At 38.1% G+C, this 63,834-nt stretch overlaps 2 protein-coding genes across 2 annotated transcripts; one reads left to right on the top strand and one right to left on the bottom strand.

The window, feature by feature from the left end:
* The first annotated feature begins 21,802 nt into the window (after positions 1–21,802).
* On the top strand, positions 21,803–40,539 carry LOC131365616 (hormonally up-regulated neu tumor-associated kinase homolog). Its single transcript, XM_058409308.1, has 10 exons — positions 21,803–22,361; positions 27,237–27,529; positions 31,065–31,120; positions 31,598–31,736; positions 32,102–32,229; positions 34,216–34,351; positions 35,503–35,680; positions 36,618–36,701; positions 37,526–37,745; positions 37,870–40,539. Exons 1-10 carry the CDS (start codon positions 22,137–22,139, stop codon positions 38,625–38,627), a joined length of 2,217 nt encoding a protein of 738 aa, XP_058265291.1. The 5' UTR covers positions 21,803–22,136; the 3' UTR covers positions 38,628–40,539.
* A 9,904-nt stretch (positions 40,540–50,443) lies between these two features.
* LOC131366370 (uncharacterized) lies at positions 50,444–56,958 on the bottom strand. The gene is made up of 7 exons (XM_058410790.1): positions 56,866–56,958; positions 56,456–56,758; positions 55,962–56,288; positions 55,709–55,798; positions 54,781–54,888; positions 54,487–54,524; positions 50,444–50,580 (listed from the first exon to the last, which is right to left on the bottom strand). Exons 1-7 carry the CDS (start codon positions 56,900–56,902, stop codon positions 50,524–50,526), a joined length of 960 nt encoding a protein of 319 aa, XP_058266773.1. The 5' UTR covers positions 56,903–56,958; the 3' UTR covers positions 50,444–50,523.
* Between the last annotated feature and the right edge of the window lie 6,876 nt (positions 56,959–63,834).

Raw genomic sequence — 63,834 nt, 5'->3', positions numbered from 1 at the left:
TTGGACAGCATCTCCTCGGATCCTGTTAAGGTTAAGGGTTATGGGTAATAATAAAACCCGGCACTTTACAGTGCATTAAGCTTATCTTTTTCCGCTTGATAGACATAAGCCGGTGTTTTCTCGAACACTATAAATTTCCCCAGCTGCTTGTTTCTAGCCATGATTTCGGCTCCGGGCGTAACTCATTCGGTATAGAACCTGCGGACAGACACACAGCAGGAAGGGGGATATTTATTCGCCTGATTATTTCATAAATCACGCTGTTGGAAAAGCAGAGGTTCAGTGTTAAAAACCGTGCAGTTTCTCCACTCGTATGGTCGTGTGGTGAAGAGCCGGGCCCAAGCTGCAGTTTTGGAGAAACGCTGTGGTGTGTTTCACTCTTCACATTCGTATCAGCCTGCGGTCGTGTCCTAACCAGCTACAGGAAGCCTACGGTGGCCCTGCAGGGACAAAATAAATCTGCGTTGAAAGGTAATATGGGTAATCAGTGAGCATGCAGACGTGGGAAAGACTGCATTCGGGGTGATTGATAGAACGAACGAGCTGCATGACAGTTTGGTTGTGTGTGTGTGTGTTGGTGGATACGGGTGTGTTGCCATCTGGGGTTTTAGCTAAGGAGGAGCTCTGCCCATTAGCTCTGTGTTGATTCACTCTGTTTTTGTTGATGGGTCTGTTGTTGTTTAACTCCAGATGCTTTGGGTCAGATCCATGTGTGTCTCCCCCATCTGATGCTGGTTTGGTGGGCAGAGTGTTGAGCGAGAGCGAGATGTGTTTGCTCAGTGAGTCATGTTTGAGCTGAGCCGTTGCTTCAGCGAGAGGAAATGATCAGTTTAACATCCAACATTCTCCCCCTCCACACACACACACACACACACACACACACACACACACACACCACTCCTCATTCTTCATCCATATTCTGTCAGAAAGCACGAGAGAATCATGGCGCCATCATCAGACAACTAAAGGAATGTCAACATACGCTCCCAATATCTCCTCAGCAGTGTTTACAGAGCGCTACACAGAAATTAAAAAGATCACACCTTACACTTCTTTGTTATTTATTTAATCATTTAATTTAAGTTAATTTTATTTTTTGGTGATCTGTCTGTGCATAAGTTCTGTACAGAATGATGAGCTGGAGCAGAAAACCACAGCTTTAAAATTTTCGAAAAAGCAGGTTAAATAACAATAAATAATAAATATAAATTATGATGAATAAAATATCCTCATTAACTCTTTACATTAATGTAATCTGAGAAGACTTTGTCATAAATATCAATGATAAAAATAAGGTTGATGATGAGGGATGAATGATATTTCATCCCTTATTATCGATGTAGCACGACTGCATTCTTCATTATCAGCTTTATAAAATAAATATATAGATTATTTTCATGTTATTCTTTTTTGTAAACAAATTTCCCATATCATTTTACACACATAACATATCTGCAACTGAAAACAAGTTTACACAGAACACACACTGATTAGAGGCTCTCTGTTGATACTAATGAGTTCCTTTACACTCGATATAAGCAAACAGTGAGTAAAACATCTCTGACATCTCGTCATGCCATTTTCATGTTTAATAAAAATAAAAAAAAATCAAGTTGAAATCCATTAACATCACACTTCATGAAGCTGAGAGGTTCGAATCCACACACAGGTCATGAAACCAGACAGGAAACGGTGCTGTGATGTCACGCAATTGCATCATTGCTTGGTCTATTTTCCTGCAGCTGTGACTGGTGTCATACATTCAAAGCCTTTGTTTTTTAATGTGCAATAATATGAGCAAAATTTGTGCTGAATGGAAAAATGTTTTTCACACACACACACACAGTGCTTACGGCTGCTTACAAAGAACGTTTTTATTTATTTCTACTCTAAGTTTATTCATACTGCAACTTCAATCCAGCTTTTCATTCTTCTAAACCCTGCTTTTAACCCTGGACTGAGGAACGTTTCCATTGAAAGGCATCACTTTTTACACAGGGTCCTGAAACCCTGCTCTGAACCAGACTTATCAGGGCTTTTGCAGTGTTAAACTTGTAATGTGGTGTTAGAATGTTACGGCTAGATGCTTGGCAACAGACAATCAGAAATTAAACAGCTCATATTATGTGAAAACCAAGTTGAAGCAACACCACAAAAAAAGTCCTCAGGAGCGCCAGATGGCAAAACACTGAACACTGAAATGAGTGACACCGAAAAATCAGCTCAAGCTGGAGATCAGCGAACGTCTAGTCAAATACATGACAAATGTATTAAGACCAAAAAATTTAGGAAGTTGTGAAAGATAACGATATCTGCTTGGATGAAGAAAGGTAGATTGTTCCCTTTTGTTCCCTCGCTGATGGGAAAGTGTGAGACGAGCCATTATTTAAAATGGTTGCATGCTGTATGAATGTAGTCATGATTAATAACACACGGAAATATGGAAATAAGAAGAAGGTTGCACCAGGGTTTAGAAATATACAGTGTGAAACGTCAGATTATGAAGACACTCAGTATTAATTGTTAATCCCGGGTAAAGTATGAGCAGTGTGAAACCTCAAACAAGATAACCCAGGATTCACTGTTTCACAACATTAAATGTAACACAATGGGACAAGCTGCTGTACAAAAATGATTGTGCTTGTAAGTTTGGCCACACCAGAACAGAACGGTCATGGTTTATAGCATTATGCATTTATTTATTAAAATATTTAATTCCATTATAGGTTAAGAGACAGGGCTTAAACATCAGGAACACTTAAACCCAGACATGCCCTTTAAGAGATAGATGTAAATATGTACATCAATAAATAAGGCTATGTCAGTTAGCATGCGCTAACTTAAGAAAAGTATGTATATAAGATATACTTCATATACTGTATATTTGGCTGGAACACTAACAAATAAAATATTAAATACAATTCACAATATGTCATATAACTCCATCAATGAGGACAGGGATAAAAGAGGTGACTGGGAATAACAACAGCAACAAAGCACAGGCCTGCTTTAATGTTTAATGAAATAAACCCAATATGAACCAAATAAATATAAATCTACATATTTTTTTTTAACATAATAAGCTTTGAAATTACATTTCGCTGAAGTTTCCATCGTAAAACGCCTGTGTGGAATTACTTCTGGCCTTCAGCACTGCCCTGCCTTCCTTCCCTTTCTTTTTTTGTCAACAGCTCCATGAAAAAAGAAAAAGAAAAAGTGAAGCAATAAAACATAAGACGTTTAAGCAGCTCTTGAAGCAGTCGATTCTAATTTGCTCTCCGTCGGGATTTCCAGTGCCAGTCCCCTTCAACTCGACCCGGCCTTGTTCTGACCACTCATGCATGATGGTCTGAACTTCACAGAGAAAGAGGGAGGAGTAGTGTGTAGAGCGGTTATGATTGCATGTCTTGTGTGTGTGTGTGTATGCGTGTGTGTTTCTGAGAGAAAATTTGTTTGATGCATGAGAAATCAGAGACAGTATTCAGCCATTATAAAATGACCACACTATGATGATGATGATGATGATGATGTGTGTGTGTGTGTGTGTGTGGTCTATGCTCTCTGGCCTCTGCACCTGCAGAGTTAAGTCTCCAACCCCTGGGGTTTATTTTGATAACCATCTCTTTTCTCTCTTGCTTTCTATCTCCCCTCGCTCTCTCTCTCTTCTCCCTTTAGAGGAAACCCCAAATTAAAATCAGCCATATGAAATAAAACAAGCGATGCAGAAGGAGGACTGAGGGACGCTGAAGACGACACGGAGGCTGCACTTCAAGCAGGCCGAGGGTCAGTAGGGGGGCTCTGAAGTTGGCTTATGTACTTTAGGGGTCAGTGAGACTCTGAATTTCAGTCCAGACCCCACACCAACTGCACTGTGGTCAGGAAAAGTGCGAATGGGAAAGTGCTTTTATCCAGTTCATATAAAATCTAAAGCTATGTATTCCAGTGTCTAGTGCATAAATGTTTGAAGGGCACACTAAAGTTTTTTACTAACTAGAACAATAAGCTGTTTTCCAGTCGATGGCAAATGACCTCAAACTCATGTAATGCGATGAGCCAGTTTTAGAAGAATATGCTGAATTGAGTAAATAAATCACACAATATGTGCTAAGGCTAATTTAAAAGACATTTGTAAGACATCTTGTCCGCTCAAGTGTCTCGGCCATCTTAAAAAAAATTTTGTCCACCAGTATAAGGGACTGGTAGCATCAGCCCTCTTCTGCTACCTAAGATGCAACAGCTGAGTGAATGAAACGTCCAGCATTGCTGGAATCAGTACGAACACACTACTTACACTACAAAATGGCATAGAATTGTGCATTAGCATAAGATTTGGGATGAACCTTAAAACCTATCAAATTCTATGCCAATAAGTTCATGTACAGACAGACAGATATTAATCTATAGATGGATTTCTTTAATAAATAAAATTCTTAGACAACTCATCAACACATGATGCTATCAGAAAATTAGCAACCTTGGGTGTTTTAAACCATGCTGCTGATGATTATGTTTCTAGGTAGGTAGATAGATAGATAGATAGATAGATAGATAGATAGATAGATAGATAGATAGATAGATAGATAGACAGACAGACAGACAGACAGACAGACAGATAGATAGACAGACAGACAGACAGACAGACAGACAGACAGATAGATAGATAGATAGATAGATAGATAGATAGATAGATAGACAGACAGACAGACAGACAGACAGACAGACAGACAGACAGACAGATAGATAGATAGATAGATAGATAGATAGACAGACAGACAGACAGACAGACAGACAGACAGACAGACAGATAGATAGATAGATAGATAGATAGATAGATAGATAGATAGATAGATAGATAGATAGATAGAGAAACAAATACACAAATATATAAATAAAAAAGATAGATAGATAGATAGATAGATAGATAGATAGATAGATAGATAGATAGATAGATAGATAGGCAGGCAGACAGACAGACAGACAGACAGACAGACAGACAGACAGACAGATAGATAGATAGATAGATAGATAGATAGATAGATAGATAGATAGATAGATAGATAGATAGAGAAACAAATACACAAATATATAAATAAAAAAGATAGATAGATAGATAGATAGATAGATAGATAGATAGATAGATAGATAGATAGATAGATAGATAGATAGATAGATAGATAGATAGATAAGAAAACATTATCCAAAAGTCTCCTATAAGGAACATTTATTGAAATTGTGTAAGTAACTGAAGCATTAATATAACATCTTCAGCCATTCTATAAACATTTGTAAACACTTGTACTTGGATTTGGCTTCAGTACCTCAAGCTACAGCTAACTGAGGCGGACAAACCGATGTTCAGTATGTTGCACACATTTCCTCAGCATGACGTCCTAAAGAGAGCTTTTTGCCTGGCGATAATCTTCAAATTCTTCGACTGTGGCAGCTGTGATGCCCACCCTAACACATCTGGAGTGACAAAACTCACAGATTATCACATTAACGCTAGTACAGTTCTCTCAGATACTTGGTCTTGTCTGATCTTCCCTTTTATTGTCCCTTTTGTCAAAGTCTTTGCATTGCCACATCACCGGAAACGCAAAAGAATTCCTTTTTCATGTCTTTTGGAGAGACGAGTGTACGGGTGAAAAGATGCATTGTTTCCATAAACTGACTGATTTTTTTTTTCTTTGAAAGGCAACACATTGATGAAAGCAGGTTGATCTGAAGGGGTTTAAACACACATGTTCGTGTTGGTGTTCAGAGTCCAGGTGTCCGCTACAGCATGAAACCATACTGGACTTCATTCATTCCTGTTGCTGCAGTGAGAAACTACAAAGTAACCAGGTGGAGCTGAAAGAGAGAGAGAGAGAGAGAAAGAGAGAGAGAGAGAGAGAGAGAGAGAGAGACTCTGCAGAGAGAGAGAGAGTGTCTGGAGCAAGTTATAGCCTGCTAAAAGAGCCACCTCATAGCCTGCACATTGTAAATCAGCAGGAGGCCCTGAAACACAGCAGGTGATTGGTGGAGATAAGCCACGCCCCCTCGTTACTGACAAAACTCATGCTGAAACTAATGATGGATCACGCAAGCTAACTCGACCTAACTCAGGTTAGCTCGGTTTCGTCCTAACCGTACTCCATTTATCAAACGTGCACTACATGCTGTAGCGTAGCTCTTTCTGTTCTGAAACAAAGACAAATGTTACACACACTTTCATTAATCCCAGACCTTTTTTAAATAAAAATAAAAATAAAAAAATTCTGCAATTTGCTACAAACCTCCCAAAAAACTTAAACTTCACCTGTGAATGATCACATGATTCACACATTGTAAAAATCATTACATGTGATTCTTAGACACTTAGATGTTTTTCCATATATATATATATATATATATATATATATATATATATATATATATATATATATATAGGACTTTTTAAACATTTTCATAATAATTTTTTCCCAATTATTTATTTATTTTCAAATGTTATATTTACACACAATTCATTGCCCCTACAATTTTTAAAAGCATTTTTTTTCATGGTATTTCAGTATGTTTCATTTAAATTGTAAATTTTACATATTATTAATTTTTACACAAGATTCATTTACTTTCTCAGCTGATTTCTAGTCATTAATTTGCATATTTTCACATGATTTTTCTATACAATTTATTGTATATAAAGAATTATTATAATTTTTTTTTTACATGTGATTCATGTATTTTAATATCTGATTTCATGCAAATGATTAAATTAATTTTTCACATCTGTATTTCTTCTTTACACATTTAAATCACTTTTACACAATTTATTATTTTTCAGATTTGATGATAACGTGTGATGGTACACAAGGTTTTTTACACTTGATTCATTATTTTCACTTGTGATTACTTGTGAAAAATGAATCATTTGCACATTTCTATTTTTTATTTTTATACACACAACTCATTTATTTTCACTTGATATTGTTTGTTCGCATATAGAGAATTTCACATGATTCATTTATTTTTATGTCTATATGTTTTGTGTTTACATTTTATTTATTTACACCTGATTCATTCATGTGACTCATTCATTTTTCAAATGATTCCTTTCTTTCCCTAAACGATTTTCTCACACAACTGATTATCTAGTCACGTGATCTCATATCCATGACATGAAGTCACGTGTTATCGTGAATTCACACAGGCGTGTTCAGGGCATGGCACGTAGAAATACACCTTCACGTGTACAAATCTCATAATGACATGTGGATAAGGGCAGAATTTTTACAAGACAGAAAACCAGTTGCCAAGGCTTTATTTTCAGTTCCAATTCACTAAGCTTCGTTTTGCTTCATAAAAAGCATGAAACACTTCATATGAAGCTCTCAGCTTCAGCTTTGTTTGGGAGCACCGTTTGAAAGAGCCGATTTTAATATCCCCGACTTCCTGCTCGTAAACAAAACCATATTACGGCCTGCTATGGTGGAGAAGACATTAAGCTGCTGCATGTGATGCTAAAAAAACAGCGGCCTATATTAAACTCTCACATCATTAGTGGGGTGCAATTCCCAGTCCCATACACACACACACACACACACACACACACACACACACATGCATGCAAAACGCTCAAGAACACAGGACTGTCTTAGCAGGAGCTGGAGGCACACCACTGAAAAAAAGACTGTTAAACACGCAAACTGTATCGTTTAATTGCCGAATTCTAGCTGGCAAACGAGCTGTGCCATTATCAACCTCACACAAAACCTGAAAGTATAAACACACACACACACACACACGAACACAGTGAGCCTTTCTCTATTTAACAGTAAAATGGTAAGAGATCAAGCACACGTCCAATCAAACAAGCTGAATTAAATTTTTAATACTGCACTAAGCAATAATATGTATGACAGCATGCTCTTCTGTTCTTGAAGTCTACGCGCATTTAATTTCTGGCAAACATGTTAAATGACATTAGATGAGTCAACGTGCTGCTTCAGTTTTGCGCCGACGTTTGAATACTTCATACATCTGAATGCCACCATTTTAGCATGTCACGTCTAAACAATTTTGTCTATCACTTTAAGGACAGATGTCTCTGTTACCCTCCCAGCCTCCTTCCTCAAGCCCAAGCCCAGCGAGGGACACATGGATGCGTGACGTGGCACAAGAGACGCCATCTTGAACTAAAGCACCTAAACTGAGAGAAAGAACGACACCGAGGCGGGACATTTCATGTTGTTTTGTTATGGAGGAAAACCAAACATCTAACTAAACACATCAGCATTTCAAGATTATTGTTCTCTGGAGAAAGGGGGAGTGAGGGTGTGTGTATGTGTGTGTGTGTGTATGTGTGTGTGTGGGGCGGGGGGCGAGGGCGTCTCGCATCGTTGCCGTCGAGCCTGGCAAATGGATTTAATATCCAAATTAAAGCAGCAAGAAATATTGCAGAATTGAGAGCAGATTTTTTTGTTCGCACTGAGATGCATTAGTGATTTTAATAAACCTCCTCCTCGATGCACGCGCTCGACTGTCTGGTGGAGTGGCTGGAGAAAAAGCGTGCATACTTTCTTTCTTCCTTTCTCTCTCTCTCCCTCTGTCTGTTTCTCTCTCTCTCTCTTTCTCTCTCGACTCAGCGGGCATCAGTGTGCAGTGAAGAGTCATCAGAAAGCAGGTAGTAATTCATAAGAAAGAATTTGGCCTGAGGAGCAGCGAGCGCAGCCTTAACAGGCCCAGCAAAACACACGCGCTGTTCCAGTCTGTTTCCTTTCAATAAAACCCAACACTTAGCACTTCATTTCGGAGCACTTCTGACATGATTATGCAGGTTAGTTAAAGGGAGGGGGGAAAAAGAAGGTCAGAGAGAGAGAGAGAGAGAGAGAGAAAGAGAGAGAGAGAAAGATGAAGAACAGAAGTTAAGCATTCAGCAGAGCATTTCAGAGCATTTTCGTCCCCCCCCCCCATCCGTTTTCAGTAATGAATAAATTCTCCATAAACGAAGGAGTGAGGGTGAGAGAGGCCTTTAAAGGGACGTGCTTGGCATAGTAAAGGGGAATATTTTATTGCCAAGCCTTAATGTGCCTTTAAAACGGCCTCTCAATTAAGAGCAAGCTACGGTGCAATATATTACAGCCCATTATCGGCCATTCACACACACCGGCTCCAAAGTCCAGGGTGAGTACACCAGAGGTTAGGGGTTATGAGATGGATAAATGCACTCATTAATAAACTGCTGGTCCAAATTTCAAGAAAAGAGAAGATACAGATCCTCAACTGTCTCTCTGCAAACATGTTCCCATGCGGTTGAACTTTCTAACAAATTTGATAACCACAGAGGCGTGACGTGGCTGCGCTCTGCTGCCAGTCAGACATTTTTTTATTCTTCTAAATTTCATGGCAAACTCTCGTCAGATTCTCTCTGCACACACTGCAAAAAAAAAAAAAACAGGAATCCTGATATTCTTGTAATTGCTGTTGAAGCCATACTTTTGCACCAAACCCAGTGCTAATTGGTTTTTCCTTCTCAATAAAAAAAATAAAATAAAACATGTTTTCAATAAAACTAAAAGGAATACATTATTAGTTTGCTGATACACAGATGGCTTGAAGTTTAAAGAATAAACCCGTTAACCCCCGTCATTATAGTATACTTAAGGAATAGAATCAAATCAATAGCTGGACAGTGAAACTATCAGGGTTGGTAGCTGAAGGAAGTGAGCCGAGCTATGGAGCTACAGAATTCAAATCCTAGTGTTAAAATGTAGTTTGAGTCTAGGATTTGAGTCTAGAATATGTTACTGGATTAACACTGTGACCCCGAATGATGGCAAACATGGTAAACAAGAACAACAAAACATTTAACCAAAAAAACACTAAACCAACGGACCTGTTATCAGTCCTTTTGTGTCTTTTTTCACCTGGCAGGACTATCACTGATAGACTGAGAAAGAATTCAGCCTCAGCATTGCTTCTTCAGACCATTTTTGAGAACCATGGAGATGAGATTCAGTGAGATTCAATGAGATTCAATGAGATGAGAGGAACCATTATTAATCCCCTGTAGGAGAAAATCAAGATGTCACAGCGGCACAAGTAAAGGGAGTAACGTTAAAGAAACCAATACATCAAAAATAGTGTAAGATTAGAAACAGTATAAGTTACTATAAACAGAAATAATAAAAGAAAAAAAAAATACATTTTTTATTATTGGTGATGCTCACATACAAGACCTCATCTGGAACAACTCCCTCTACCTCAAACTAAACACTCTCCTTGCTTCCTCCCACAAACTGTGAGGCATGATGTCCCTTTCCAGAGCCTTCAAACTGACTGCCATTCAGCGGTGGAAGGAACTTCTAACTTCAAACCTGGGTACAGAATCCATCACTATCTTCAAAAAATAGCTAAAGACAGACCACTTCCCTGAACACCATCAATTCCTAAATCATCCCCACTCCAAAACAAAGAAAGAAAGAAAGAAAGAAAGAAAGAAAGAAAGAAAGAAACAAACAAACAAACAAACATACAAACAAACAAACAAATAATTATTTTTTTTTATTTGTAAGCCGCTTAGAATAAAATCATCTGCTAAATAAATAAATAAATTATGAAACGTAAATGTTTGATTGTTGCTTCCACAAAAATCCCCCCTTTAGACATTTGCAAAGGCCAAATAATCAGACTTACACACAAATCTTATATCAATTACAGCTTATATAAAGATAGTGAGATGCTAGCACATCTATACTCTTATTGACCGGTTTATTTCCCATTATCTGCCCTCCCACTCTCTGGTCCGTCTCTCTACATCTGAATCGTCCTCTCTGTCTCTGTCTTTCTCACTCACCCACCCTCTAAAGAGGCGTACTTCCAAACCCACCCCTGCATTCAGCTTCAGGAGGGAAGCCAAAGGCAGCCATTAGGCCACCGCGCAGTGCTATTAAACTTAATATAACACCCTCTCCATAAAACACATCCATTCTGCCCTGTGATGTTTCTGCTGTTGACTTTGGGTGCACAGACAGCCATGTGAGCAGGAAATCACTGGCACTGTGGTCGAAAGAAGTATGTGTGTTCATAAAGCAGAGCAAAAAATATATAGAATCCTATAATTGTGTATTTACAGTAATTGTGTCCATGGAGAGAAGGTTTTTCTCCCCCTCTTTCTTGATAATGTTGTTGGAGAAAGTCATTAGGCTGAAGAATGCTTTATACTCAGCTTGCTGCTAATCAAGGACAGAACAGCCATTAAATAAATTAAAGGAACATTCGCAAGAATAGAGAGGCTCCGAAATGCTCCAGTTCATCAAAACCATGGTGAAGTACGAGACTCAGTACAACCAGTGCACTTTTATTACTCTCTCTCTCTCTCTCTCTCTCTCTCTCTCTGTTCTTTTGAAGAGAGTTCCTAAAGAGATGCGAAGAATACTTACTTTGATTTGTTTCTCAAAAATACACAGCTGAAAGGTCTAACGAGGAACTTTTCGATTAAAGAAATGGTTTCAATGTTTTCAAATCGAACAACTATAATTTGTTAGATATGACTTAGCTGGAATATCAGAACAAGTCCAAGACCAGGACAAGCCAAGATCAAGGATCAAGTAAAGCCATATGGGAGTCAACAAGATTAAGCCCAAATGAAAGCAATACTGAGTCAAGACAGACTGAAAACCATCAAATCCTTTTTAAAACACAGCCTTTCCTTCAACCTGTTGCCTTTATTCATGCATCTTGCCCAAGATTAGACTGTTCTTTAACAGAAGGAATACCACTCATTAAACTTTATGCATGCAAGACAGCATGAACTCTATTTTTACTTGAGACCAAGACTATATTTAGCGAGAACAATGTTCAAGACTGAGACTTGCCCAAGTAGGTTTGAGTAAAAGTTCAAGACAATTCAGAAAATTACTCAAGACTGGTACTGGGTTCTACCTACAGTACAGCCCTACTGATCCTTCAGGTCATCTGCTAGAGGACAGACCAGAAGTTGAAGTATTTCACCAAAAATTACAATATCTGTATTGGTTTTATTAAACAAAATGATCAAATCAGCTTTGCTTTCAGAATTTTTTTCTCTGGTCTGATTAGTAATGTGATCATTTCCATTTCCATCTTCTGTACCATGAATCCTACACAGGGTCATGGAGAACCTGAAGCCTATCCCAGTGGACTCTGGGCACAAAGAGTGGGGACACTGTGGACCTGGTGCCAACCTATTTTGAGGTACAATCACAGACACTCACACACTACAGACAATTTAGCCTAAAACACATGTCTTTGGACTGGGGAAAGAAACCGGAGAACCTAGAGGAATCCCCCAAAGCAGAGGGAGAACATGAGACTCCACGCACAAAGGAAATGGGCAGGAATCAAACCTCTAACCTCAACAATCTGAAGCAAATGTGCTAACCACTAAGCCATTATGCTTGCACAATGTAAGCTTATGACAAAAACAAAATGGTTGATGATGAATGGGCAGAAAAATGGACTTGTTTGTTCTTCACTTCAATTTCAAAATAGTACAAAACTAACACCAATAAAAAAAAAAACTAAACAGACCAAACTCCAAGCTGTCTTATTTACTAATGCGTAAGAATTTAAATCTGTTGCTATTCAGTCAATTTATTTGCTTTTCTGGACCTTCAGCAGCAAGGAATTTCATATATCTGGATCCATCCCTTTCCTTCTCTGCTGATTTGAACAATTCAACTATCGGAGGCCCATCTGAGCTGCTCTAACCCCGACGACACACTGCTATTTTTCCACTAGAAACGCTTTTCCCTTTATCCCAAAATCCGTACCTAAATCACCGTAAAGCACACAGGCAAACCGCTCTCACATCAGCATCAAATGTCAATTACCCGCCACCTTTAGTGCCACCCTCTGGTCACCACATGTACACTTTACTCCCCGCCTGCTGGCTTTGATGGTTCCTGATGCCACGACAAGGCGAATGCTGGGTATGCCAGGGAATTCTGGGAGTTTCCCCCCATATGCCAGTGCTGTGAGTGAAACCATCTGTGTGTGTGTGCACTTCTAATGGATTTTAGGGGATAATACAGACAATAAAAGTAACAAACATTACAGATAGCAGAAGGGGTGTGACCGGTAAAGAGCCGAGGCTTACACTCCTAAAAATGTCTGATGTGGTTCACTTCCTGCCTGTCAACACCTCTGCCCCCTTCCCTTCTCTCTCTCTCTCTCTCTCTCTCTCTCTCTCTCTCTCTCTCACACACACACACACACACATATATTTAAATGTAAGGCTTTTTAGCTCCATGTAACACAGCACATGTAATTATCAACAACCATTTATTCAGACATCTAGTACATATTTCCATCTTTACTCTTTCCAATATATGTTGATTTGGGCACTGAACTCTATGCTCCCTGCTTACACACACACACACACACACACACAAGGCCGGATCCTTTGGAAGGTAGGTGTGTAATTTATGAGCTGTGAGGTGTGTGTGGCAGTTTGGTAGTTTGGATTGGTCGCACAGCCTTTCATTAGCACACAGTAATTAATACGTGTCAATTCTGCATCTCACACACACGTCTATCCATCACAACACACGTTACACCACATGTTTGATTCCGTTACACATATCCAAAAGTATTGCCCCGGTCTGTCTCTCCTAACATTATTCTAGAGCAGCAGTGTGCCAGGATGGAGTCAGGTCATGCCAGGCTTTTACCGGAATGATGGTGCATTCATGTTTACACTCTAAAAGCTGCATGTGAATGTCTACTTCACCTTGTAATTACAAGTGGGAGCTTCTCAAGAAAATATGATATGGATGTTTCTGACTTGTTAGTGAGCTTAACTCTTTCGTGTTAAAAAAAAAGAAAGCTGTTGCTGAGAGGACATTTTTAACTTTTGTAACCAATTAGTCTAGAAACATGATTAATATAAAAATGAAATCTCAGATATTATATTCATTGTAGTGTGACATTGTAGTGTGGCGCAGTTATAAATTAAAAATAATTCAAAAAAAAAAACATTTCAATGCATGTTTATGCTGCTATGAATCCATTTTTAAAAGAAAGTCTTTTAGAAGAAATCTTTATGCATAATAATAATAATAATAATAATAATTATTATTATTATTATTATTATTATTATTATTATATTTCTTTCTGCAAATAATGATTTTATCTAAATAAAATATTTAAAATGACAATTTTAATACTAACATATATAATAAGCATTTATACAGTGCTATTAAATTTGTTATTTATTTTTTAGAGATAAAGCATGATTAAACTCATTTGAGATGAAACATGATTAAAGATACAGATTAAAAAATAATTTAATAAAGTTAAAAAAAAGTAAGATGACAGAAACATAATTGCTTCTTATGTTGAATATAAACACTTGTTCTTTTACCTAATTTCTAACACTACATAATATATATATATCAACAACAATGACACATTTCTAAGCTGTGTACTAAGATGCTAGAAGAGAATTGGAGGTAATATTTTGAATAAATAAATTAATTTAGAAAAATGGTTCTTAATTAACATGTCATTTAGGGTAAATGTCATTTTATTAGGAACACCTGCACTCCTGCTCCTTCAGGTGAACAATCACAGGTTCACTTATTTTTTTCCTTCCATTCTGAACTACTGGTGAGTCTGTGACCCTAAACAACAACAACAACAACAACAACAACAAATACCTATTTGAATCTTTTCTGGTCTGATGAATATATAAAGGAAGTGTTGGGCTAATTAATTAAAGATGAATTAAAAGAAGTAGATTTTTCTAGCAAAAATCAATAATAAGACAATATTATATGGGTAAAAAACTAAAAGCACTTTAAAGCTTCAACTTTACAAAAATGTCTGTGTATATTGTTATTGCGTTAGTTAATTAAATACAACTGAGTTACAGTTATTTTATATGTACAAATAATGAATTCTGTATTGCCTTATTGGAGGTGGTTACGTCATTGTGCAGGGACGAGTTCACCATTTGTTTACGTTTAGCGTCAGTATGCTAGCAGGCTCCAGTGCAGGATGGTTGTATAAAAATGGTAGTATAATAAATTGTAAACAACTTATAACAGAATACAATACATAAAATCAATGATTTTCATATTAAGTTAAATAAATGCTAAGTTTTAGTTACATGGTGCACACGCTTCACAAAAGACTGACATTACAAAGTTATCAAAATAGATCAGGCTAGCTACTGTTGCTTCATAGGACCATCTGAGAACCATGTGAAGACCATATTACTATTGTACAATACACCACAGAAAGAGAGAGAGAAAAAGTGAGTGAGAGAGAGAGAGAGAGAGAGAGAGAGAGAGAGAATGGCTGTGTGTGTGACACATCTGGCCACAGTGCTCAGGAAACAACTGCTTCACTTCACTGCTGTCATCACCTTGCAGTGTGAGTGTGTGTGTGTGTGTTTGTGTATGTGTGTGTGTGTGTGTGTGTGTGTGCGCAGAATGTCTGCATTAGTCCCACTCAACACGTTTGGCTCTAATTAAGGTTGAAACTTCGTTCCCTCTACAGATGTACAAGACAGCCAGATCGCAGAAAACCTCTGGATAGCCGTGTGGTGGAAGCTGTGAAACTTCCAGATGGCTTCAGGATAAGGGAAAACTGTGTGTGTGTGTGTGTGTGTGTGTAGAAAACCTGGGGATACCTGAGAGAGCTACTATGTAGGGAAGGAGCTTTCATTCACCTACACCTACATTCACACTTACCCTCTTACTTACCCTGCATTTACACACAATGATCAAATCTCACGCCCTGCGACTCTGCACTGCCTTTTCCCCACCACCAGAGGGCAGTGTGAGTCTGCTGTGTATCATATAATTCTGTACTGCGCCACATGCTGGAAACCAACATCCAACCAGCCCAACAGCTCAACCTTCATTTCTATCTAATTCAGCATCAGTGTCTGATCAAATCACAGCTTTATGCTAATGCCATCATTTTAATATGTTATTGTTTCCATGGTAACAACTTACAAAGACCTTGTATGGTGAACGCTCCTCATAATAAAGACTAATACTAAACTAATAATAAAATTTGTTCTTAATTTATATATATAACAGGAACTAACTTGTCTCATGGATGTTCAGCCGCTTTAAATGACGTGAAGGCATTACGAATCGTTGATTAAAAATTAAATGGAAAAATACAAATTGCTGGTGAGGTAAAAGGGAGTAAAACAGTTCAGGGTGTGATATTATAGGCAAATAATCAGCTTTGGGATGGTAACAGTGACTCCCCTTTGTATCAGACTGTATGTCATGGATTACTCTCTAATATCAGCATACCCTATTATGGGCAGTGGTACCAGTGGTTAGATGTTGGACTGCTAATCAGATCCCAGGGCCACCATGCTACTGGGCCCTTAAACAAGTCCTTGAATCCTCAACTGTTCAAATGTATAAATGACACAAATGTTCTTGATAGGGAAGCCAAATGCCATAAATATAAACATTTTATTCCACATAGCAAGAATAAAAAATTAAACCTGATCTGACCCCACTGATCTATTGGAATTTCTTATTTTTTATTTGTGCAGTATTAAATCCCATTTGGACAAAACAAAGGGATTATCATTCCTCTGATTTATATTAGGCAAGCTGAGTAAAAGGCTATATCCTAATAGTTTGTATTTACATTCGATGCCTACTTGTGCCTTGCCCCCCCCCCAACCTTAAACTTAGACAAGTCCTAATAAAGAGCCTTTTGCACCTCCATCCTGCTGCCTGTGGCTCCCATGTGTTGCACTATTTATTTGACAGAAGGCTCATTATTCTTCACTGGCACATGTGCAGAAACCTGGTACGTGATGATGACTGGTGCGTGGCATCAGTTTCTATTCACTTAGACATACCAAAAAAAAAGAAGCCCTAAATGTGATGAAACACATTTTCTGATTATACGCATGATCAAATCTTGAGCGAATGTTTGAGAAATGAATGTAATCTTTACTCTTGCAGTTGTGCAGTTGTACTCTGAGCCCTTTGTAACTATTTTGATAGAAATGTGTGTGTGTGTGTGTGTGAAGGAGGTCCACCAGAGTTTTATGAAGTTATTTGGTGTTAAAATATGCCTTAATGGATTGCTGGGGATTCGTTTCTTACAGAGCAGGAAGCGGACCAGGGGTTTTTCTGGACTATTAATTTGACCGCATGGTGTTATGCCAAAGCCTCCGGGCTGGAACACATTTTTGGGGATGAACGCAAGGCGTTTTTGCTGTGTGTGTGTGCAAATGTGTGTAAATGCTTGCTTTCCCTCATTCCCTCTTTTCACCCATAGATATAAAAACTGGGTTGAGGCAGTCCACAGGACGTGGTGATGAGTTTCCCGTCACACAGATTTTCTGTCCATTTTTCTGCATTACATTGAATCTGCTCATATAAAAACACCAGAATGCCAGAGCGCTATGCTTGTTGGTGTTGAGTAAGGGGGAAAAAAAATCACTTTCCCTATTATCATAGATAAATATTCAACATGGAGTGATGAATGCATTATAAATTTTTGGACACAATTTTTAACAAAATATCCCCAAAGTGCTTAATTTAACTTTAACCACAGAATTTTTCCAACATTTTTTAGTCAGTTAAGAAGGACACACTGTAGATTTATAGTATAGTCTATTCAATGTTTACGTTAATCCAAAAAACAAGGTCATTATTTTTTATCACTTAAAATATATTACATGAATAAAACAGCTGTCTTTCCCTTACTAGTCTTTCTTTTTTTCCCCTCTTTCTTGGGATTGATAAGTTTAAAACCAAGAATGTGGAAAATGTAAGGTTACAGCTTTTGCACCAAAACTCCTTTCAAAATGCTAAATAAATGTCTCCTCTATTAAGGTTTTAGTGCACAAGAGCATTAATTCAATTCAGTTTTATTTGTACAGCACTTTTAACAATGGACGCTGTCACAAAGCAACTATACAGAAATAGATAAATTCAAGATTTTCCCTAATGAGCAAGCCAGAGGCATCTGTGGTGAGGGGGGAAAAACCATTGAGAGGATATAAGGAAGAGAGAAACCAGACTCAAAACTCAACCCATCTTCACACCCTGTAAAGTGTGAATAGAAATAATTTCCCTTGTGTACTCTATATGGTGTGCAATTGTCAACTGTCAAAAAATGTGCAATTGTCTAACCAGGAAATTCATTCTAATTCATTATAACATGACATCTATTTTGTTCTAAAGCTATTAAAGCACTTGAAGTCTTAAATAAAAAACCTGTATGCTTTACAGTAAATAGAAAATGTGCAACTTTGTGGATATATTTTATGCATCTCTTCTGCAGTAATGGAATGATGTGAAGAAATGATGATGAAGTGACCCCTACACAGCTTTATACCCATATAAACTATAACCCTTGCATCTTGATCTCATACCCTGCATTCCTTAACTGTTTTGAACATGCCCTTTCTGACTTCTACTCTAATCTCTAACGAATGAACATCAGCTATATCTGATGAGTGGCCATCTGTAGCATGAGGGAGAGGTGTGTGTGTGTGTGTGTGTGTGTGATGCCAGTGCCAAATCCTGACCCGCTTCTACAGCCGTATCTCCTCTCGCCCTCCAGACTTGCTCAATTCATCTTGATGTCTGGACTTGGGATTGATCCCACATGGATGTCCTAAAGCCCAAGACACATCCTTCTAGCAGGAGATACTTAATCTCACCAGAACTGCTGTTGTAATCATTAAGACTGTCCTGTGCTCATCCCAGGACTCACAACACACATACACCTATAATGATTTATCTCATGATCCGTTGTGTCAGCCAGAAGGAGACAGATTTCCTTTTGACTCTCAGAGAGTTTTATTTTGCCTCTGTGAGTTCTGTAAAGCTGCTTTGTGACGATGTATGTCGTTTAACCCGCTATAGAAATAAAATTTAATTGAATCAAATAGTGATTTTGTTTTAAAAAAAACAGGAATATTATATTTTTATGCTCAGTGCAGAAATGTTGTATTTTTGTGACCTATTAATATTACACTGAAAGGAAATGCTGGACAGACTGAAAAGAGTGGGCAACTTAGTTCAATTCAATTCTTGAATATAACAAAAAAAATACCCAAATTTAGGGTACAAAAATATAACAAAAAATATATCAAATAACAGATAGATAGATAGATAGATAGATAGATAGATAGATAGATAGATAGATAGACAGACAGATAGATAGATAGATAGATAGATAGATAGATAGATAGATAGATAGATAGATAGATAGATAGATAGATAGATAGATAGATAGATACTTTATTCATCCCAAAGGGAAATTTACAAAAGGAATTTCGAATTCATTCCAATACAAACCATTGATAAATTTAATTTTGTATTCTCCTCTTAGCCACCAATTTGCTTTAGTTACAAATCAGTATGTTTTGGGGAAGTGGGAGAAAACCAGAATAACTGTAAGAGGCCCACATGGACATATAAAGAATATGAGACAGTACAAAGAAACCAAAGCTCAATATCAAACCCTGGACACTGGCACTGTGTCAGCAAAGCTCCACCATCAAATTATACATTTGTTAATAATTATGATAACTGGAAATAATTGTCCGCCAGTTTAAAAAACAACTTCTTCTTCTCTCTAAAGAATTGTAAGTCAAATACAGCAGCACTGGAACAGAGCACAAAGACTTATTTATTATTCAAAAAACCTTCCATATAAAAATCAAGCAATTGGTATAATGACAGTTTTACAATTTTAACCATTTAATCATCTCTCTACAATCTTAATTATTAAGTAGAAAGGTTTTAATGGGCCGTTAACTCAAAATCGTTTCCTAATGAGAATTTTCAAGCATGCAGGCCTGAAAATGAACAGCCAAACTCAATAAAAGAATAAAATTTCCAAGAGCAAACAAGACAAAAGCGGTGTGGTTTCACAATACCACTGATGGACTGTGTTTAAGCCAAAGCCCCATGTCTTTCATCTTCCAATAGGCTTCTGTAAGTAGGTCCAGGATGGATGTTGGACATTTATATGCATTTAATATATTTCACATAATCCTGAAGACCTCCTGGACTTGTATTTTTTTTTTTAAACCATTAAAAGTAATCTCTATAGAATAATAAATTGGTGTTTAAAAAAATCACCATGTGCTCAGCTTCCTATTTATAGTAGAGACCTTTTGGAATGTTTTCAATATATTTAGGACTGTTCACCTTTAAGTGTTCCCTTTAGGTTTGTCTCATAATTCTTTCTCTTCCACTTTCTCAATTCAATTCGTTTGTATCTGTATAGAGCTTTTAACAATGCTTCACGGAAAAGTAATGAGGTCTGTAATGCGCAAGCCAGAGGTGACAGTGGCAAGGAAAAACTCCTGGAGATGACATGAGGAAGACATGATGAATAATAAGAAGACCCAAAAGGGAAGCCGTCGTCGTATGGATGAGACCTGCGGGATTCTAAATCATTCCAGTTTACAGGTGAAGAAATGTGAAAATAGAAGGATGTTCAGAAGCAGATTGGAAATAAGAGTCCTGGGGTGAGCACAGGATGTGTTTTTTTATGATTACAGCAGCTGTTAGAAGGTACAAAGCTGCATCATCCCCAAGCCAATGATCACAAGGGGCTGATAATGATCACTAACTGTCATTATAACAATTGCTTGATCATTTAGGGGTAGTGGTGGTGGCTCAAGTGGTTAAGGCTCTGGGTCATTGACCAGAAGATCAGGGGTTCAAGCCCAAGCACCACCAAAATGCCACTGCTGGGTCCTTGAGCAAGGCCCTTAACCCTCTCTGCTCCAGGGGTGCTGTATCATGGCTGGCCCTGTGCTCTGACCCCAACTTCCAAGGATGGAATATGCGAAGAAAGACTTTCACTATGCTGTAATGTATATGTGACAAATAAAGGCTATTTCTACTGCAGCTATTTTTTTTCCACGTCACTGTCGACTGAGGGCTTAATATTATATTGGAATTATATTCCAGTATGTACTGTATAATATTTATTAGAATGTATTATACTATAAAGATCTTGATTCTCTCTAGATAATCACGTAGCTAGTGTATAATTTGGCATATCAACCTGAGCCTATTTTATGAGATCACATAATACTGAAAATACTAAAACAATATTTTCTAAATGGGGAAATATATTTAATTTTAGTACTGTGGTAACAAATTTCACCCAATACAACAAACTACAGTATATACCAAGTGTCAGCCATCCCAGCAGGAACATTTTTTTGAGCTTAAGGTTTAATGTTTTTAATCTTGACAGGCAGAGTGCAATTATGTTTGCTTTCTGTCAATTCCAAGTGGTTATGCTTCGATGAAGAGCATTTCGAGAACCGAGAACTGCTGCTGTTGTTGGCTGAGGCAGGGAGCAGAAGTTAGTGAGCTATATCTCACATGTGCTTAAAAATGTCTTCGATCAAAACACTTTAGAGTTCAGAGTGTCAAATTCTGGAGAACTTCAAAGGCAAAGTAGCTCCTACTGAGAGAGCGAGAGAGCGAGAGAGAGAGAGAGAGAGAGAGAGAACAAGATAAGTGTTGAAAGGTGAAAGTTGAAAGAGAGGTGAAGATCATTTTTATCAGAAGGTAAAGGATTGTGCCAGCTGTCTCTGACACCGTGTGTGAACATTTTGTGTTGGTTTAAGGGTCTCTGTGTGTGTGTGTGTGTGTGTGTTAGCAAGGGTTATTATGGTATTGTATGTCCTCTCTTCACTGGCTGACTGCACCTGAGACCAGATACAGTTAATTATCCACCACACACACACACACACACACACACACAGACAAATGCATTAAGGAGTCCCTGAAGCAGCCAGACTGACAGAGGAACCATCCCTTGGAGGGTCACAAGTAAAGAGCTCTGAGATAAAGCACAGAGAGAGAAAGATAATGATATCTGGAGAAGAAACTAAAGAACTGATACTCAACATTAAAGACAGAGGAAGAACAAGCATCCTGAAGAAGACATCACATCAACACTGATGAGTAAATTAACAAAGGAATGGATAACTGACATCAACAGAGGAATGCAAGAACTCAGAGGAAGTCCAGTTCACACCAGCTTTCTGCTCATCCATCACACATGCCTGTTGTTGCTCACTTCCTTTATTCAACTTACTTCATCGTATCAGTAGCCGGGAACAGACAGGAGCAGGTGGCACCATGCCCACTCCGGTCAAGTCGTCTCTAGATGGTGTGACGTGTGACTCGGGGGAGCTGGAGCAGGTAGAGCGGGCAGATCCAGCAGGTTTGGGGAAAGTGCCCAGAGACTTGGTGAGAAACTTCCCACATACTAAACGTGTAGGCAGCTACCTGGTGGGCAAAATGATCAACAAGGGCTCTTTTGCTAAGGTGATGGAGGGCATGCATATCAGTACAGGAGAGAAGGTGAGACACACACAGACACACACACACACACACACGGCTGTCAGTCACAGGAATAGCATCACATGCTTAAACGTGCCAGTCAATGCTATGTTGAAGGACTGTCATCCATTTTTTATGCTGTCTCTCAGTTTACGCCGTGTGTGATAGTCTCCCATCAAACCTGATATATGCTCAAAGATGAAAGTGCTCGCATTGTTATACAATATAACAAAACTATTTAATATAAAAGTCATTGAGTCATAGTTTACTGGCACACTGATATAAAAAGAACGATCGCTATACTGTAAAAAAATAAAAAGAAATCGGAAATTAAAATGTTCATTCTTTATACTGTAGAGATGAATACAGGCCAAAATATGAGTTGTTACTGCATCTCATACTAAAGGTAGAGTTGTCTCGTCAAAATATGCTTGTTTTCTTTAGCACATTATGCTAACTCAAGTGACCGATCCGAATTTATGTTTAAATTGAAATGACATTATTATTAAATTAAAAAAAAATATTTATGTGAAACATCTTAATGTGCAATATAAAGGCCTGGAATTAAATAAATCTCATCACGAAACATTAATGATCCAGTGAAACCTTTAATGTATGGATCATTTTCAGTAATTAGAATTGTAAATTAAGTTTTCAGCTAAAACAAATGATGCATCTTCATCATTTATGTGCTTTCGGATCAGTTGTGTTGTTTTATTATTAGTAAGTGTCATTTTCTGTTTTCATTATTTTTTAATGAAAGTCATTTGTAGTACAGAATAAAGGTGGACTATTAGCTTATAAGCCTTAAAGATAATTAACTAACGAGAGTTTATCACTGTAATTGTTGCGTTTCTGTCAGCAGATATAAAAGAATAAAAAAAAAACATAGTTTGCTTTTTTAACCAGTTTCATGATGTGTGAACTCCTGATAAACAGATGATACTTGATATTTTTCTTTATCTTTTTTTTCCAATTGTCTTGCTAAAGTCCTAAAGTTGAGCAGATACTCAAGTGCTCACAAAGTGCCCATACTAAAGAAATATACATTGACTAATCTTTCCAATAGATACAGCAATATATCTTTTAAAACATATTGAACATATTCCCATGGATCTTTTTACGTAATCCCAAATTAATTATGCAAACAACAGGATTTTTAACATGATTTTCTACAACCTAGCAAAAGGAAATTAAAGGTACATGGTACCTTTAAAGGTGACTCACATTCTATGGCATACAGATTATTATTTTCACAGCACTTCCTGTTCGGACCGCATCATGCATTATTTGATCACAATTTTCTTCTGCAGTTTAACATCATTTGGTCAATCATTAAAAAAATATTGATATCCAGCTGACCAAATTTGGCAAATATCTGATCTATGAGGAGATATGAAATGATTGGTTTGTTAGCTTCACTTCCTGTTGCCATGGTGATGTCAGTACGATAATGAATTACTAATCCTGTGTGTGTGTGTGTTATCACATCACAGATTTCATTTCAAAGTCACATTTTATTCATCACATACACAGTCATACACACACAACAAGTAGATGACTGTCCTTGATGTAAAAATAGCCAATAAACACTAAGATAAAAGGGATAAACAATGTATACAGATTATATCTCGGGTATATAGGAAAAATCTCGGGTATATATATATATAGGGCAAATATGGTGGAACTTTGCAATATACAGCATCAAATTAGAGAGATAGTATTCGAATACAGTGATTGGTTCTGAATATGGTACAATCATGTGTTTGAATATGAACAGAGAATGTTATATAGAACGTTTTATATATATATATATATATATATATTGATGAATTATGTGTAATTATGCTGCGCTTTATGTGTCACAAATATTTGAAAATTAAGCAAATGGTGTGCAAACAAGTATTTTGATATATTACAAATGATGATTTCAAACAAAAACCTTTTAGATGATGTATTCATTAATAAAGAACAACACTTCTAGTAATTAACAGTACAATAATGGTGTTAAAAGTCCATTAATAAAGTTCAGATGCAAGGAAGAAAAAAACGAACAGTTTTTAGGCTTTAGTTTCATCAGGGTTAAGCAGCATTTAGGGAAAACGCTCAGTGAAAGCAAGAAGATATAAATAAATAGGCTAACAAGCAGTAATGAGGGATACATGTGACTAATGACCTGTAATGATGACACTGAGAACAGGAAACACAAGCCATATAAGGAAAGTCACAGGACAGACAATATTATACAGGCAGAGATTATTATTATTATTGTTATTATTATTATTGTTATTATTATTATTATTATTATTATTATTATTATTGTTGTTGTTGTTGTTGTTGTTGTTATTATTATTATATATAATATGATATTATTATGAATAATCTTTGGTGTATTTGTTATGGTTAGGAGATTGAATAAAAGCTCTTACTTCAATCCAATATTTTTGTTTTTACAGCAAATATTATTATAATAATATAATTTTTTATTTTTCAGAAATATACTACACTGATGGCAAACATGATTCAACAAAACCTGATACAGATGAAATGTGTGCCAGCTTTTATTAAATCTTAAGCTTTTATGCTTTTGTTCCAAACAACATATCATAAAGCTAGCATTTAAAGGGATTTAGCATTAAAGTCTTACTCAAAGAGATTAGCACTGGTTCTCTTATAGTCATATTAATGGAGTTGCTTTTAAGGCCAAAATCTTTTTAATATTTTTAAAGAGTTTGAATTGAATATGTGACAGACACGTGTTATTGTGTTAATAATTTAAGAGACAATGATGTTCAGGTACGCAAACGCAAGTTTATTGTCAGAAGAAGAAGCTGGTGAGAGCAGGAATAGCTGTTTTTCAATTTTTGCGTATTTATAAAATGTGGATGTCTTGGTAAAATGGTTGGTTCATTCTTTGCCTGTTATTTGATTGTCTAAACCAGTTTTTATACAATACACTAAAATGATTTGTTTATTCAAAGCTAATTTTATTGGACCACAAATCTAAATTTCTGTAGTATTATTTTCACACATCTGCATGGACATAAATGGGTATTCAGGTGTTTAGCTCTCGGTGCATGCAAAGTGTCTGCGCATGGGTTTTGGCAGTTTTGCTTGCCCTTAAGCTATTTTTGATTGAGTTTTGAGTTTCAAAATAGCTAGCTTTAGCTACCTTCTGTCACAGCTGCTGACTACACATTTAAAGGAAAAATAAAAACATAACGCAATAACTAAACAGGATGAGAATTCTAAGTCGGTGCTGTATTTTAAGGAATGGGTTTAGAGTATCATATATGGTAAAAGAAAATAAATTAGTTCTTTATACTAATTATCCAGTTTACTGAGTCACCATCTAACATGCATAAACCACAGAAATTCTTCTTTGTTTATTTAGTTTTATATTATTTAATTTGTTTATTTAACAGGAACAATGCTCATTAATAAACAGAAAAGAAACAGTAAATGAGCCTGATGTAGCCCAATTGGCTCATTTTAATTCGTTGTCTCTTGCCAGCACTTTATTAAATTAAAATTGAGTTAAAATAACTTACAAATATCAAGTAAACATTACATTCATTTAAAGAAAATATTAATTTGCAATCCAGTTTAGTGTGATATTCAATATAGGATAAATGAATTGCATTCAGATAGTCCCATAAAATGCCAAATATCATTTTAATAGTAATGTTGGACAGCATCATTCGTGTGTGTGTGTGTGTGTGTGTGTGTGTGTGTGTGTAACCCAAATGAGAATGCTATGTCTCCTCACCTTGGTGATCAACTCTTTCAAGGGTCACCGAATCCAGTCAATTTTATCCGTGTGTGTGTACGTGTGAGTACGTGTATATCTGTGCGTCCAGCTCTAGTTCAGGTCACTGAGTCCGCCCTGACCACTTTGTTTAGCTTCTGAAGTTGCTATAGCGATGACCAAGAGTCTGATTAAATAGCATGCATCAACTCAGTCCTGCCATGTGGGCCTCTTTCCCCATCGCTGCTCAGTGCCCTTCATTAGCAGCACACAAACAGAGACACAGATGGATAACAGGATTGAGGATTCATCACAATTTAACATTTAAACATTTGGATTGAATCTGTTGAGCCTGGGACAGGGTGGTTTGCACTGGACAAGATCTCTTTGCTCAATTATAAGGCTGTGTTTGTACTTTCCACCCCAATGTCTATGTGAACTCTACTTTCATGCTTAGATTTACATTCATATGCATTTATTTGGCAGGCACTTTTCTCCAATGCTAGAAGCGAGGCAGAATCCAATCCAGCTGTAGACTCTGACCACACAGTAAACATATATAAACTTTAAACTTAATCTGAAAATGCCTTAGCATATAGACAAAGATCAAATAATAAAAAGTTTGGAAAAAAGTTAATTAATAAGTCATCATTCACCTACAGCATAGATGAACACAGCATACTGTAGATGAACACACCTAACACTCATGTTTGCGTCGGCCAATCAGAAGAGATTATATGCAGAAATTTTTCATTTGATTAACTAGCATGGACATAAAAAGGTAAAATCAATGGGTAAAATTTACCACAGGATCATTCATTCAACAGCTGTGTCTGCATGGTGTAAGTGTCTGTACATAGGTTTTTGGTGGTTTTGCTTATCCTTAAGCTATTTTTGATTGGGCTTTGAGTTGCAAAATAGCTAGCTTTAGCTACCTTCTGTCACAGATAATAAAATAAAAACAAAACACAATAACTAAACAGGATGAGAATTCTAAATCAGCACAGTATTTTAAGGAAAGGGTTTAGAGTATCGTACATGGTGAAGGGAGATAATGTAGTTTCTAGAAGTTCTGTGGTTTATGCACGTTAGATGGCGACTCAGTAAACTGGATACTTCAGTTTATTTATTTTCACTCATTTTCTCAGGTGGCCATTAAGGTAATCGATAAGAAGAAGGCACGGCAGGATGCATACGTGTTGAAAAATATGAAACGCGAGCCGAAGATCCACCAGATGATCCGTCACCCTAACATCGTCCTTCTGCTGGAGACCCTGGAGACTGAGAACTGCTACTACATGGCTATGGAGCTGTGTGCTGGAGGAGACCTGATGGACAGAATCTGTGAACGCAAACGTCTGGAAGAGAGGGAGGTCCGCAGATACACACGGCAGATCCTGTCTGCTGTTGATCATCTGCATACACACGGGATAGTGCACAGGTAATGGAAGGGAGGGTTAGTGGAGTACTGAGGTTGCTTTGTTTAATGTTCATTTACGGTTGGTTGGCACTGGAATTGAGGTTAAGGTTTCACCAAACATAAACTCAGATGTTATTGTTATCCTTCCACTACTCCCAGTTCAGGGTCGCCACAGTGGATCATCCAATATGCATATTTGATTTTGGCGCAGGCTTTAGAGATGCCCTTCCTGACACAACCCCATTTTATCCAGGCTTGGGACTGGCACTGAGATTTAACCCCTCAGTGGCTGGATTGGTTCCCTGCCTGGGACTGCTGCTGGACCACAAGAGACCCATCATAAACTTACATGCATAAGTAAACAAATGTGTGGAGAACTGGGAAAACCATTCACGTTTTCACTCTAAATTAGATACAGTTTAAAACTGCAGGGTTTCCTTACCAGAATTATTTCTCATTTGCTCAAATAAAGTTTTTAAATTTAGCATTTAAACTGTGGTCAATGCCAGAAGTGGAAAAGTTGAAAATGATGTTTAAAGAACTGTGGAAAGAAGCATGAGTGTCACTGATATTTGCTCAGCAGGTATCTGATTAGAAACTGGAACTGATCAGTTTTCTGTCCATGTGACTCGGCCATGGAGCTATACAACAATGTGACCACAGTGTGAGGAAATCACATTTAGCTAGCAAGGGTCTAGGCAACTTTAAGCACACTGACTGCTTTAACCCTATGTTTGCCAAAATGACTCCTTACACTGTGCCAAAGTATGTTGAAGGCAGAAAAATCCAGTTTGTGGGAATTCAGCTACAGAGAGATTTTATGGGTTCAACACATTGGCACACATATGGTAAACAGGTAATGAGTAAAAATGACTTTTACAAAGAAAAGCTTTGTGTGTGTGTGTGTGTGTGTGAGAGAGAGAGATAGAGAGAGAGAGAGAGAGAGAGCCTGATTTTTAAATTACAAAGCTACAGTGTGGGACTCCAGTAGTGAGGAAGTCTGTGAATGACGTGTTAACCAAAGCAGAAATGAGGTCACTGAGCAGCAAAATTATTCCTACTCTGGAGCCCTGTGGATCGGCGACACACACACACACAGACATGGACACACACTGACAGACTGACGAGTGTCCCCGGATCTTAAGGTAATCTCCTAAAAGGATGTCTTAAGATCTCTCGAACACACACACACAAACACACACTCACAGATCCACCAGAAGTGACTAAAAGTTCCAGTCAAAACCACAACCCATTAATTACATACAGTCCTGCATCTAGTTCAGTCAAATCATTTACTCTAAAGTCAGCAAAGAGATCCAAGCTGAGGCCAAGTCTTCTCATCCTCACACCTAAGTCAAGTCCCTAAGCTGCTACTCAGGTTGTGTCAAAATTCAGAAATGTGTGAAGTCTGTTTGCACACAACAGAAATACATGCATAATTCTAAAAAATAAATATAAAGTAAATCTGTACAAATGATTACTAGGAGTGGGATCATTTATTTATTTATTTATTTATTTATTTATTTATTTATTTATTTATTTATTTATCTATCTATCTATCTATCTATCTATCTATCTATCTATCTATCTATCTATCTATTAGAAATGGGAGATTCCACAATTTGGGTGCCATTTTTCCCTTAATCTTAAAACCGAAGAAAAAATTGTTTATTTAAACATTTTTTCCCCCAATATTTAATCTACAAAATCATTTTGCTTTGTAATGAATAACAGGCTTTTTTGTGCAGAATTAGCAAATATTTTTAACTAGCATCCACACATGAAGACAGTAAAGATTTTCTAATCATTTGTTTGAAATAATAAACATTATTATAACAGATTTGTGCTTTCATCTTGAGTCATTTTCACTGCAAATAAAGAAAAAAGAAAAATTAGATTGTTCCCATGTATTAAATATTCCAAATTATTGTTACTGTATAGGGGTATATGTTCAAGAAACAGAGTTTAATGAGGTTGCCATATAACTTAAAATGGTGGAAAAGTACACTATATTGCCAAAAATATTCGCTCACCCATCCAAATAATCAGAATCAGGTGTTCCAATCACTTCCATGGCCACAGGTGTATAAAATCAAGCACCTAGGCATGCAGACTGTTTTTACAAACATTTGTGAAAGAATGGGTCGCTCTCAGGAGCTCAGTGAATTCCAGCGTGGAACTGTGATAGGATGCCACCTGTGCAACAAATCCAGTCGTGAAATTTCCTCGCTCCTAAATATTCCACAGTCAACTGTCAGCTGTATTATAAGAACGTGGAAGTGTTTGGGAACGACAGCAACTCAGCCACGAAGTGGTAGGCCATGTAAACTGAAGGAGCGGGGTCAGCGGATGCTGAGGCGCATAGTGCGAAGAGGTCACCAACTTTCTGCAGAGTCAATCGCTACAGACCTCCAAACTTCATGTGGCCTTCAGATTAGCTCAAGAACAGTGCGCAGAGAGCTTCATGGAATGGGTTTCCATGACCGAGCAGCTGCATCCAAGCCATACATCACCAAGTGCAATGCAAAGCGTCGGATGCAGTGGTGTAAAGCACGCCGCCACTGGACTCTAGAGCAGTGGAGACGCGTTCTCTGGAGTGACGAATCGCGCTTCTCCATCTGGCAATCTGATGGACGGGTCTGGGTTTGGCGGTTGCCAGGAGAACGGTTCTTGTCTGACTGCATTGTGCCAAGTGTAAAGTTTGGTGGAGGGGGGATTATGGTGTGGGGTTGTTTTTCAGGAGCTGGGCTTGGCCCCTTAGTTCCAGTGAAAGGAACTCTGAATGCTTCAGCATACCAAGACATTTTGGACAATTCCATGCTCCCAACATTGTGGGAACAGTTTGGAGCTGGCCCCTTCCTCTTCCAACATGACTGTGCACCAGTGCACAAAGCAAGGTCCATAAAGACATGGATGACAGAGTCTGGTGTGGATGAACTTGACTGGCCTGCACAGAGTCCTGACCTCAACCCGATAGAACACCTTTGGGATGAATTAGAGTGGAGATTGAGAGCCAGTTCTTCTCGTCCAACATCAGTGTGTGACCTCACAAATGCACTTCTGGAAGAATGGTCAAAAATTCCCATAAACACACTCCTAAACCTTGTGGACAGCCTTCCCAGAAGAGTTGAAGCTGTTATAGCTGCAAAGGGTGGACCGACGTCATATTGAACCCTATGGATTAGGAATGGGATGTCACTTAAGTTCATATGTGAGTCAAGGCAGGTGAGCGAATACTTTTGGCAATATAGTGTATGTTTCAGGCATTTAATATATAATAGATGTTAGATATTTGAAATATGAGATATTTGCAAAAATATCAAGATTTCTTAAGTATCTTAATGATATATTTTAGGTTAAGTTCTTATTAAAATTATTAATCCGAAATATGTATGTGGGTTGTAGTGAAGGATGCTTGTAAATTGTCTTTCCTGTTTACTTTTTAAACATATTTGTGAAGCCCAGTTGTGTAATCCTGCAGTCTGAACATTGTTTAAGGTTGAGCAGAGAGATTGATTTGTTTGACTTCTTGTTTCTTTCCTCATTGTTTACACAGGGATCTGAAAATTGAGAACTTTCTCCTGGATGAACATAACAACATTAAGATAGTTGGTGAGTGTTTGTTGTGTATTAGTTTGGTTGGCTTTTATGCATCTGATATACTATAAGAGGATTGTTTGTAGTTCTTTGAAAGCTTTTCTTGATTTGGAGTTGATAAATAGGTTAAGGATTAGTACATATACATACTCACATATATACAAATCAGATCATTAATCAGGCAGTATGATTCAAACTATGATATCAAAACTATCCCATACTAATATTACGCCTAATATACACAAGTAAACATAGTAAATATAAATATGAACTGTGTATACATATGAGGTGTTATTATATTAAAACTAAATATCTCTCTCTCTCTCTGTTTCTCTCTTCCTTTCTCCCTGTTTGTCTGTCTCTCTCTTTCTGTCTGTATCTCTCTGTTTCTCTTTCTCTCTCTGTTTCTCTCTTCCTTTCATTCTTTCTTCCTTTCATTCTCTCTCTCTCTCTCTCTCTCTCTCTCTCTGTGTGTGTGTGTGTGTAACACAGACTTCGGTCTTAGTAACACTCTGAAGCTCGACTCTCTCGCTCCGGATCTGTTAAACACTCAGTGTGGAAGTCCTGCGTATGCTGCCCCAGAGCTCCTTGCACACAGGAAGTATGGCCCTAAAGTGGACGTATGGTCTGTGTGAGTACTGTATATGTCTGCAGTTAGAGAAAAACACAGTAGACAATGTAGTATGAGCAAAAACACAGCTGTTGAAGTGTACAGTCTGCATGCTATACAGTAAGAGATGTAACAGGCGTACAGTTCTTAATTCAGAAAATGGGTTTCATTTGGAAAGAGGCATGACTATTGCATATTAAAAACATAAACACATAAAAAGTTCAAAAACTCATCATTTATCAAAGGCTAATATAAAGTTTTACTCAATGATTGAACAATAGGTGCATTCATTTAGTTATTTCCACTCGGAAAAATCATGACAGATAAGGTTTTTTTCTGACATTGACTTTATGCGTGTGTGTGTGTGTGTGTGTGTGTGTGTGCAGGGGTGTGAGTATGTTTGCCATGATCACCGGTACTCTTCCCTTCACCGTAGAGCCATTCAACATAAAGCAACTTCATCAGAAAATGATTAATGGAGAAATCAACACAATCCCATCTGACATTAGTAAAGGTAACACACACATTTTCCCTCACACACATTTACATTAGGATCATTTCATATCCGTACCTTTATAACTGAAAATAACTAATATTTATATAGATTATAACTTTATAACTAATAATAATAGATAGATAGATAGATAGATAGATAGATAGATAGATAGATAGATAGATAGATAGATAGATAGATAATTCCAGCCTCTGCCCTGTGTGTGTGTGGAGTTTGCATGCTCTCCCTGTGCTTTAGGGGTTTCCCAAGGGTACTCCGGTTTTATTGCCCCCCAGTCCAAATCCATGCACTGTAGGCTGATTAGCATCTCTAAATTGTCTGTAGTGTGTGAGTGTGTAATTGTGAGTGATGGTACTCAGGGATATATTGGTCCAGGGTGTCTCCCACCTTGTGTCCGGAGTCCACTGGGATAGGCTGCAAGTTCCCCATAAGCGAGGTACCCCCTGTGTAGATCAAGCATTTTAGAAGATGGATGGATGGATTGATACATAAAGGTAGTCATTAAGGTAGAGACTCAAATCCAGCAAGTCCAGGCCAAGCCTGCCAGCAGCAACTGAATGAATTTGTTAACCAAAACTGATTCTTCAGTGTAGCTCTTTGTTCAAAATGCTAGAACCGTTATGAAACAAAATATATTTAGATCATATCGTTATAAAGTTTTCTTGTTGAGGGGAATATTTTCAGTACTTCTTGTTTAGGGTTTCCTTTAATATCAAAGATGTTGTGATAGTAAGGGGTAGTTAGGGTCTTTGTGTGATCCGTGTGCATGTGTCAGTCTTGTTGGCTTCAGGCAGGTTACAAGTGTATATGAAATTACCACAGATTAATTAAGAGATCTATTTTCAATATGAGTATGCTTTGGTCTGGTCACTACAGCATGCTTTCAGGCAACTGTGTAATTTAGGCAAACACATCTGCACACTGCTAAACTGGTGGGTGGAAACTCTGCTTACCGACTAGCAATATTAGCCCTGGAACGCCAGAACAAACTAAAGAAGCAAACTTTACACACCAATGATTGAGTACAAATGATGTAAGGAGATCGAGCTGACAAATATATCACCTTTAGTTACACAGAGCCAGGAGAGACAATGTGGGAAAGAGACAATAAGAGACTTTGAAGGAAAGGGTGACCTAGATAAGAGGTGTGGATAGTCACGCGTTACAAACTGTTCTTCTCCTCACACTGATTATCTGATAATCTGATCCAGCACATTAAATATGGACAAGGCAACAGAGGAGATTTAACAATCCCAGTCACTCAGACACACCCTTAAGCACCGCGCTGTTCATGTGGCCACCCATGAGGAACACTCGGTCTAACACGCTAGTAAAATACACAATATGTAACTGATAGCGCTCTAGATCAACAAGAACTAATGAACATTTAACATACCTCTGTGTTCCCTTTTATACTCCTGTGCACTCCAGTAAAGCCTAAATGAACACGATACATTAAAAATGGATGACATTTTCCTTAAGTCATTAATTGTAGAATATTTGCTGTAGTCAAACATGGGAAAATTGTGTATGTTGTGTCTTTAAAATCCCCAGAGGCTAAATGGGGCCCCTAAATGAATGTTTAAACTTAAAGGTTAAATGAGGCCCCTAAGTGAATGCTTAAATGTGATCGTTGCTGTCTAACGACACTAAGAACACCTCCACCTGAGCAAGCAGGCCACGCACAAAGACAACTTTTTTTGGGTAGCATTACCGAAACGCACACACAGGCCATGCAGCGCTAAGCCGACCTGCCAATCGTCAGTAACCTCTGGGCTCTGAAGGTGGTAAGAAAGAGGAGAGAGCCATTGAAACTTAATCTCCAATGATGTAAGAGAACTAAAACCAGGAGTCCTCATCGAGGTGAATGTGCATGTGAGACAACTATAGTAACTATGCAGCTATGGCTATTAGTGTTAGAATGCTAATTATGGTTATATATTTTGTAAATCATATCACATGCCAAATTTCTTTTTGTGTGTTAAGGGGCGGTGCAGTTTGTTTTGTCTCTGTTGGAGCCGGACCCGGCGAAGAGACCGAGTGTGAAAGCAGCACTGGAGGAGAGCTGGCTTAATGAGGGCTACACCATGAGACCCTTACACACTCTGGTCTATAAGAACAGGTAAAAATAATAATAATAATAATAATAATAATAATAATAATAATACAATTCAAAGTGAGATTCTCCTGAAGCTAATCTATATGACTCTAATCACCACACTGACCAGACCAATTTATGCATTTTGAATGATATGTATCAGCTTTTGACCTGGGGTGAACTTGATTTTCTCCAAACCTTTATCAATGTGCCTCAAACAATGCACAGATTCTCCCAGACTTCAGCTGCAGGTGTCCCATAGAACTGACACTGCTCTGTGCACTCTACCTGACCTTGACTCTACCTTCAGCTTAGAGGAATTACAATAGATGCTGCTGTGCAGACTCCATCTGTTTCTGATAAGACTTGCAATACTAAGGATGTTACTGTTAATTCATTAGCTTCTCAAACACTATTCATGCTTAACAGATGCATCTAAACAAAGCGTCCTTGTCATGTTAAAACCTTACTCTGTTAAACCAATAACAGAAATGGTGTTCAAAACTACTCATGATGTTACCTCATCTTTTTACAATGACACAAATTCATATAGGCTTAACAAAATTATCCCACTGAATAACCCATTTTACACACAGTGCAAGAAACAAACAATGCGCCTAAATGCTTAAAAGAAAAATCCACCCTGAACGTTAACTTTCTAATCAGCTAACTTTGAACATCAACTTTCTAATCAGTGTTTGTTTTGTATTGAAATTGTTAAACTTCTTTCACTGACATGTTGGTCTATATTCACTTTAAGTAAAGTTTCCTACATTACCCACAATGCAGTCTGACTGCCTGCTGAAAGAGATAACGGTGGGATTAAGCTCAAGAACCTGTACACACTGCTCAAACAGATCAGCTTCCAAAACCTCAGTGTTCAGGCTAATACTGCTGTCAACGCTTTTTGTTTCATAGATTTCTAACCAGGATGAGTCTCTGCAATGACGCAACACAAATAAATTGTGTAGTGGTTAGAAAATGGTGAATAAAAACAGAAACTCAGGTCTTTTATTTTTAGGCACCAACCATTATCAGCATTGGAAGTGTGCTAGTAATATCCTAATTATGCTAACGTCTCACAAGAATAACAAAAATACAGCACTTACTGAGTCTTAGGGTGGAATTTTTTTTTCAATACATCAAAACTAGTTTGAATATATTCTTTTCCTTAGACTGCATCCAGAAGAGCTCAACTCAGCTGTGTTGAACTACATGACAGAGGCTCTTGGCTATGGCCTCTCAGACATCATACACACAGTCATCAACAACAAACCGTCCACCATCTTATCTACCTACCAACTCCTGCTAAAAAAACTGAACAGGCACCAGAAAGCATCCAAGAACATGAAGGTAAAACACTGAAACAAAAAATCACTCTATATCACATAACTATTTTTGATATTTATATAATGTTTTTGTTCATTTTTAAAGCTCTGTGTAAAAGCATTCATTGAATTGCTTACAGCTCACATTAAGTAGGTGTTCAAAATTATATTCAATAAAAATTCAGTTCTCAAAAGAAGCAGTATCTCAGAAATCTCAGTATCTCAGATTAAGCAGTTAACTCCTCTGATGTCTTCCTTGTAGAAAAAAAAGTGTCTGAAAAGTGCTCAAGTCTTTAATCATGTCTAAGGTCTGAATACCATTGTAGACATTTTAGATTTTGGCTCCCCACTATGCACATGTAACTGACCTCAGAAAACCGCCCATAACCATTAAGACATAGATCTCCAATCATATCCCCAATGAGCTAGTATGACTGCTGGCTTTCATTCCAGCAAAACATCAAACTTCACGCTTCTTTGTAAAAATAAGCAAGCGCAGGTTTCCCTTCATTCATGGTTAGCGAAACGCACCCAAGTTCCAGTTTGCATATTACATCACATTATATTACATGTAACAAATTAGTTTTATATTGTTTAGAAATATTTTAGATAAATTAAGGGCGTGTTTCACTATTGTCCTTGTATATGTTTTAAAAGAAAAAAAAAAGCAGCAAAATAATTAAAAATAAAAAAAAAAAACAGCAAAAAACAAAATCTATCTATCTATCTATCTATCTATCTATCTATCTATCTATCTATCTATCTATCTATCTATCTATCTATCTATCTATCTATCTATCTATCCATATTTATAATTGGGGGGCACATAATAGGACAGGGGGGCTTCAGTTCCAAAAGGTCGAGAACCACTGGCTTAGTGGTATACCACTTAATTATTCTTTTAAAAATTCTGTCCATAAATGCATATACATCTTAACTGTGACATGATCAAATTTTCTCAGAAGTTGGAATCCGGTGAGTGGAACCTACGAAATAAGCTTGGATGGAATGAGCGGAGCAACACATCAGAGAGGAGTCAGCAACAGGTAACCTATCCAAAAATGAATCATTTCAGATGGCACCTTGTTTATAAAGTGTTTCTTGCTTAGTGCTAAAAACTTTAATCTTAAGCTATTAACTGTACAGGGTGACTTTGTATAATGTAACAGTACAGTTTCCCTTCACTGGAACTAAGGGACCCAGACATGTTTGAGCATGACAATTCCCCTTCTCAGAAATCATAATTTAGGGGCGGTGGAAGCTCAAGTGGTTCAAGCCCTAGCACTGCCAAGCTGCCACTGTTGGGCCCATGGGCAAGGCCCTCACCCATAAAACCCCTCACCCAAGCCCCCATTCAGGGGTGCTGCATCATGGCTGACTCTGCGTTCTGACCCCATATGCGATAAAAAGATTTTCACTGTGCAATGTAAATGTGACAAATAAAGGCTATTTAACCTAACTTAAGATCCATGAAGACATGGTTTACCAAGGCTGATGTGGAAGACTTAAGTGTCCTTCACAGATCCCTGTCCTCAAACGCACTGAACACATTTCAGATGAATTGTAACCAGAACCACCGCACCCAACATCAGTTTCTGATCTCACTAATGCTCTTGTGGCTGAAGGAGCAAATCCCCATAGCCACATTCCAAACTCTAGTGGAAAGCCTTCCCACAACAGTGAAGGTTATTTCAACAGCAAATAAGGATTAAATCTGGAATGTGACGTTCAACAAGTTTACATAAATGTAATGGTCGGGTGTCCACCTGAAACCTTTTACCACATGGTGAAGGCAGGAGTCCTTGCAGTATCTCAGTAATGCAATGCAGTTCATCTCAACAAATTCTTATTGACACTCATTTTATGTCAGAAAATTGAGACGAGAAATGACAGGAGCCAGAGGCAGTCAAGTAAGACACAGAGGATTCCATCACAAGAGAGAGATTCCCTGAGGAGGCCAGAGGAGGTGATCAGACAGAAGCAGTCAAGCTCAGAGCAAAGAACATCTACCCCTACCAATCAGCCTGCAGACATCTTTACCAACAATGATGCAATCAACACAGAGACAAGAGAAAGCCTGTTTCCTGAAGGTTGTATTGCTAATATTCATTTATGTGTATCCTCTGAATACTACTGAATACAGCAACATAAATGGCTTTTTATGTATATTTACTCAGTTATTTATCTCTAATGTGTTTGTGGTTTCAATTGCAGTGCTTGGTGAGAGGGAACTGGTGCATGCATCACCCCCCAAATGCCCCTGCAGGGATGGAAGCAGCTCAAAGCTTTGTAACTGCACTTCTTGTGATGTTCCAATCATTTTGGAAAGTAAAAAAGACTCCAGCAAAGCATCAACCAAAGATCACGACCTGAGACCAACACACTCTGAGAACTGTTCAAGAGAAGATCCTGCACACCGGCATGATGACAAATTGGAAAAGATACAGATGTTCTACACCGAGAAAGCGGTATCACCCAGAATGCATCTAGACAGTAAAGCAGGTCAGCGTTTTAAAGACCTCTTACTGGCCATTGAGGAAAAGACCCACACTACCCGTCACCTGAGCACAATGGAATCAGCTTTACAAACTGCCCCATTACCGCGATTACGTCACAGAACTCTCAAAGACATCTCACCAAGAAAAGTGGTGTGGGCGGGGCTTAAACATCACACTGGGCCATCTACAGGCTCCTCACCTTTTCTGGTAAATGGTTCAAAACCACCAGTGTTTTTGTCTCAGAGGCAGCAGGCTCTGGTTATCAAGAGTCTGAGGCATACAAAAGAAAAGAGGAACACACTACCAGGGGGAGGAAGGACGATGGGCATCACAGAAAACACAGTAAAAACTCAGCACTTTGGGCCATTAAGGACCAATCAGCGCCGGGACACAGACCTAAACCTGCCCATGCTCCCTTCCAACTTCCAGACCAAGGAAAAGAAAACCGAATTTCTCAGATTGGATTTTGGATGAAAGGGTGTCGGGAGGTGGAGTAAAGGAGACAATGTAAAAATAAAATAATTACATTAAGCACTAATTCCATTTCCAGTGATGGAAATATATATGTATACAAATTTTAAAAAAGGACTTTTTGTGTATCTCATAAGTAAAATTTATATTTTTTGTACATTTGTACACTGATCTTTTCAGTCCTGTGGGATGCATATGCTTGCACCTTCTGTTATATTCTTTTTGGTTACATAGAAAGCCTGATGAGTTATTAAAAGCTCTTAGCAAAATCTATTTTTTAGATAAGGGACAATTTAAATGCAAAGGGGTACAACATTTCTGAGAACCAAACCTGCAAATTACATTTATGGCATTTGGCAGAAACCCTTATCCAGGGTGACTTACATTTATCTCATACAACTGAGCAATTGAGGGTTAAGGTCCATGCTCAGGGGCACAACAGGAGAGTTTGCGATAGGTCCTGGAATAGGAACTAACAACCTTCCGATCAGCAGTCCAACACCTGGGGTCATACTTTGCAAAATTTGCTTTAATTTATGCCTGGCCATATTTTTCCTAATAACCTCAGGCATGGTTTAACACTTTAACAGGCATATCAATGTTTCTAAAGCACCCACTTTAGACTTATAGCTCTGGATAAAGTCAAAAAATGTGTCTGGTGTATTGGTATACAGGTTAAAAAAATGACAGACATTTTCTTTGGGTTTTCTGTGAGGGGACACCACCAGCAGCAAAATATAGACACCATATCCAGAACATATCCAAAGGCAGCTGTTATTAAGTAGGTAGTAAATTGAAGTGGTGCTAGCATATTGTCAGTGTTATAAAGACTATTCAGCAAAGAGCATGTTAGCAATGTAGCAGATGCCTCCATTTTTTTAGAAGCTTGGTAACCAAGCTTGAGCAAGGCTTGGGATCAGTACATTTTCACTAATTGTGGCCAGGGAAAACTGCATCAAAAGTAAGTTAATGAGCAACAGTCTTAAACACTGTTGCTTCTGTAACACACAGATGCCAAAGTGAAAAAGAGAATGTACTAGCAACATCCAATTAGGACATAAGCTCATTTGCTACGCTAAGATTATAAAGACAGGCAATTAAACCTCTCATCATCCCCCCTCTTCTCTTTGTCTCTCAATGCAATCATTTATCCTTAAGCCAATGTAACTCTATTTAAGCTTTATTGTCTGCTCAGGGTCTGATTGATGCCCATTGTGCTTTTAAGCCTGTATCATGTTGCTGTTTATGAATGAGCATCGCTGAATGAAATCAATCAGTTGTGCCAAAGGATGACGTACTAATTGTTATTCCAAGACCTTGGATAATAAACAAGATTTGAAATTAAGTATGCTATTGAGTGCATGGGTATTCACTGTTCTGAAAGCCAACCCCCTTTTTTTCCTTTGGCAGACATTTTGTCCTTTTTGAATTTTGGGGTTTTAGATGATAATAAGGATTCTGTCACAGATTATACAGGAGTGGGATGGTATACAGTAATAAAGGAAATGTGACAGGTATGGAGTTGTAAATAAAGCTTAATTACTTTTAAAGAACAGGCAAAGACCTAATCAGTATTATTTCTAGTTTGTTCTACATTATATAGTCTTAATGAGGCAGTATACTAGGAACTTGACTGGCCTGGACAAAGTCCTGACCTCAACCCGATAGAAAACCTTTGGGATGAATTAGAGTGGAGACTGTAAGCCAGACCTTCTCGTCCAACATTGCCTGACCTCACAAATGGGCTTCTAGAGGAATGGTCAAAAATTCCCATAAACACACTCCTAAATCTTGTAGAAAGCCTTCCCAGAAGAGTTGAAGCTGTTATAGCTGCAAAGGCCGGGCCACCTCAATATTGCATTCATGTGCATGTAAAGGCAGGTGTCCCAAAACTTTCGGCAATATAGTGTATTCTATCATTTTCCTCAAGCAAAAACATACTCTTTGCACTGCTTCTGCACTCTTCTATTAAATTTTATGTCACTCTTATTAAATTTGTGTGCAGATACCTGTACAGTATATCAAAAAAGCTGTGATACCTTGTTGGGAAGTTTTCGAGTGAATTTTTCAAACCATTCTATTACTATTTTGTATGATGCAAAGAATATTGTCTTTGTATTGACATTTTTGTAGAATTATTATTGGCTTTTCATATAACAGCACCTTTTTGTTTCCAGAACAATATTCCTGTCAACAAGACTTCTAGCTATGACTAAAACAACAGGATATCTAGTGATATTTAGTGATATCCTTTGCATAGTAGGAAATCACATACCATGGTTTGTGTGTGTGTGTGTGTGTGTGCGTGCGCTTTGTGATGGGTGTTGCACATGAGCTCATAGCACTCTAGTGGAAATAATAGACGGGTAAAGGAATCTTTTGCTCTTTTCAGCCTATGAGAAGCTTATGAATAATTGAAAGTGTGTTGTGCCACTGGATACTTCGCTGAGTGGGCCTGGCAGATAGATATGTGTGTGTGTGTTGTGTGTGTGTCTGTGTGGTGTAATATTGGTGACACACTGAGCCAAAGTGAGATGTCTGCATCTACTTTTAGTGTTTTACATGTACAACAAGGTCAACATACATAAAACTAATATCAAGTTTAAGGACAACAACAGCATCTGAAGATGTGAAAGAGTTGGTGTTGAATCTATAATGAACTCAGATGTTGAACTAATTTGTGAGCTGCTCAGGAGCTCCTGGTCACACAACTCCAGCTGACTGTATATGACTGTAGAAAGGACATTATTCATAATCACACTTTCCAGTGTTTTTGGTAATTCACACTCTCCGGTGTCACCCAAATGAGTATGAGGTTCGCTTTTGAGCCTGGTTCCTCTCAAGGTTTCTACCTCTACCGTTTAAGGGAGTTTTCCCTTGCCACAGTCACCCCAGGCTTGCTCATTAGAGATAATTACAAAAAAAAATTAAATATAAGTTTAATATTAATCTTGAGCTTTTTGTACAATATTTCTTATGTTCTTGAGTGCTTTAAGACAGTGTCCATTGTTAAAAGTGCTATACAAATAAAACTGAATTGAACTGAAAGTATACATTCTTGGACTAAAGGCTTGATTTTGGCTCACTTCAGCAATCACTGACTGTATCCAGGAATGAAACTGTGCTGTATCTGCTTTATCTTGTAGATACATACTTTGAAATACCACCATTGTTAAATGTAGTGAAAGGAACATAAATACAGGAGGCAGTATTAAGAAGAATGCAGAAGTGTTTTGCCCATTGCTTTTGTGAGTAAAACACTACTGTTTCCACCCTGTAAAAGAAGTACTCCTAAATTTCACTTTAAACATTAGTTGCATCTTAGTGAAGGTTAATAGTTAATAGCCAACAAACAAAATTACTTCAGGGTACAAACAAATAGACCAGTATAGAGGTGTAGTTACTGTGCAGGCAAGGCAATTGCTTAGGACGTGAGTTTTAAGATTCTTGAAGGCCGACACAAAGTCCATTAAAAGGTCAAATCTCAGTGCAGAACGCCCTCAAAATTTGTGATGGAGTAATAATATTTGGAGTCCTAAGTGGTTTAAGCAACTGTAGGCTATGCCAAGTAATATGATGATCGTCCACCAAAATTTAAGTTAATTAAGTTAAAAGTTAATTAATTATCTGGCTTGATAGAATTCACAATTTTTGCTTAGGTTTTTGCTTGGTAATTTCTTGTACATACAGAGTATAAAACATTAAGTGCACTAGTGCTGTAGTTTATGTGTAATGATACCCCCTTTTAATTGGTAAGCTTAACCTAGCATGCAGAATATAATACTTGTATATCCTGTGGACAAGTGACTAACCTGTCAATCATTTCCCCACACATCTTCTGAATTGTTGCTTCTAAATAGTAGATGTCATTTTTTAGCACCTGTATCTATCGACTCTGATTTTGGATCATCCTCTGAGGAAACATGCTGTGTCTTTTTTCTGTGTCACGCTAACATGCCTCATATCTGAGACATTACCCAGGAGCCGGCAATTGAAATAAAGGTATCCCATAAGTCACTACATTTAATTTAACAAAGAATGCATGTTAGTAGAAAAGATGAGAGATGAAGCAACATCAGAGCAACACAGATTGCAGTAGAGTACTATGCTCTAAATCATGATAAAATAAATCGTCATGAGTACCACGATGAAATAAATCAATTTACAGTATATATAAATAAACCGATCAGGCATAACATTATGAGCAGTGACAGGCGAAGTGAATATCTCCTCATCATGGCACCTGGGTGGGATATATTAGGCAGCAAGTGAACATTTTGTCCTCAAAGTTGATGTGTTTAAAGCAGGAAAAATGGACAAGCGTAAGGATTTGAGCGAGTTTGACGAAAGGCCAAATTGTGATGGCTAGAAGACTGAATCAGAGCATCTCCAAAACTGCAGCTCTTGTGGGGTGTTCCTGGTCTGCAGTGGTCAGTATCTATCAAAAATGGTACAAGGAAGAAACAGTGGTGAACCAGCGACAGGGTGATGGGTGGCCAAGGCTCATTGATGCACGTGGGGAGTGTAGCAAGTGTGATCCGATCCAACAGACGAGCTACTGTTCCTCAAATTGCAAATTGCTCAATTGCTTTCTGACAGAAAGGTATCAGAATACACAGTTTGTTGTGTTTTGGCGTCAAAAGGGGGACAACACAGTATTAGGCAGGTGGTCATAATGTTATGCCTTGCCAGTGTAAGTCATGGAAAAGGCAAATGAGGCAGATGTATTCTCTAGGTTCTGCCTACAATCTAACTTTACCCACATTATTAACCCCTACATGACAAACATATACTTTTAGAATTTTTCCTAACAGCCTTTTTCATAATAGCCATAAATAGACTCTTTAATAGGCTAATAGTATTAATTAGTAAATTCATGTTAATAGTGATGGCACAATCGTGAGCGGCAATGGTGGCTCAAGCAGTTAAGGCTCTGTGTCGTTGACCGGAAGATCAGGGGTTCAAGTTGCCACTGTTGGGCCCTTGAGCAAGGCCCTTAACCCTGTCTGCTCCAGGGGCGCTGTATCATGGCTGACCCTGCGCTCTGACCCCAACCTCCAAGGATGGGATATGCGAAGAAAGAATTTCACTGTGCTATAATGTATATGTGACAAATAAAGGCTATTTCTATTTTTTTTTCTTTTCTATCACAATTAATAATTAACAACATAATATCTTATTATTTTGTGTCTCTTATTAAAGCAAATGATCATTTTTTTAATAACTACAGTAAAACTAATAGTAAACGTAATGTAATTACATGTGTAATGTTTTTACACAACCACAGGTTCTGCAATTCAGATATTCATTCATTAGTTTCTGACCAGTATTTCTCAGGTCTGCTGACTGCCGGACATGACCAGGGCATGTCTGCACCTGTCTCAGGACTTTCAAGGAATTTTAAGAACACTTAAGTTTAGATATTAATCATTTGATGGGACCATTTAGCCCAATAAAGATTCTGGTGCTGATCCTTATACAAGTAAAACGTTTCTTATTAACCAGCAATGCAAAGATGTTCTTCATTTCATTCCTTGAATGCAGGCTACAAAACTAAATTCCCTGACATAGCTTATTTAATTGACTTGCTACATGTCTGGATTATTCTTCTTCCGTTTATCATGGCCTTGAGACACAGGGGTTATTGGGAGACATGATTAGCATGACTGTGCAGAGAGTAGCACTGCTGCCTCACAGCTCCATGGTCCATGTGCTTAGGCCAATGTCTGTGTGGCATGTTGTCCTCATGTCTATGTCGATTTTACTCCAGGTTTCCTGTCTGGTTTTCTCCAACCTTCCAAACATGTTCCTAAGTGTACTGATCACTCTACCTTTGCCCTAGGTGTCAATGAGTATGTAAGTGTGATTGCAGCTTGTCCTGGAAAGCACCGCTACTACCAAAAGCCTGCAGTATAGTATAATAAATAATTTTGTTTACATAGTATACAGTTTGCTGCTGCAGTCCATAAACGCTGTATTAAATAAAAGATGAGGCTCAGACCTCAGAGTCAAGTAGAAGTAACACTGAGAGATCTTCTGCTTAGAGCTTATGTTGGAGTCTGCCTCTCAGCAATATGCCATTCTGCTCAACTCATGCAACATGTTTTACAAGGTAATTCACCGTATTTCAATGTGAAATCATCCATCTTGGCTGTAGATAAACTCTCTGGTTGTAACATAAGATGCACATAGATTGTCATTGCCTCGCCCTGACTCGCATTTCCCAGGAAATATCTAAACCAACATGCAGTCTCTGGTTTCTAATAAGGTTAATGTATTATTGAACAAGCCCTCCTGTGTAGCACAGCATGGTGGCTCTGGGGACCCACTGGATGCTCCTGGTCAACCACACACTAAACAATCTGAACCTAAAACCTGAAACTGGGGTTAGTTTGAAAATCTGATATATATCTGATATATATATATATATAGATAGATAGATATATAGATACTGTACATGCTGATACTTCATACATAATTATATTTGTTGGTACATGATCATCAGGGGGCTGCCTCCAGGGTTGGGGTTTCAAATCCTGTCTTCAGTTCACACATGCATGGAGTTTGAATGATCTCCTAGTGCTTGGATTGGATTAGAGCTGCTATGAACTCTAATACCAGTTAGATAAAACTTTGATGTTGATTAAAATGTATTGTCCCTGTTGAATGAATGAAATGTCTTTAAACCAGCTACCGGAATGAATAAAATCAGTAGCTAAAACATATGCATTCAAATATACGTCTAAAATTCTATTATAGTAAACATTACACAGCATACAGCCAATATTCTTGGACTTCTATTCTATTCTTTAAATCAATATTCTACTGATTTAAGTGTTTTGAAACCATTCAGAAGTATAGGGTCTTGTTCAGTTGAAATGCTAAAGGTCCCTTTGCTTTAAATGCCTCTTCTGTCACCTAGTGGTTAATTCACATCCAACCATTTCTTGTCCTTAAAGATGTACTTTCATTGTGAGATAAATGAGATGAAATAGAGAGAAACTTTGACACAAACCTATTTTTGTATTCTAATTAGTAAGATAGTAAGACAGATCTATGCTGTAGCTGCACAGCCAGCTCCCAAAAGTAATGGCACCCCCTCTTTCTGCACAAGAAGGTAAAATTCAAGGCAACAGAAGAGCCTCAGTGTCCAGATTTTGGTTAACCGGAGTGAAACCCATTGTCGTCTTATGCTGTTGTAGGTCATCCGACTCAAGGTTTGGCATGTTGAGATGATTTTCTGACTGAATGATTCAGGAGTGACACACTAAATGTTAACCACATGTATAATCTGTAGAAAGAAATACTAGGCCTACTGTATATTTCTGCTTTACACATTACAGCAGCAGATGCTACAGGATTTAACAGCAACTCAGTAACTGTGTTACAGTTACTGAATTGCTGTTAAAAGCAAATCGACTTTCATGTTTGAAACAGGTCGTGTCATCTATAAAAAATTAGTCAGCAACCCAATAAAATTGTACTTTTTGGGAAATGAAAGAACTTGGTCTATGGCCAGCATACTGTAGTTTTTCACATCACATAGCTTCTCACAGTTTTCTCACAGTTGTCAGAGTCTCACAACTTTATTCTACTTCAAATTTAAATGTCACTGATCATAAACACAAATATACACAGTACCATGTACAGTAAAATGCTTTTTTGACCATCCGTCATGTAAAAATAGAATAAAAAGTTACATGAAACAGAATTTACTTATATACCGATGGAGGTGGGATTATGTCATTAACATAACAAAACTAATGCCACACACACACACACACAGGATGGCTAGCAGACCTTCAGAAACTCCACTTGTTGATTTGTGATCAACATGAAGAGGGACACCATTTCAGAGTTGAGAGTTGAGCCTCTACGATGCAGCTCAGAACATTAAGAACCACAGAGTTCAACAGCTCACTCTTCATTCTTTTACTGCTGCAATTTCATATTACACTCATTGTCGTGTTTTCGTACACAGAACCTGAATATTTGTGATATTCAGGAGGAAGCTGAAAGCAGAAAAACAAAGATAATTGTCACTCGCATCCTCTCACAGTAATGAATTCAGTGTTCAGTTTAACATTATCATATGTTTTTATATATGAGGGAGTTTTCATTTACAGTAAACTGTGTCAGTATATCACATTAAAGAATTATATTCTCAGAACAAGCTATGCACTTGGGAAAATAATGGTGCACAATTATTTAGCACACACACACTAACACGGACACAGTTACTCACTTGTTTATTCTCTACACTCTTGAATGAAAGCACATCATCTGTAATTGTACACATAGACATGACATTCCATTCATTCCAATCAAGCAGGAGCCACACCTGATTCCACCTGTGTAACCAACTGTTCTTGGCTTTCAGTAGACTTCAGTGTAGATTCTGCTTAGAATGAAAACCTGCACCCACACCGGCCATTTGCGGGTAAGACTGGACAACCCTGTTCCAAGTGATCAGTAAATCTGATTGAAGATAACCTATGCATCTGGGCTCCATCTTTCCACTACTTTCTGGGCTTTTTATTTAGTATGGAGGTTGTAGCAGCTGAATGAGTGATTCACAGAAAGAACATTGAAAGAAGATCATATATGTATCAAGCCGTTTCAAAACGCAATTTTCATATTGAGCTCCAGTGCCAGCACAGGCCTAAACACATGGAGTATGAGAAAGTAGCACTGTCATCCACACTTTTGTGTCTTTAAAATTGCTTGCAAATATCAGGAAGAACTTGGTTTATCTCTATCATTCAGGACACTCAGAGGTTCCTCCACAACTTAGACTAATCACTTAGCCCCTGAAATCCCAGTAAAAATAAGTAAATTGTCATTTTTTGTACTTGGGTACAAATCCACTTTAGTTCAGGACTAAAGTTTTTCAAGGCTCAGTGGTTTTCAGCTCTTTCAAAATCTCTTCTTCTCCCCTCCCCTCCATCTCTAGCCATAACTACACATAATTCTGTAAGTTAATTAGCATTTGTATTCAGAGAGAAAAGGCTCGAGTGTGTTAATACAGTCTGCTGCCACCATCAGTTGAAAGAAGATATTGCTATGTGTTTCTAACAGAGAAACCACAGACCACTTCTTCAGCTAGACTTTGGACACTTCTGGCTAAGAGAGAAAAAAACTACATTAGTCCACTAACGGGCTATTTAAATTAGAATTAATGTAAACATGACTTTGTAGGTCTTCAGTAAAGTATTCCTGAAGTAGAGACTTCTTCTGAACAAATAAAACACAATCGATTATGATTTTTTTTCTCAGGTAATATTTAACATATAAAATAGTCCTAGGTAATAAGCTTACAGATTACAGGTTTCTCTTTAAGTCTTTAAACTTTAAAAATTAAACTCTTTAACTAAAATGACAACAATCCAGACCACTTCATAATATCTACAATAATTTGTATCATTTTATAGTAGCAGTAGTTTTAGTCTAAACCGCATGTCTGAGATTTGCACAGCTACATAGTGATGATGACTGTGATGTGATGAAGCAACTGCATCTGAATTTAAATATGAATACAAAATATTGCTGTGTATCACATAAACGATCATCAGCACATGACCAGTTTTCATTATAGATCCTCACCGGCTTTTGACCAGCTTTCCTCTCGAGTGTCTATTTTATCTACCTACAAACAAACATATACCGTATCATGTGTGTAAATGAAAGTGATATGAATATAAAGTTTAAATAGGGGAGTGATGTAGGTAATTGTGAATATGTGTAAATGAGGGATTGGTGAGTGGCATTTTATTCATTTTTGCTCACCCTGGCATGCAGAAGCTCAGGATCTCCGATCATATTCATGAGGTTGTAGTTGTTCTTGCCCTCCAGAAGCATCCAGGTGATCTTATTTTACTGAGTTGTGTAGATTTTCTGAACTAGTGGTAACATGTAATCATCTGCAGAGAGAGAGAGAGACAGCGAGAGAGAATTATTATTATTGTTATTATTATTATTATTATTATTATTATTATTATTATCGTTGTTCTTGTTGTTGTTGTTGTTGTTGTAATATTAACCATACAGAATATTGTGTGTGTGTGTGTCTGTGTGTGTGTGTGTGCTGGTTGTTTGTTCTTACTGTTGTGTTGTTTTCCTGCTGCACTTCACTCAGTTGCCACAGGTGTAGAGGGAGCTTGATCCACATCTGGAGCTTGAGTTGGAGCTGGAACTTCATCTGTAGCTGGAACTGAACTTGGGGAACTTTCTACTGATGGAACTTTATCCTCAGCAGGGACACTGTCCACTATAGGAACAATGTCAATAACTGGAACACTGTCCACTACAGGAACAGTGTCAATAACTGGAACACTGTCCACTACAGGAACAATGTCAATAACTGGAACACTGTCCACTACAGGAACAATGTCAATAACTGGAACACTGTCCACTACAGGAACAGTGTCCACAGCAGGGACATTGTCCATCACAGGAACACTCTTGACTGCTGGGACTGAGTCCACCATCTGCAGATGGTGATGCAGTTGTGTTCAATGTTTTAGCTGAACATACTGAATTTAACATTGTTTTTCTTTGTACACGTGTATTTTGATACAGTGCCTTGCATAAATATTTATCACACCTTGAATTTTTTTTTTTTTACATTTTTCATTTATAACACTAAAAAAATATGGAAAGATTTGAAGGGGGTGTGAATACTTATGTAAAACACTAAATGCCCACTGTGTCAGGATTATAGCTTTGTCCTGTTGTTCTGGCCACTAGAGGCCTTCATTGTGCACTTTTTTTTGTTCTTGTTTCTTGTCACTTATCTTATTCTCACCTGCGCATGTTTTCCTGTATTTAAGTAGGTCTCTGTTTTTGCAGGTTGTTTGCGTATTCTTTTTCATCAACCAAAAATTACCAAGAGTGTTTATAGCACAGCTGATTAGAATACTTTTTTTTATTATTAAAAAGAAGTGTTGACTAAAAACAAAAGAGAACTTAATGAGCTTATTAGTAACAAACAGAGATCACAGCTCAAGCAGGAAGCTCTGACTGATTATCTGACTGATTATTTTTTGCGCTCATTCTAATGTTTTTGCACACAAAGGCTGAATCAGTGTTATAATCAGGAGTGAGCTGAAAGCAGAAAAGCACTACTGCTGCAGTTTTAAACTGTGCTCATGTATTTGTACGTAGAATCATTGATATCATCAGAAGTAAGCTCAAAGCAGAAAAAAAGATAATTGTCACTCACATCCTCTCACAGTAATGAATTCAGTGTTCAGTTGAACATTATCATGTGTTTTTATATGAATAAGGACATTTCTTCACTTTTAATTACAATTCAGGGTTTAAAGTTTGGAAGTGTGTTTTTATTGATAATGATTAGTAAATACAGCAAAGGAGAATTTCATTGACATGTATATTGTATTGTATTGTATTGTATGTATAATTTCATTGACAGATATACACGATTATATAGATTGTGTATCTCCTTCTTAAGCATCAACAGCAAAGCCAAAACAGGACATACAATGTGTTGTATGAGATGACATCACTAAATGTCTTTTCTGTGATCACTGTGATAACAGTGCAGAATAAAGCTCAGTAACATAATGCAATAAGAAAAAAATGATCATTACATAAAAAGGAAGCACAATAATAATAATAATAATAATAATAATAATAATAATACATTATTTATAATAATTTATTCATACACACACACATACACACACACACACACACATATATATATATATATACACACATACAGACAGTATATCATAGTGCCTTTACTCACAAAACCACAAAACTATTTAAGAAACCAAAGGAAAAAAACAGGAACAACGACACACACACACACACACACACACACACAGATTGACAACTTAAGCAGGAAGATCTGACTGATTCTTTTACTGCTGTAGTTTTAGACTGCGGTACTTGTCATGTTTTCGTACATAGAATCATTATCATCAGAAGTAAGCTGAAAGCAAAAAAAGAGATAATTGTCACTTGCATCCTCTCACAGTAATGAATTCAGTGTTCAGTTTAACATCATCATGTGTTTTTATATTAAAGAGGAAATTCCTGCAGTTTTACTCCAATAAACTGTTTCAATATATCACATCATAGAATTATATCATATTCTCACAACAAGCAATGCACTGGAGAAAATAATGCTACACAGTTACTTACAGAGCACACTCATACTCACAACTCACATTTATACACTCACACTCTCACATTTACACACTCACACACACTCACATTTATACACTCACACTCTCACATTTACACACTCACACACACTCACATTTACACACTCACACACACTCACATTTACACACTCACACACACTCACATTTATACACTCACACACACTCACATTTATACACTCACACTCTCACATTTACACACTCACACACACTCACATTTATACACTCACACACACTCACATTTATACACTCACACACACTCACATTTATACACTCACACATTTATACACTCACACTCTCACATTTACACACTCACACACACTCACATTTATACACTCACACTCTCACATTTACACACTCACACACACATTTACACACTCACACACACTCACATTTACACACTCACACACACTCACATTTACACACTCACACACACTCACATTTACACACTCACACTCACTCACATTTACACACTTACACTCTCTCACATTTACACACACACTCTCTCACATTTACACACTCACACACACTCACATTTACACACTCACACACACTCACATTTACACACTCACACACACTCACATTTACACACTCACACACACTCACATTTACACACTCACACACACTCACATTTACACACTCACACATTTATACACTCACACTCTCACATTTACACACTCACACACACTCACATTTATACACTCACACTCTCACATTTATACACTCACACACACTCACATTTACACACTCACACACACTCACATTTACACACTCACACACACTCACATTTACACACTCACACACACTCACATTTACACACTCACACACACTCACATTTATACACTCACACTCTCACATTTATACACTCACACACACTCACATTTACACACTCACACACACTCACATTTACACACTCACACACACTCACATTTACACACACACTCTCTCACATTTACACACTCACACACTCACATTTACACACTCACACAAACTAACATTTACACACTTACACTCTCTCACATTTACACACTTACACTCTCACATTTACACACACACTCTCACATTTACACACTCACACACTCACATTTACACACTCACACAAACTAACATTTACACACTTACACTCTCTCACATTTACACACTTACACTCTCTCACATTTACACACACACTCTCTCACATTTACACACTCACACACTCACATTTACACACTCACACAAACTAACATTTACACACTTACACACTCTCACATTTACACACTCACACTCACACATTTACACACTCACACTCTCACATTTACACACACACTCTCACATTTACACACACACTCTCACATTTACACACTTACACTCTCTCACATTTACACACACACTCTCTCACATTTACACACACACTCTCACATTTACACACTTACACTCTCTCACATTTACACACACACTCTCTCACATTTACACACTCACACTCTCTCACATTTACACACTCACACACACTCACATTTACACACTTACACTCTCTCACATTTACACACACACTCTCTCACATTTACACACTCACACATTTACACACTTACACTCTCTCACATTTACACACACACTCTCTCACATTTACACACTCACACACACATTTACACACTCACACTCTCTCACATTTACACACTTACACACTCACATTTACACACTTACACTCTCACATTTACACACACACTCTCTCACATTTACACACTCACACTCACACATTTACACACTCACACTCACACATTTACACACTCACACTCTCTCACATTTACACACTTACACTCTCACATTTACACACTCACACACTCACATTTACACACTTACACTCTCTCACATTTACACACTTACACTCTCTCACATTTACACACTTACACTCACACATTTACACACTCACACTCACACATTTACACACTCACTCTCACATTTACACACTTACACTCACACATTTACACACTCACACACACTCACATTTACACACTTACACTCACACATTTACACACTCACACTCACACATTTACACACTCACACTCACACATTTACACACTCACACATTTACACACTCACACTCTCTCACATTTACACACTCACACACACTCACATTTACACACTTACACTCTCTCACATTTACACACTTACACTCTCACATTTACACACTTACACTCACACATTTACACACTTACACTCTCACATTTACACACTTACACTCACACATTTACACACTCACACTCTCACATTTACACACTCACACTCACACATTTACACACTTACACACACTCACATTTACACACTCACACACTCACATTTACACACTTACACTCTCACATTTACACACTTACACTCTCTCACATTTACACACTTACACTCTCACATTTACACACTTACACTCTCTCACATTTACACACTCACACACACTCACATTTACACACTTACACTCTCTCACATTTACACACACACTCTCTCACATTTACACACTCACACTCACACATTTACACACTCACACACTCTCACATTTACACACTTACACTCTCTCACATTTACACACTCACACACTCTCACATTTACACACTTACACTCTCTCACATTTACATACACACTCTCTCACATTTACACACTCACACTCACACATTTACACACTCACACTCTCTCACATTTACACACTCACACACTCACATTTACACACTCACACTCTCTCACATTTACACACTCACACTCACACATTTACACACTTACACACACTCACATTTACACACTCACACACTCTCACATTTACACACTTACACTCTCTCACATTTACACACACACTCTCACATTTACACACTCACACTCTCACACATTTACACACTCACACTCTCACACATTTACACACTCACACTCTCTCACATTTACACACACACACTCTCACATTTACACACTCACACTCTCACACATTTACACACTTACACTCTCTCACATTTACACACACACACTCACATTTACACACTCACACTCTCACACATTTACACACTCACACTCTCACATTTACACACTCACACACACTCACATTTACACACTTACACTCTCTCACATTTACACACACACTCTCTCACATTTACACACTCACACTCACACATTTACACACTCACACACTCTCACATTTACACACTTACACTCTCTCACATTTACACACTCACACACTCACATTTACACACTTACACTCTCTCACATTTACATACACACTCTCACATTTACACACTCACACACACATTTACACACTCACACACTCACATTTACACACTCACACTCTCTCACATTTACACACTCACACTCACACATTTACACACTTACACACACTCACATTTACACACTCACACACTCTCACATTTACACACTTACACTCTCTCACATTTACACACACACTCTCACATTTACACACTCACACTCTCACACATTTACACACTCACACTCACACTCTCTCACATTTACACACACACACTCTCACATTTACACACTCACACTCTCACACATTTACACACTCACACTCTCTCACATTTACACACTCACACTCACATTTACACACTCACACACTCTCACATTTACACACTTACACTCTCTCACATTTACACACTCACACTCTCACATTTACACACTCAAGCTTACACACTGACACACTCACAATGACTCACATGTTTATTCTCCTTACTCCTGAATGAAGGTGTATTATCTGTAATTATAAACAAAGACATGCCATTTTCAGCATCTGTGTATGTCTGTGTGTGTTAGTGTGCTGACATGTTTTTGTATATCTGTATGTGGTAGCAAAAAAACAGTTTTGACATTCATGTGGAAAAAAACCCCAAACAAACTTAAATAGCCTAAGGTCAGCTTAATAGCCAATAGTCAGAAGTGTGTGTGTGTGTGTGGGTGCGTGCGTGTGTGTGTGTGCGTGCGTGTGTGTGTGTGTTTGTGACAATATATACCTTGTTTTCTCTTCTTTCTCAGTTTGTAGATCATCATTAGTCCACATCCTCCAAAGAGCAGCAGAGTCACACAGACACACACTCTGATCATGATGATAACAGAGGAACCTGGAGACAGAAACACAGACAATACAGAACAGATCAAACACATCAACTTCATACATGACCACAAACACATATATTACAATACAGTGGCGGGCCGTGCATTTCACACCTAGGCCTTTACCGTTGTCCTTTCTGAATTAATCCACCTCTATACCATCATTATGATGCCACGACCATAGATACTAATCAACTGTTAAATAGCAAAATAAAAAAAAAATTAGGCTACAGTATTTCACACCTCACAAGGAATAGTCAATTTTATTACAGTCCGCCGGACTACTCCACTTATCCAATCAAAGGACGGAAAATTGCTGACTTGTCTGATTGGTTAATGTAACAATTTCATTGCCACTTATTTAAGCTACGGGTGCCTGCACTATTGATTCTGAAGGCTGATTTCTTTCAGCCTGGCAACACATGATGTCAGCCACTGGCTGAAATATGATTGGATAAATACTCTTATCATAAATATACACTACTGGAAGCAGTGCAACCAAGAGAAAAGCTATGAAATGTAGAGAATCGACTATTGGGAATAATTTAATACACATTCATGGAAAAATATATAAAAATATATTAAAATGCAAGTCATTGATTTATACCAGCAGAGAAGGCCTTGCTGGCCCTGACGGCCCACCACTGTTACAATATAGTGTGTGTGTGTGTGTGTGTGTGTGTGCATGCTTGGTAGTTCCTGGTCTAATGCTGCTATATTTCTGTCATGTTGTACACAAGCACAAGGAGCAGCCAAAAGAAGACAAAAAACACAATGAAAGAGTGAGTTATGTCTAAAGAGTGAGATTAAAGAGTGAAGAGTTCTTACAGAAACACACTGCAGATGGAGTTTCTATCGGTGCTGCTGAGGTCATCAGGTAGGTGGCTGTTGTTGTTGAATGAATATTTGTGCTAGGATCTAAACATAAGATTACAAAAATCGTGGACAATTTAGCTTTATAACTTTTAAAAAGCCATGACTGAGACAAGACTCTAATGCTGTCTGAGCTCTCAGTTTTAGTTCTGGTGAAAATGATTTGTCTAATCATTTATTTTCAAAATGGCAAAACTACAATGCTCACCTGTAACATGTAGCCACATGTCTCTAAAGTAGGAGAAATATCTGACTGACCCCTCTCCATTCCACACACCAAATAAATAAAATACTTCATCAGTTTCTCTCACGTCGCTGATGTTCACAGTGAGAACTTTAGCACTTCTGTCATCAGAAATGGAGAATCTGCCGTTCTGAGATTTTTTGTTAGTATCAAGAATTCGTTCCATATTAATGTCATCATCAGTTGTTCTGACATATTTGGTGCTTCTCTTATACTCCACTGGATAGTTACAGGTGATGGTGATATTCTGCCCAAGATAAGTGTTTATTATTTTTGGCACCCCAGACGTATCTGTCAATTTAACAAACAAACAAAAAATAGACTTTCTAAGCTTTATAGATGTGTAATACCTTTAATGCACAGTTAGAAAAGTATTAGCTCTACATACCATATGAAAGCTTCAAATGTGTGTGAGTAGATACAGAGGTATTAGAAAAAAACCTAAAATTTCTACTCACTATTATGAACCTTTAGGGTCACAGTGGAGTTGCTCTGATCCCCCACTCCAAATCTATACATTCCAGCATCTTGTGGCTTCAGCTTTCTGATCAATACTAAGAGCTGGTTTTCTGTGTTTGAATACAACAGGAATCTTCCAAATTGAACTTTAGAGCGTTTGGTGTCAGCACGTATTATATCACTGCAGTCTTTTTCATTCAATTTGCAAATATATTTACTGTTGTGTTTGTACCACTGTATATCAGAGATGATAGTGACACTTCCTCCTGAGTAACCAATCACATCAGTGCAGTATACTGGACCTGTCAATCAAAAGAAAATCACACTCATATCAGGAACCTCACTTTCAATATTCTCATAATTCAGGATAAATAACTTCACATGCAGTTACTAAAAAAGAATATCTGACCTGGGATCAGGTAGAGGAGGAGGAAGAGCCTCTTCATCCTGGAATGAAATTCAGCTTCACTTCTAGTCCTTTATGAAATTTGCTCTGTCTATGTCACTGAGGAAAGGTTCTACTAATCCTCACTTCTACTTTGTGATCTGATGTCTTTCTGCTTTTTTAGTTATGTCATTTCCTATTTTCTTAAAATAGGAAAAATGAATGCAACAATTCTTTTTCAAAAGAAATGTCAAAATTGCACTGCAGGGAAGTGATGCAAATCTGCATAACTCCTTTAATGTTCTCTCTTTCATTAACTTGATTTTTGTGTTTACATTTTCTTCTTCTTCTTTTTTATTTTTTTAAATTTATGTAAGTTAATGTCCAGAGCTTTATAAGCACAGTGGCTAAACATTTTGGTGACACTATAACTTAATAGTAAAACAGGGAATAATTGCTAAAAGAAACAAAATAATTGACATAGTTATTTTCTTTAGTTGAGCGATTAGTAAAATTCATAAATTGCATGCAATGTTTATTAATTTTATTTGTCTATAATATTTGTAAGTCTGGTATCTTGTTCATTTCAACTTGTTGATATTTCACAACATGTTGGTGGGTGCTAGGATTATAAGGTGTGCAAGGATTATTAACTCAGAGTGCCCCGATTACTTACACTTGTATGTTATATGTTATATGTTGTATGTACTTGTATGTTATTTGTTGACATTTTTTTTGTCAGACAATGTGTCTGAGAAAAGGGAGAGATTATTAATGAGAAATTAGAGTGGAAACTGTGAGCCAAGCCTTCTCGTCCAACATTAGTGTCTGACCTCACAAATGAGCTTGTAGAGAAATGGTCAAATATTCCCATAAACACACTCCTAAACCTTGTGGAAAGCCTTTCCAGGAGAGTTGAAGCTGTTATAGCTGCAAAGGGCGGGACAACTCCATATTACATTCATGTGCATGTAAAGGTAGAAGTCCCAATTTTGGCCTGCCTCACAGTCTTCCCTCTAATTAATTCCAAACATGTTTTATCAGGTTGAGCTCAGGTCAACCTGTGCAGGTCAGACAAGTTCCTCCACACCAAACTCACTCATCCATGTCTTTATGGACCTTTCTTTGTGCACTGGTGTGCAGTCATGTTGGAACAGGAAGGGGTCATCCCCAAACTGTTCCCACAAAGTTGGGAGCATGAAATTGTCCAAAATGTCTTGGTATGCTGAAGCATTAAGAGTTCCTTTCACTGGAACTAAGGTGCTGTGTCCAACCCCTGAAAAACAACACCTGAATTCAACGATTTGGAGGGGTGTCCCAAAACTTTTGGCAATATAGTGTAACACGGCATGATGAAATCAGGTACTGTTCTGGCATGTCCAATCAAGCAGAAATCTGAATCGATACAGCTGGGTCTCATACAATACATCTGAATCAATACAGTTGTTTTACAGGTATTTATATCGTTCTAAAAGTCCACCCATTTTTCTTTTAACCACACTTGGACACAATTAAAACCATTTATGCTTTTAATTTAATTTGTTTTAATTGTGGCTAGAGCTCAATCAACTTATTTTGTAAAAAGTTTATTTTTCATACTGATGATCAGTTATGCTTTTCTAAATCACATTTTATTACATGTTTAAATTGATGACTGATTAGTCATCTTTAACACTTTTACACAGTGAGTATGAGCATCCCCTCCTCCCCTTCTGTTCTTAACCTCTCTCCCCATCTCTTTTACCTCTTTCCCTTTTCCTCTCTCATTCCCTACTCATCCTCTTCTTTTTTCACAACTCTCTGTGCTCTTCCTCTTTAATGGTTTTTATTCTCAGGGCCCAGATAATTTATATACATATTGTTTTATATATTGTGACAGTGAGGACTGCACAGCCACTTTTCAATGGCATTTCCCGGCTCTTCCTGCTTCTACAGTGCGGGTGCTGAATGGATAGTGCCGCTTCAGCTCCCCCAGTGCTGTGAATATCTGAAAAGCACATGGCTACAGGGCAGGGGCAGCAAAAGTGCACCAGAAATTTGTCAGCCAATCAGATACACACTATTCATCCTCAGTGAAAAGAGGAGAGAGCGATGTGGGACTTGCCACAGCGGTAATACTATGTGCAGCTGATGTCAACTTGGCAATATATAAAATATACATGAATTTGAGATGTATATATGACTGTGTTTAGGACATAGATATTGAAAGGCCCAGTGTCTTTTAATTAATTGTTCATATGGCATTGAACCAAGTATGCAGAAATGCATTTCATATGATTAGATAAAGGACAACAGCAATGGTCAGTGAGGCATCAACAGGAAATTTCGGAACATGTGATATGTGCCAATGTGACTGCATGTTGACATCAACATGTAACAAATAAACACAGGCACAGAACCTCAATCTCAAACTGAAGACTCCTGAGAAACAGCAATGGCTAATAATATATAATATATAGGTACTATATACTATGTATCTTACACTATATGTAGTGTAAGATACAGATAATTTTGAAACTAGACACATGCTATATTAAATCTTTTCAAATGCTTTGAAAATGTCCAGTGTTTTGCAACTTTTTGGAGAGAGCTTGACCAAGATGAATTTTTAAGACTTGAACAGGTCCCTTAATATGTGCTTTGTATAAAGTATAGAGGGAGCCCTAGAGCTCAATATAGTCTCCACAACCTCAGTAGAGAGACTGTGAGTTTATGAGCAGAAATATAGAGGCCATACCACAAGATGCAATTCACAAAGAAACAACAAATGTTATGAAAACCACATATCTATTTATGATCTATAACATACAAGCCAGTCAGGCAAAAATGGTGGAGGTCTCCTTGGGCTTGCATGGCTTCCTCTAGAACAGACTCGGTCAGTATTAATTAAATAACCCATGTCAATAGCAGCAAAATTAACATACTGCCAATACAACATATTCTTCCTGTACTTCCAGACAGACTTGATGATGTTGAGATCAGGGCTCTGTGGGGGTCAGACCATCACTTCCAGAACTCCTTGTTCTTCTCTATTCTGAAGAATGTTCTTAGTGACATTGGTTGTATGTTTGGGGTCGTCCTGCATCAGCATAAATTTGGGGACAATCAGATTTCTCCCTGATGGTATTGAATGATGAATACAGTACGTATCTGCTTGTATTTCTCAACATTGAGAAGAGCATTAATCCCAACCAAATCTCCAACTCCATTTGCAAATATGCAGCCCCAAATTTGCAAAGAACCTCCACCATGCTTCACTGTTGCCTGCAGAGACTCAGTATTGTACCGCTGTCCAGCCCTTGGGCAAACAACCTGCCTCCTGCTACAGCCAAATATTTAAAATTTAGACTTATCAGTCCAGAGCACCTGCTGCCATTATTCTGAACCCCAGGTCCTATGTTTTCGTGCCTCCTAAATCTCTTAGCCTTGTTTCCATGTCAGAGGTATGGCTTTTTGGAGACAATTCTTCCAATTCTTCCTCTTTTGTCAAAACTTCTCCGGTAGATAGGTATACTATACCTGGGTCCTACTGGTTTACATCAGTTCTTTACTGAAGGAACTGCTGGACATCTTCCAATGTTGAATGGAAGTAAGCATGATGTGTCTTTCATCTGCTGCATTGAGTTTCCTTGGCTGACCACTGTCTCTACGCTCCTCAACATTGCCCATTTCTCTGTTTTCTTCAAAACAGCTTGGATAGAACATCTTGAAACCCTGGTCTGCGTTGAAATCTTTGCCTGGGATAGACCTTGCTGATGCAGTATAACTACCTTGTGACTTGTTGCTGTGCTCAGTCTCGCCATGGTGTATGACTTTTGTAAAGCTGCTTCAAGACAATGTACATTGTAAAAGGTGCTACACAAATAAATTGAATTGAATTGAATCTCCAGGCAATGTTTGTGCCATGGAAGATGAGGGCCCTCCCATAGACCCTGGGTGGGGTGGCCATCCAAGACCGCTCCCAAGCCCAATAGCAAAGCATCAATCAAAAGAGTCTTGCGATGATGAGGTGCCCGAGAATGGGACCCAAGGTGATGAACCAGGGTCTTTTCCACATAAGAAGGTAAGAAAGCACACACCCATGAGCCAGAGCTGGAACAGCCTCATGTGAAGCAGACCCAAAGACATAACATTGGCTGCTGCCACCATGAGGCAGAGCATTCTCTGTGTCTTGGCAACAGAGAGGCTTTGGCCTAGCCAAAAAGACTTCACTGCTGACAGAATAGAAGCCACCTAAGCAGGAGACAGAAATGCCTGCATCTTAGTGGAATCTTAAATTACCCCTAAGAAGGTGGTTCTCTGGGAAGGAGAAAGTATAATAATTGGCCGCCATGGCCTTCGACTAGGCCTGGATGAGCCAGTCGTCCAGGTAATTCAGTCATCCAGGTAATTCGGCACCAGGGCAGCATCCATGCACTTAATGTGCATGATGACCAGAGGTGGATAGAGTATCCAAAATCTGTACTCAAGTAAAAGTACAAGTACTTATAGAAATATTTACTCAAGTAAAAGTAAAAGTAACAATCTTAATAGTTACTTGAGTAAGAGTAAAAAAGTATCGGATGAAAAAACTACTCAAGTAGCTTGTTACTAGTTACTTCTGATCTGATTGATCTGATTGAGTGAAAAACCAAAATTTCAAACTACTTGGGACACTTTCACACACCTGTGCTTAAAAGTCTCTTTGTTCTGCTTTTACAAAACATAGGTTGAAGTAAAGTAGCCTATCTCAGTCCAGTGATGGCCACATCTCAGTCGAGTGATGGGCACATTAACATTACATGACCTGTCAAAAGTCATTTCAACCACATATAGCTGACGCAGTACATAGTGAAATGAAACAACGTTTCTCCAGGACCTGGTGCTATATAAACATACAACAAAGAGTTCAACACAAAAAAACAACACCACAGAGCTAGGACAGAAGTTTGTCTTAGCCATGTAAAGTGCACAGTGTGCAGCTAGGTGCAAACAGAGCATAGACAAGACAGTGCAAAAGACAATAAATACAAGAAAGACAACACAAAAGAACACAGGACACTTAGCACCGAAAAAAGAAAGAAAAGAACATGTGTAATGGAATGTAAGTGAAATAAAATAAGATAAAATGAAATGATGTAAAAAATATTGTGCAAAAATATTGTGTAAAAATACAGCAGCAACGGTTGAGCTAGTGCAAATAGAATAAACATAAATATAACTATAGCAGCAGATGACAGGTAGAGGTAGTGCAATAAGTAATGAACAATATAAATTATGTGTGTGCGTGTCCACACAGTCAAGAGAGAGAGTGTCTGTGTATCTGTGTGTGAGAGAGACAGAGAGTTAATATACAGTTCAGTCCTGAGTGAGAGTGTGTGTGTGTGTGTGTGTGTGTGTGAGAGAGTGTAGAACAGTTCAGTCCCGGGTGTTGAGGAGCCTGATGGCTTGAGGAAAGAAACTGTTACACAGTCTGGTTGTGAGGGCCCGAATGCTCCGGTACCTCTTTCCAGATGGCAGGAGGGTGAAGAGTGTGTGTGAGGGGTGTGTGGGCTCATCCACAATGCTGTTAGCTTTGCAGATGCAGCGTGCGGTGTAAATGTCTGTGATAGAGGGGAGAGAGACTCCGATGATCTTTTCAGCTGTCCTCACTATCCGCTGAAGGGTCTTGCGATCCAAGACGGTGCAGTTCCCAAACCAGGCAGTGATGCAGCTGCTCAGGATGCTCTCGATGGTCCCTCTGTAGAACACAGTCAGGATGGGGGAAGGGAGATGGGCTTTCCTCAGCCTCCTCAGGAAGTAGAGGCGCTGCTGGGCTTTCTTGGTGATGGAGCTGGTGTTGAGTGACCAGGTGAAGTTCTCCGCCAGATGGACATCAAGGAATTTGGTGCTCTTGACGATCTCCACCGAGGATCCGTCGATGAACAGCGGAGAATGGTCACTCTGTGCTCTCCTGAAGTCAACAACCATCTCTTTGGTCTTGTTGATGTTCAGGGAGAGGTTGTTGGCTCTGCACCAGGCTGTTAGATGTTGCACCTTCTCTCTGTATGCTGACTCGTCGTTCTTACTGATGAGACCCACCACGGTCGTGTCATCGGCGAACTTGACGATGTGGTTGGAGCTGTGCATTGCTGCACAGTCGTGAGTCAGCAGAGTGAACAGCAATGGACTGAGCACACAGCCCTGAGGAGCTCCAGTGCTCAGTGTGGTGGTGCTGGAGATACTGTTCCTGATCCGGACTGACTGAGGTCTCCCAGTCAGGAAATCCAGGATCCAGTTGCAGAGAGAGGTGTTCAGGCCCAGCAGACTCAGCTTCTCAATCAGCTGCTGAGGGATGATTGTGTTGAATTCTGAACTGAAATCTATGAACAGCATTTGAATGTAGGAGTCCTTACAGTCCAGGTGTGTGAGGGCCAGATGGAGGGTTATGGTGATGGCGTCGTCTGTGGAACGGTTAGGACGATACGCAAACTGCAAGGGGTCCAGCGAGGGTGGTAGCTGTGACTTGATGTGCCTCATGATGAGCCACTCGGAGCATTTCATCACGATTGGTGTGAGTACGATGGGACGATAATCATTGAGGCAGAAAACCGTAGACTTCTTTGGTTTCTTTTTCTTTCTGTCATTTGCAATAAAATCTCAGACACACCCAGGTATTTTTCTAACAGTTAACTCTGTCTTTATTTTCACATTAACAACACAAACTTGTCAGCATCTGCATTTAAACAAGCTATCAGAGAAAAAAAGAGAAGGTGTGTGTGTGTGCAGTGTGTGTTTGTTATTATGTATGTGTATGAACTTGTTTATGTGTGTTTGCCCTTCAGCTTGTGAATGCTTATTTTGTCATATGTTCTTTCTTGAACAATCAGTTTTACAGAATTTTACTGTGGACTGATCCTCGTTTTCTTGACTTGATTAGTTCTGCATAAACCTTAAGCTTGTTTGGTGAATCCTCTGATGAAATAATAATATATGCATTTTATAAGTACATGCATCCTTTAGGTAGGAATAAAA

Source organism: Hemibagrus wyckioides, linkage group LG15 (assembly GCF_019097595.1).
Source record: "Hemibagrus wyckioides isolate EC202008001 linkage group LG15, SWU_Hwy_1.0, whole genome shotgun sequence".
In the NCBI taxonomy this organism is placed as follows: domain Eukaryota; kingdom Metazoa; phylum Chordata; class Actinopteri; order Siluriformes; family Bagridae; genus Hemibagrus; species Hemibagrus wyckioides.
Note: the sequence above shows the minus strand (reverse complement) of the source record. Positions and strands in the feature narration are given on the sequence as shown.

Coding starts and splice junctions, on each gene's coding strand:
- LOC131365616 (XM_058409308.1), top strand. CDS start 22,137: ATGCCCACTCCGGTCAAGTCGTCTCTAGATGGTGTGACGTGTGACTCG. Junction 27,530..31,064: donor ACACACGGGATAGTGCACAG/GTAATGGAAGGG, acceptor TTGTTTACACAG/GGATCTGAAAATTGAGAACT. Junction 34,352..35,502: donor ACTCTGGTCTATAAGAACAG/GTAAAAATAATA, acceptor TCTTTTCCTTAG/ACTGCATCCAGAAGAGCTCA.
- LOC131366370 (XM_058410790.1), bottom strand. CDS start 56,902: ATGAAGAGGCTCTTCCTCCTCCTCTACCTGATCCCAG. Junction 55,799..55,961: donor CATGTGGCTACATGTTACAG/GTGAGCATTGTA, acceptor TCTTATGTTTAG/ATCCTAGCACAAATATTCAT. Junction 50,581..54,486: donor GGAGTAAGGAGAATAAACAT/GTGAGTCATTGT, acceptor TTTTGCTTTCAG/CTTACTTCTGATGATAATGA.